General features: G+C 36.9%; 1 protein-coding gene across 1 annotated transcript; it reads left to right on the plus strand.

Annotated features, from left to right (window-relative positions):
• Window positions 1-6,053: 6,053 nt before the first annotated feature.
• LOC131067683 (coronatine-insensitive protein homolog 1b) lies at window positions 6,054-54,638 on the plus strand. The gene is made up of 3 exons (XM_058002801.2): window positions 6,054-6,942; window positions 27,314-27,806; window positions 53,042-54,638. The coding sequence occupies exons 1-3, from the start codon at window positions 6,455-6,457 to the stop codon at window positions 53,837-53,839; spliced, it is 1,779 nt and encodes a 592-aa protein (XP_057858784.1). The 5' UTR covers window positions 6,054-6,454; the 3' UTR covers window positions 53,840-54,638.
• The last annotated feature ends 17,451 nt before the right edge of the window (window positions 54,639-72,089 follow it).

The following is a 72,089-nucleotide window of genomic DNA, read 5'->3' on the forward strand; positions in this document are numbered from 1 at the left end:
CAACCGGTTTAGCTTGACAGTTTTTATCTTGACAGAGATATTGCATTGATAGTTCTAAGTTTACTTTGAGAGATTGATTTTGAGATTGGTGAAAGTTTATCATTTTTTCTATCTATTGATTCGCCTCCCCCCCCCCTCTCAGTAGTTGACCGGATCCTTGTTCTTTCATCATACCATCACATAACATTACCTACAAATGAATAATATATAATACTCCACAAGCATCTAAGTTATAGAGAATAACAAGTATGAATGAATATTTTAGAAGAAGGCACAAGAGGTCGGTGTCAAAATGTGCATGGCATAATTTACAACACCTATTTGCATGCAAATAACACTTACATATAAGATTATATTGAACACCTTTTACACCCTCCAAACTTGGGGGCTCCATATTTGCCTAAAATAGGTATGAAAAATACTCTTACATATCTTACAACTATCATAGAGTCTATCATAATTGACAATAGTTACAACTTTAAGAGAATCCATCATAAATAACTAATAATACCTTATTATCGTATAACTTGTCATAACCCAACTTGGGCACTCACATTCTCCATGCTAGATGATTTGTAACACTTGTTTGACTTGTCCTGGAATATGGTTCTTACACATCATATTGTGTCATATGAATCTAACATACACTAATGAAATACATATTTTAAGATGCTAACACATGGCAAAAAATTTCTACCACAAAGTGGGACACACATATATTCCCATGTGGGGACAAATGCATCCTTGTCACCTTTTGTGTGTCACCTACCAACATGATGACAACTATTTGTGCCATGCCATGGTAGATGAGCAATAAAATATAACTTAGACATAAAATAATTATATAATAAATAAATTCATTTTGGGTAATAACAAGGTTGAGACACCTTAATTCCCAACATCAACCTCTAAACATTTAAAACTAGATGAAGTTGCTAACTTAGTCCCTTCCAAAACTTCCAAAGCTTCCACTTCATTATTCAATATTTAACCAAGACATAACAAAACATATCTAACAAATCTACCATCTACCAACTTGACAATAGTCCTAGCACCAATGGTGCATGCATTGTCCCTAGTTGTACCACAAAAAATTAATTTGAGAGTTCGAATCACTAAAGAAATCAAATATGCATTGTTACAATTTTTTCTATAATTATCGATTAGTAAGGATTTAATTACATTGAAAGGCACAACCTACAATGACAATATAAGGAGACTGTAATAACACAGGTAGATAACAAAAACCCAATATTTATATAGTTGACATTTCAAAGAATTAAAATATCAAAATAAATGGCCCACATCCCCAAAAAATTAATATATGTGAATAATTTGTTATTAATTAATGTGAGTATTAATATGAAAAATAAGGAGTAGTTTAAAATTTACTTTAGAGGGTTGTTGCTAAGTTATGTCCCCTAATGCCATGTTGCTTTCTAAAACTAAAATTAACATTATTTCTTGATTATTGTGGTGCCTTCTAGAATACCTCATTTGCATGTGTTTTCAAACTTCCCAAGAAGTTTGTTTCAAAGTCGTTCCATGAGGTACATCCATTAAGTTACATCCAAATGTGATTCTTTGCATTCTCAAGTTTGATTGCACATATGCCTTTAGTTAGAAACTTTTACTTTGATGGGATATTTTGTGGGAAACTAGCCCCCTAAAAACATGCTCAAAGAGTAGATGACTAAGGCCTAAGTTCCATATGGGATTTTTCTTGATTCCATGTAAAACCTTACTAAGGGATTTTTACCTTTTCACTTTATCAAAGCAAGCTATGTTGAGGATATTCTTAATTGGCCCTTGGTATGTTTACTCTTCTTTGCCATTGTTTACATCCCAAAATAGAGATTTCATTATCTCAAACAAGAAATCTCTTTGTGTCCTTGCCTATGTGTAGTTTCTTAGGTTTCCCTTTCCAGGCTAGAATTTATTGATCAAATAGCCTCTTCCTTAGATAATATTATTTGTGTAAAACTAGACAAGTTCTTTTTATCTCGACCCTAGAAGAGGGTCTCTATTGAAGTTGACATTCCTAAGGATCCAAAGGAGATGATTGATATACATATTGGCCAAATGAGGTATGATTAATGTGTCCTTTATTTGAACTTGTTGAATACATGTGCTACCCTTAAAAATATTTGAGCATAAGATTTAGGACTACCCTTCAACTTCCCCTTGTCCCAAGCTAATCAATAAATCAATTGTTCAAACTCCATCTATTGCAAAAAAGAGGATGGATGATCCAATACGGTTGGCCACAAATCCAAGACTAATAGCAATGGTGGAGCTCCACCTAAGCCCTCCACACACATTAGTGATCAACCATTTAAAAGTCAATAAAAATATAAAACTATAGGGAAACCTATCATCTCCTCCCATGGGTAAACATATGATGAGGTGAATAAATTAAAATTTACTTAAGCATCACTAGAGACATCAATTTTGTCATCGCAAGAAGCTATCACTACCTACCTCACTGCCCCACCCTTAGTAGTTCACTAGAGATCTCATAGCTCACTTGGGAAGTTGGAAGAAGGATACTATGTGGTAGATAAATGTTGACCTACCTAGAATTTCATTTAGATAGGTAGTTTTAATTCAAAGGTGTTTTTATATAATAATTATTTAGCTATAGATGAATTAAATAATGTGGATATGATGCACAACACTTGCAAATGAATTTTATGTCTTGGAATGTTTGAGGTCTAATGAATCTCGTAATAAAGTATTCCATGCACCACTTACTAATATTTCCAGATTTGGTCATTCTTTATTAATAATAGGTTAAATTTTTGGCTTTTTGTTCTCTATTACATGCTATATTATTTGGCCTATCAATTATTTCTTGTGTAGTAACCATGAAATGGGTTAGGGTAGTTTTGTTACCTTTTCCTCTTCTATGTGGCATCAATACCTAGTGGACAAAAGATGTGACCCCACTAATCATGTATTATGAACTCTTTTCAATATTAATAATCATTCATTTCGAGGTATATATTGTATTATGAACTCTTTTCAATATTAAAAATCATCCATTTGGAGGTATATATTGTTTATGTCTTGAATGATTTTATTGAGTGATTTGAACTTTGGGAATTGATTGTGAATTTAGTGTTTGCTACCATCTAGGTCTTGTATGGGGATTTTAATGTAATTGAGAAGACCTATGATAAATGTGGGGCCTTTCCTATGCATTGGACAACTAGTTTTAAAAGAGAGATTTGGTGCTATATGTGTGATAAGTTAGGGCTTTTTGATCCCAATCTTGGCCATTGCCATGATCATACAACATGGTACACATGGGGAAAACTCAGAGTGGACCTTAATATGTTCATTAAATGACTTGACCAAATCATGCTATTGACTTAGTCTTTTCTATCTTTTGTAGGCTATTTTTCCTTGTCAATTCAGCCCTTGTAAAACATTATCCTCTTAGACTAATATTTAGTAAAATTTTGTATTCAATGACAACTTGCCAAGCCTAAGGTCATAAAGACTCAATTTTTTTGAACACATTGTTGGTGCCCCTAGAACTAGCCATATTTTAAAAAATTTCCTTAGCTAGAACTAGCTATTTCTCTTGTTCATGGCCAACAACTTGTAGATGAAGATCAAGAGGAAGAAGGTGCTCTCACTTGTTGGGAACTAATTGATGATGAAAATCCTTGTTGATGTATGAGGTAAATGAGATGACCACATTGATCTCCCTCCTAATGGTGTTGTTAGCAATTTTTGTTGTTTCTAAATATTTAGACTTGGCCTCACTTATACTTTTCTTGTCTTTTGTTTTGGACTTGGGTCATGCTTAGACTTTGAGGGTGTGCCTTATACTACCAACCCCCTTTTGTTTAAGAATGCCTTATTCATAAAAAAATATTACTTTAGTTTTACTTTAATATACATATTTAATATATTATCAAAACTACAAGCTCAAATATTCTAACAATCCAATAAGGACATAGCCTACAAGCTTAGAGTCGTAATTAGAGTTTGAACCTTGGTGTTAACAACAAGACTGAGTTCTAACCAACCCACCATACCCTTAATATGTGACAATGATTTAAAATTTACATTAGACTTATTTATCAAATAATTTTAAGTTTATTTATGACATAGATTATTTAGAAATGTAATCAATTATATTACTATTTTATTAATCAAATGATAAAACACTTATATTGAGGTCTTTTAGATAAATACATTTAATATATCTATCAATTAATTATAGTAATATTTAAAGTATAATAGCATAAAATTGATTAATTATAATTTTTATTTATAACTCATATGAATTTTGTAAATACGTCTATCTAAAAGACATGAAGATATAGAATCATCTAAGTTCCTACATATGATAGATAAATATACGTAAGATATTTAAACCAATAAATATTTTATTATGAAAATCTAACAAAAAAAACGTCTCCTTAAGTTTAGCCTATGCTAATCTAATAGAATACATATATAAACATCATTTATTTAGACTAATTAATATAATTAAGTTATGAAAATCCAATAAATAAAAAAGTTTCCTTAAGTTTAGTCTATGTTAATCTAATGAAATACATACATAAACATCATTTATTTAGACTAATTAATAGAATTAAATTAGACCAAAAATATTAAGCTTAGTAATTGAAATGCACAAGGATGTAAATAGAAAATAGATGTACTTATTTTCATATTTAATGAAAGCAAAAAAACTAATGAAGATCAAGAACAAGAACAAGAAATGATAAATTACTTGTCGATCACCTTGGGATCTTTTTTTTTCCTATTCTATATAAGATTGAATCAAACTTTTAAGGACAACTATGAATTTGTTATGTATCTATCACTCATTTTTTTGTGATCTATAGGTTGCTTTTCTTAATTTTGTTTAATGTATATTTGCTTTATCTATATATTTTTGATGTGTGGCCAAGATCAATCCTTATCCATCCATAGAATAATTGAAAATTACAATATTTAGTCATGAATGTGCCCCACTAGATACTTATGCAAAACTAGATATTTTTTTGCACACCACTTGAAGTGTGTAAAGTGAATAACAATCAATAATTTAGCTCTTAAGTCATCATATGATTAGAATGACTGATGCATCAAAGCCAAGAAAATATCAACATATTGCACTAATTCATATTCAAGAGATCATTGGAGGAAGGGCAGAGTAGACCATGGGAAGAAGGACAAGGTAGGAACTTGGTCTCATTAGATTTTAAAATTTTGAATTCAGGTAGAATAATTTTACAACTAATCCCAAGAGCAAAAAAAGGCTAATAGGAGAAAATATAACTAAAAGTGTAATTTTCAAGCAGATATGATAAGTGTACGAAAGTGTGTGGACATGTAAAAGAAAACTGCCTATTAGCCATTTGTCAATATATATCTATATTTCAACACTCCCATTTGTCACTATCTCTATATGTCAACACTCCTCTTAATATAAAGATAAAACTAAATTAAAAAAAAAAATGTAAATATACAAATTTCATGAATAAGAAAATAAAAAAATACAAATTTATAACTTACTTAAAAATATTTTATTATAAAAAATAAAAAATAAAAATAAAAAATAAAAATTCATAGCTCACTTAAAATCCAAAAAAAACCAGAATCTAACTCATCAACTCACTCCAAACTCCAATAATTTCGTCATAAATATTTTAAATACAAAAGTGGAATACAGAAGCATTAAAAATAGATTCCATCACTCACTCCAAATTCCAATGGTTTGCCAGTACATATTTTATTCAAATGGAAATAGTTTAATATAAAACAGGTATCTACAGTTACGGTTTAATCGTTAATTAAAGCGTTAACTCTAACTACATTAACCGCAGTTAACGATAGATATTTAAGCGAAACACATTGCGACGACAATTCCGGAATATGTCTGGAGACGCAAAATGGAAAATGGATCATAACGGAAAAAAAGAAGAATGGGTCCCACTTCTTATCCAGCCTGGTCCAAGGACGGTGTAGATTTATTCCAAATACCTTGGGTTAAAACTTTGTGCCTGCAGTGGCGGGTTTCGAACCGCAGACGTCGCCAGATAGCGGTTTTCGATTTGGCGAGAGTAGAAAGAATGAAACAGCCTGGTTTTGTAAGAGACCGGTGGGCGACTTCAGAAATACATTGAATATAGTTTTACTGTTTATGGAAGTACGGCGATCTACGAGGATAGAAATAGCAATGAAATGAATACAGTGGAAGCCAAGCAGCCAAGATAGGTAGTATGAAAGGGAGGGAGTATAATTGGATGCTGAGAAGCAACTAAAAGGAGTATAGATTCTACCGGGTTCCGAATCAGAGACCGGTGGAGGCAGAGGAGTATAGATTCTACTGAGTTTCGAATTAGAGACCTGTGGAGGCAGTGGCTTTTTTATAAGTTCAATCACAGAGGAAAGTTCAGGAAGAAAATCAAGAAGCGAGGGTTCACGTATGGGGAGCTACAGGCTGGTGAAACTTATGGCGGAGGATATAATTTCAGAGGAGGCGCTAGAGTGCGTGATGAGCTATGTGGATGACCCGAGGGATCGAAGCGTTGTGTCACAGGTCTGCAAGAAATGGTTCGCGATCGACGCACTCACCAGAAAGCATGTGACTGTGGCCTTCTGCTACACGATCCGGCCCTGCGATTTGACACGGAGATTCAAGCGGCTGGAGTCCCTGAAGCTCAAAGGCAAGCCAAGAGCCGCTATGTTTAATCTTATCCTTGAGGATTGGGGGGGTTACGCCAGGCCGTGGATTGACGAGATCTCTACTTCGTGTCAATGCTTAAAGCGGCTTCATCTGAGGCGCATGGTTGTTAAAGATGAAGATCTGGCGGTGCTCATGAGAAGCCACGGTCATATGCTGCAGGCCGTTAAGCTCGAAAAGTGCTCTGGCTTTTCCACCCTTGGACTGCTTGCGATTGCCCGGGCTTGCAGGTAGAAAGTCTTAAACCTGCTCGTCAATCTTGAACTGATTTTTTCAGCGTGCTTTTGTTGCCTGGTGTGACTTTCCACTAATTGTTACGTTGTGTTTAATTTGAGAAATCGGAAAGTTAGTGCCATGTGGAAGGCCAAGATATTTTGTCCATTTTTATAGGGGTCGATTTGTATGCAGAGATTTGGGCAATTTTTCCTCCTGTACTTACTATTTAAGGTTAACATCTTTTTCACTTTAAGGCACTTTGCTTAAGACTTTTTGTATAATGTTCGACATCTATTTTTTGAAAAATGTTTATAGCAGAAGAGGGGGCCTCCAGGGAACTCATGAATCAACAATCTCATCTATTCTTTTTTCTTTAGAGTGTTTTGTTGAATTAAAATTTAGTTAATATTAAGTAAAATTCAATGAAGTTCTTGAAAAATAATAAAGGTAGTGCATATGGAATGCCAACTCTTCAAATCTGGATATTTTGCCCATTTTTCACTTGAAGGCACATTGCTTAAGACTTGTTGTATAATGTTTGACAATTATTTTAAAAGATGTTTATAGCAGAAGAGAGGGACTCCAGGGAAACTAATGAATCAAAAATCTCATCTATTCTTTTTTCTGCAGAGTGTTTTCTTGAATTAAAAGTTAGTTAAGATTAAGTAAAATTCAATGAAGTTCTTGAGAATAATAAAGGTAGTGCATCGGGATATTATGCCCATTTTTTTAGCCGTATATACTTTAACATTGATACGATTTTACTCAAAGCCAATTTGCTTATTATTTTTGGCATCAATTCTTTAATTTTTTTAAAGTTAAATGGGGGTCTCTGGATAAAAAAGATTACACGGTTGTATGCACACAAACTTGTGACAATCTGGAATTTTCTTTTTCTTCTTTAAAACGTTTTCTTGAATTAAAAGTTAGCTATATTAATTGAAGTTTAATGAAATTTTTGAAAATAGTAAAGGTAGTGCATGTGAAAAGCCAACTCTTCAACTCTTGATGTTACCCATTTTTCTGCCGTGTAGACAGATAAAAAGTGATTACACAGTTTTACGCACACAAATATGCGACAGTCTTGAATTAAAAGTTAGTTATACTAAGTGAGATTTAATGAAATTCTTGAAAATAGGAAAGGTAATGCATGTGGAAGGCCATCTCTTTAAAGCTTGATAGTTCTATGGGGCACGCAACTTCTTTAAAATGTTCACTGCGGAATAATAAAAAATCATTATACAGATATAATGATTTTTGTTTGTTCTCTGAAGTGTTTTCTTGAATTAAAAATTAGTTATATCAAGTGAAATTTGATGAAATTCTTGAAAATAAGGAGGGTAGGCTAGTTATCTTAAGTAAAATTCAACGAAAATTTGGGAGCAAGAAGAATGGATCACTGATAGGCTGGAATGGCTTTAAGTACAAATCGCGTGAGGATGAGCCCTCCAGCAGATGCTAGAGTTTTCAACTCGACTTTTTTGTCATTTATTTTACTAATTGATCCATTCCATAATTCAGCTTTAGCTTTGCCTTTGAATAGAGGAGTGCCCAAGGAGGAGTGTCCAAGTACTTGTTCGGAAGAAAGGCTTTTTCACAGCCCAAGAGCCTTTCTATATAGCCCTTTGTGGGGGTGTGGTGCGGGTGCAGCGGCGGTGGGGGAGGAAGAGCGAGGGGAATTCCCCTTGGCTTCTGACCATCCCGGGGGCAAATCCCTGTCCTGGAAACAATCTGTTTTTTGGGGAGGAGCGTTCCTGCGAAACAATGCAATTTATCCCTTAAATTTTCCCCTTAGCAATAGTTCTCCCTGCTTTAATGATGAAGAGAAAGGGAGAAACTTAGAAAGAGGTTCTCCTTGATGGATAACCGTAGATGCCTGTAAAAATCCTTTAGGTATTCTGTGTTTTAATATAGAAAATGTTGGGGGTAGAGAAGCATGGATTCTTCCACGTCCTCAAGTTAGCAGAAGGTCAAATTTATCCATAACTCTGTCCAAGAAGATCCTATTCACCTGATAATAGGCCTTTGAAATATATGAAAGGCTTTTTCTCACTAGTAGATAAAAAAATGAGTTATTTCATGGATGATAGTGATGCCATCTATACGATGTACCTTCCTTCTTTGAAATCTCCGATAGCTTTTATTCGATTGGTAATGGCTTTGGATATAGCGTTATAAATGGTATTTGCATTTGCGAGATCAGATACACAAGATTGATTTTTATTCGATTGGCAATGGCTTTGAATGAATGAATGCTTTGGATATGGTATTGCAGAGTGAAATAGGTCTAAATTTCTCCAAGATGAGAGCATCTTGGGACTTACGGATTAGAGCAATGAATGTAGTGTTGAAAGCTTTGGTAATCTTTTGAGAAAATATAGACTATTTAACTACAGTGACTAGCTTCCCGTTATCTAGATCCCTAAAAACACTCAAACAACCTTTCAGGGAAACTATTTGGGCTAGGAGAATTGTCTGCTTTAAGTTCGATTAAGACTGATATAACTTCTTCTCTAACTCCATGATATATCACTTGGTTTTGAGATTATGAGACCAACCAGGTATAAGCCAGACATTTCTATCGGTGGTTAGAAAACATAGTACTTGTGAAAAGCTTCATGCCTGCAACCTTTTATAGCATTTAAGAAACCTTGCTTATCGTGATTCAACTTTAAATGTGCAGGCCGTACCTATTTAGTTTTTTACACGTGGAAATACAAATTACACATACTTTGTTGTAGTTGAAATAAAATTATTGTGGCCAAAAACCATAAAATTCGGCAGACACCCTTCCTCCCAACATCAGAATTCTGCAGCATCCCATTCAACCGTGCCCTTCTCCTCAACAGCAATGGAGAACTGAGCAGCTTCACCACCTGCAGAAGGATTTAGTGATGGAAAACGAACGCCATGGAAGAGCTCCTCCTGTTTCTGAAACCTATGTACTTAGTCACCATAGAAAATGGGGATTGTATGATCTCTGGAACCTCAAGGTGACCCTTGTTGTGGGTCATCATGTGGCCCATCAGCACCTTGTCAATATCAACAAAGTTCTCCCATAGAACCATCATTCCTCTCCTCATCTTCTTCACTTCCTCATTTTCCACAACAGCGCCTGCCAAAGGCTTTTCGATCAGGATTTGAGAGCTCCCACCCACAACTTGGACTTAAGCCTTAACTTCCAGCACTGTTTCTGAGGGCAGAATTGATATACCATCAAAATGTCCTGACAGCAGCATACAAAGCAGCCAAAACCTATGAGACACCTCCAGGATAATCACTATCAATTTAAAGACAAATTCTTCCCTCATGAAATCTTTGGAGCACAACTGGTCTTTCAACCCTATACAATCCTTGCCAAGAACAGACATCACAAACCCTAATGCAGCTGTGTCGTTGCAATTGGAAATGGTGCCCTTCCTCAAAAGGGTTCCGGGTCCTGTAGGAACTCCACCTCGCAGACATTGCGCCAACTAGTCAACACCCAAGCCAATGCAACACACATAGAGCATACTGAAAGACCATCCAACAAACAACGATCGCCAATGTAGGACAATTGACCAAAGCCACCTCACATCTAGATTAATCTCCCACGTTCAGCTTATTAATGCAATACTTCAGCTCGCACAAGAGAGATTAAAACACCCTCACACGGTCATTAACAACATAAATTAAAAAATCATGCCCTACCATTATAAGACATGACCCTAAGGTTGAAGGAAAGGAAAAATTAAAAACTTATGGGGGCTTTAATGCTACAAAAGAATCCAATCTACCCCTAGAGGATGGAAAATGACTACAAAGCGTGAACAAGGGATCGTGATTGACTCCATAAATGGCCAAAAGATCAGCAGCTGCATTAGCTGTGCTGCTGCTCTCCTCCAATGCTGGAAGATGACATTTTTGAACTTTCTGCATAAAGCTATTGCATCTTTTGGATGCCGCCTCAGTTGCCAATTGGGACAAGATCCGGAGTTTAATAACCACCAAGAAATCTTCTTTGGCAACCAAGTTTTGCACCCCAATTGATGAGGGTAAAGCCAATCCCAACAAAAGTCTTTCCCATTTTGCTTAATTATTGGTTTGAACACCCAAAAAATTAGATTAGACTTAAACGAAGCCCCCATCTTTTCGAATAATGAAACCAACACTTCCATTATTTGGATGACCACAAGAAGCTCCATCAAAGTTCAATTTCACAAAACTTTTCCTCTACACGAGTGGAACAAGAGACACTTTTATTACTTGCAGAGTTTGCAGCTCGTAACTCATTAATGTGGGAAAACATAACTCTATTAACAATCGTCTTCTCATTTGATTAATCTCGAAAGCATATTTTTGATTAGGCAAATACACAAGATACCATCCACAACTCTCATATAGTTATCTTAGAAAGGCTTGTCATCATCTGAGAGGAAAACGAAAAAATATATTTTTGTCAAATTTGGAACTTTCTTTTCTCAATTTTGTGGTTTGCCATATATATATTGTAGCGTAAAAATTAGGATTCATCAAAACATAAGATATATCAATCAAAAACACAAAACATGATAACATAATCATAAGAATACTCAATGCAAATGAACCTAATTCCAAAGCACATTCAATAGAGGTATGGAAACAAAGCATTCAAAAGTAAAATTATGCAAACCATATGCTTCTTCCATGCGGCTCCATTGTTGTTCTTTCCTCTTCAATAGTTTTGTGGATCTCACCTACAAGTGCTCACACAATTTGAAAGCAAAAAGGCTCAAGAGTACTAGAAACGAAGGTTCGGTAAAAATTCGAGATTCATGAAGGATTTGATTGAAGAAAACATCCAATTTATAGAAGAATTGGATAAATGAGCCAATTAGTATGAAAGAGATTTGAATAGAAATTCAAATCAATAATAGCATATCTATGACAAATTGCTATGCAAGGCTTATGACAGATTTTATGACAAATTGCTATGACATTTTATGACAAATTCTATGACACATTTCTATGTCAAGAATTTTATGACAATTTTGGACAAATTCTATGACACATTTCTATGTCAAGACAAAACTCTATGACAAATTGCTATGTCAAGAGTATGACGCATGAAGCACACAAATAGGGAGAACTAGAGACAAGATAATTAGGTGGAATTTGAATTAGAAAATTAGAAAATAGGTGGAAATTAGGAATTAATGAAAATAGGAAATTAGAAATTAGTGAATTAATCAATAATTTTTCATTTATTAATTAATTCACTCACAAAGAGGAATAATTAGCCAATTAAATGAATATTTAATTGTAATGAGAAAACTTAGGATTAATAAATAATTTAGTAATCCTAAAGGAAGAAATGGCAAATTAGGTTAAATGAATAAATCATAAAACCCTAGAAGACGAATTAGAAGTGCGAGGATGAAAATTAGGTCTATAATTGACTTGATCATGATTTGATTTGATAAATGACCAATGCAACAAAATGATTTGATTGATAGATGCGCCAATTGACGAGGAACAATGACAAATTGATCCAAATTGACATAATTGAGACAGATAACGATCGATGACAAATCGGTTGAAAAATGACAAAATTGACAAAATAGATTGCAAGATGACAAGATTAGACATGACCACGATCGATGACAAATCGATCGCAAGATGACAAGATTGAAGGATTGATGATAAATCGACAAGATTGATAAACCGATCGCCAACTGATAAGATTGAAAATAGGACAAAACCCTAATTAGGATTGACGATGTCCAAAATGATAAGATTGATGATAAAATTGATAAGATTGACAGAAGGACAACGATCGCAAGATTGACAGGATTGATAAGAGGACAAAACCCTAATTAGGATTGATGATGTCCAAATTGATGCGAAATTAGCACGCACATTGATGCAATAAGATAAAATCGATCAAAATCATGACTAGATTATGTTGTCGACAAGACCAAATTTGAGGACGAGGTGACTGAAGAACTGTAGAAGAATGACTCGATGTTCGCAAATGATAAAAACCAAGTGCGTAACATAGGAGAAATGTTAATGTGACGCAAAAACCTAAAATGAGGCAATGCGCAAATGTTAAAGTATGACTTCGCAAGCGTTGACCATTTTTGGGTGTCTACATATATATATATATATATATATAGATGTACATATATATGTACATACATACATACATATGTACATACATACATACGTACATATGTACATACATACATACGTACATATGTATGTATATATGTACATACGTACACACATGTATGTACATATGTACGTATATATGTGTGCATATGTACATATATACGTACACATATACATATATATCTATAATTGATATATATATGAATGGTGTGTTTTGAACATCTCTAAAAGGATTTAGTTTTCATGAAGTCTTTTTTGAAAAAGAGGCTAATGCATGAACTAAAAAATGGGTACATTGTAAGCTTTGAAAAAGTCCATTAATCAATATCTCATTGAGCTGCTCCTAGCCGCTTTACTTGAATAGTGGTTTTCCCATCAATTAATATCTTTAGGTTGACTACTTTTTCTTGTTGGTGTAAACACCCAAGAACAACAATCTGCAAACACAACCACCTTCACAATACATGAGAGAAGCAACAAGGCTATTTCACCAATAAGCAAATAATTGTATTTGAGATGCATTAAAATGTACAAACACCCTCTAAATAGTAGAGGTGTGATGAGGTAGAGATAAACGATATCCAACTAACAACTACAAATATTAAATGCACTATGCAAGAATTAAATACCATGCAACTAATATTTGATAAAGTATCATGTCGGCTACCTTAGTAAAAATTAAGCTTATGTAAATGATATAAAACCACATTTACTCCAACATTTCTAAGGTGTTGTCACTGCACTCTTGGTCCTTTTCTAGTGGGCGGGTGGTGGTCACTATTTTGCTTTGAGTAAGTGGTATGAAGTGGTGGGTTTGTTGGGGCCCTACCCCTATAATTGGGGGTTTGTTGTTGTTATGCAGCAAACTATAGCCCTACCCCTATCTTAGTAGGGATGTGGGGGTTTGCCAATGTATGTTAGGCAGCCGGGTGTTTGGGCTTTCTTGGGAGAGCTTGAATAAGAAGGATAGAAGCATTTATTGCCTTGTCTATAGCCCTACCTCTCTATTGGTGAGGGGTTAATCCTTCATTTGGGAGGTTCCTCCTTGGGTGGGTTGACTTGCCTTTGCTTCGTTGGGTGGAGCCAACTTGGTATGCCTCTTGAAACAAGCGTTTACTTTGCTTGACATCTGTTATAATAGAAGGGAAGTGCTCTTTCTTTGTTAAGTTTTGTACTTTGTGGTAGGGGTGTGTTCATTTAGCTTGGGGTTGAGGTTCCCTCTCTTTACCCAATATTTAAAGGTTGCCTGCTTTGTGCAAGGGAGTAGGGGTGTTGCTCACTTCATTGGTTTCTTTGTGTAAGGGTTGGTGTGTTTGCTTGGTTGGAGGTAGGTTTTTTGCTTGCTTTGCTCATCTTTGCAAAAGCGAGCTCGTTTTGCTTGTTGCTCCTCCTCTCTCAATAGTTGGGGATGGAAGAGCTTTGCTTTGAGTGGCTTCACTTCGCGTCCTCTATAATAGGGCCTTTTTGTACCTATGCTTGTATCTCTGCTTTGCTGCATTGTGCTACATTGTTTACCTACCTATATAATTTGGGGTGGGTGTTAACAAGAAAGTATGGAGTTTGGGCATTAAGGTCTGAGCAAAATGAAAAAAATTATTTAACCAAAAGGTTGCAGCCCTCCCTTGCAAAATGAATTATGGAAGCCTTAAATGGCTACTCACTTTATCAACAAGTGAAAGATATCTAAACCTGCCAGTGATCCATCATATGCCTTCTGTGAATGTCTAGCTTTTTATTCTCCTTACTTCTGCAATTTATTGTAGTGAAATTTAAGTTTTTTGTGTTTTCCTTATCTTTTTTTGACTTATTTGTAATTGTTGTTTGGCATTTATTGTGGATAGACAAATTGGCATTTGTAGGTTGTATGTTTTCTTGGTCCTTCTTTACATGGGCAAGGATATTGCCTAAGCCCAAGTCTACGTAAGGTTTTCTGTGTATGTATATTGATCATTTAATTTAACTAGAAGACCTTCAAACTGAATGGAGATCCATTTTTGAGTGCAAATTTGTTTTACCAGCTCCCTTAATCTAGTTCAACATGGTTGCTCCTATTTGATTCATTTAGAAGCGCTTGTATGTTGGAAAAGGAGTGTGGACACCTTGTGTGATAATATAATTGAACTCTCTCTACAAACCCATGTTAGAGTGCAAATTTGTTTTACCAACATCATTAACTGGTTCAACATAGTTGGTTCTATGTTCAATTCATTTATAAGCTTTTGTATGTTGGAAAAGGAGTGTTGTAATGATGTTGGGTTGTACACCTTGTTTTTTAACATCAAATGTTGTTATATGTTGTGCTTCTCATGGAATGGGACATCTTGCTTGGGTTTTGATTAGTTTTTCCTATTTAATGTTATGTTTAACACTGCAATTGCAAATATTATGGGGGTCACATAAAGACAAGCAAAGGGACAAGGCATTGGAAGGTGAAAGGTCACCTTGGGTGTTTGAGTCATGTAGGAGAAACAAAACCACTTGGTAAGCCTTGGAATGTGAAGAGCCCTTTGGGTATGTGAAGAGTGACACTTGGGTGCCACATTGGGGGGATCGATAGTTTGCGGTTTTAAAAACCATTGTTGGTTTCTTGTTTCCCTCTTGTCTATGTATAGAGTGTTTGTTGTTTATAACTAGGGATTTGTAGGGTTTGGATTGACCCCAAGTCTAGGCCCAGCCCTATTTCTCCCACGCTATCTTCAAACACTCATGCCTTAATAAATTTGGCGCCAAAACCTAAAGGAGGCCAACTTGAAATAAAGGTTAGAAGTGCATATAAATAAAGAACATTTCTCAAGCCATAATCACCAATTCAATCTCAAGCAAACAGCGAATTTAGCTCTGCTGCTAAGGTGCGAAATTTCAAGGAAGGGTGCGAAACTTTCCAGACTTGTGCGAAATTGTCCAAGAGGACATAGCGTATTTTGATGCAGTTTTGAAGCATGCAAAGGGACAGATCTGATATGTGAAGATCAGATTTAAGCTAAGTATTTGTACTCTTATGATTTAGAGGAGAATATACAATCTGACCTGTGGGTCTTTCATGCTGGGTTTTTCCTTCTTGGAGGTTTTCCCAGGGTAATGCCTGTTTGTCTACTGTTTTTATTTCTGATTTTACTAAATATTGGCTTATTAAATATGGCAAATCTGATTACAATCTAGGACATAATCAAATATATAAATCTGATTAACATACCTAGGGTATAAAATTACATGGTATCAGAGCTAAGGTGTCACTAACTTCTGATTTAGCAAATCAGTTGTTGCATATAGCTGTTATTTGTTTTCAGATTAAAAATGTTAGGTTTGAAGGCTGAAGATAGACTTGAGGGAGCCATTGATTTTGCTGCTTGGAAAGTTCGTATTCTATTGATCCTTGAAGAGAATGATCTACTGAAATTTGTAGAAGAAGAAAGGCTGTCTCCTCCAGAAGATGCTGAAGAGCTGAAACTGTTCAAGAAAGATTCCCTCAAGGCTAGAAGGATCATAATTGAGTCTGTCAAGAATCATCTTGTCACTGTCATATCAAAGTTTGTATTTGCCAGAGAAATGATCAAACACTTGGAAGGGATGTATGAAGTCAACAATCTTAGTAGGGCTCTTGCTCTAAGACAGTAGCTTCTTCACATGAAAATGAAAGAAGAAGACTCAATCATAGCCTACTTCATGAAGATCAATGAACTAAAGGACAAGCTAAGCACTCTTGATTGCCAAATCTCAGATAAAGATCTTGTGATGATTGCATTAAATGGTCTACCTGATGAATGGGAACCATTCATTCGTAGCATTGGTGGAAGAGCCAATCGTCCCAACTTTGAGCGTCTTCAATCTGATTGCATCGAAGAGGGATCTCGAATTGAGGTAAGAGGAAAACTCAAGAACTCTCTCAAAGATAATCATGTTCTCTTAACTAAATCTAGGAAAGGTGGTCATTGGAAGAAAGAGAAGAGAAGCAAAGATTTTAGATCCTCCTCATATGATCCAAGGAAAAAGTCAAGAGATTCCTCTCACATTCGTTGCTTCAGATGTGATAAGTATGGTCACTATGCCAAAGATTGTCAGAATGACCCAAAGGAAAGGGAAGCCAATTTAAATGAAGTTGCCGACCAAAGTGAAGATTACCTTCTTATCTCTGCTCTATCCAGCAATGTTCCTACAGACAACAATACGTGGATACTTGACAGTGGTGCCTCCAAACACATCTCAGGATTTCGTGAGCATCTCTCAGATCTGATTGGAAAGGACACCAATCTTCATGTAGTAATCGGTGATGATGCTCGATACTCGGTAAAAGGTTCTGGCACTACCTCTTTAAAACTAGATTCTGGTATCTCCTTACAACTCTGTGATATTCTCTTTGTACTTAGTATTAAAAGAAATCTTATTTCCATTTCTGCCTTAGAAGATAAGGGTTTACAAATAGCATTTTCTGAAGGGAAAGTACTCACTTGGCCTAAGAAATCTAATTTCAAATCTGCTTGTATTATTGGAAATAGATGTGATAGTTTATATAAGCTTGCAGCTAATCCAATTAAAGCTCTCATTCATGAGACCCCTGAATCATGCGAGCTATGGCATAGAAGATTGGGTCATCTTCACTTTCAAGCCCTTCCCACTCTTGGTAAAATGGTCAAAGGTATGCCTAAACTCAGTTTATCTCATGATGATGCTTGTAAAGGTTGTGTAATGGGTAAGAATGTAAAGAATCCTTTTCATAAAAGTGATAGTAGGGCTAAAGAAAGGTTAGAGCTTATTCATTCAGATTTATGTGGTCCTATGTCTGTAGCATCTCCTAGCGGTTTCCTATATTATGTTATCTTCATAGATGATTTCTCTAGGAAAACATGGATCTATTTTCTTAAATCTAAAGAGTCTGAAGAAGTCCTAAATAGATTTAAAGAATTCAAAGCCTTAGTTGAAAATACTACAAGAAATCGAATTAAATGTTTGAGGTCTGACAATGGGGGTGAATACACCTCAAGTAGTTTCTATGACTTTTGTGTTAACGCAGGAATTAAGAGGGAGTTCTGCGTTCCCTACAATCCTCAGCAAAATGGAGTTGCTGAAAGAAAGAACTTGACCATTGTTGAAGTTGCAAGAGCCATGATCCATGATCAAGACTTGCAACCTTTTCTATGGGCAGAAGCATCCAAAGCCACAGTTTATATTCAGAATAGATGTCCTCATCGCGTCCTAAAGGATGTGACACCTGAAGAAGCCTTTTCAGGAATCAAACCTGACATCAGTCACCTAAGGATATTCGGAAGCCCTGTGTATGTTCATGTGCCTAAAGAAAAACGAACCAAGTTGGATCCATCTGGAAAGAAAGGCATCCTAGTAGGATACAACAAATCTTCCAAAGCCTTCAGGATTTACATTCCAGGTCAAAGGTATGTTGAGGTAAGTAGAGATGTAACTTTTGAAGAAGATATTGCTTTCAAAAGATCTAAAGGTTCATTAACCAACAATAATGATATGGTGATTGAAAATCAAGATTCAATAGTTGATGCTAACCCTGAGTTACAGGAGGAGTCTATTGACCTTCCAGATCAGGAAGTTCAGAATGACCCATCAGAACCCATGCACTCTATCGATATACCTCAGGATATTGTGGTCTGCAAGAAGAGACCACTTTGGGTTAGAAACACGATTCAAGATGCTGAAGGGTTTGCTTCTCCCAGAGGAACCTTTAGAAATAGCAAGAGTTTCCAAAATCACGCCAACTACATTTCTGTGATGTGCAATATAATTGAGTTTGAACCTCACAATATTGAAGAAGCTATGTCCCATCATGCTTGGAAATTAGCCATGGATGAAGAGTATGGGTCTATCATCAAGAATGATGTCTGGGACATTGTATCCAGACTCGAAGGTAAGTCTGTTGTTTCCTCTAAATGGTTGTTTAAAATTAAACATAATGCTGATGGTAGTATTGAAAAATATAAAGCTAGGTTTGTAGCACGTGGTTTTGCTCAAAAGGAAGGAATAGATTATGAAGAAACCTTTGCCCCTGTTGTTAGATATACTTCTATTAGATCTATAATAGCTATTGCTGCAGCCAAAGGTTGGGAGCTGCATCAAATGGACGTTAAGACAACCTTCCTTAACGGTGTCATTGAGAAGGAAGTCTATATTCAGCAACCAGAAGGTTATGTAATCCATAAAAGAGATTCTCATGTTTGCAGGTTGAAGAAAGCCTTATATGGGCTCAAACAGGCTCCTTGTGCTTGGTATGAAAGAATTGATAAGTACTTACTAAGTTTAGGATTTTCCAAGAATGATGCTGATGCTAACATTTACTTGAAAGCTTACAATGATATGTTTATTTTAGTTTTGTATGTGGATGACTTATTTCTCATTGGTGAAAGTAAATTAATCATAAGATGTAAAAAGGAATTAGCCTCAGAATTTGAAATGAAGGACTTAGGTCTAATGCATTACTTCCTAAGGTTAGAAGTATGGCAAAGAGCTGATGAAATTTTTCTAAGTCAAGGAAAATATACTATTGATATTTTGAAAAGATTTAGAATGTTAGATTGTAAACCTATGCATACCCCTATGGAATCTAACTTAAAGAAGTTAAGTGTTTCTGCAGCTGATTCTGATTTTGCAGATCCCTCTGAGTACAGGCAGTTGATTGGCTCCCTGATGTACCTAGTCAATACAAGGCCAGATATCTGCTATGCTGTGAATGTTCTCAGCCAGTTCATGAGCTTACCTAAACTTGTTCACCTGGTTGCTGCCAAGCACATTCTAAGAGACCTGCGTGGCACGATTGGTTATGGGCTGAAGTATTCACTTAATACCTCAATCCTCTTGGAAGGCTACTCAGATTCAGATTGGGCAGGAAGTGTCAAGGACAGGAAAAGTACTTTAGGTATCTGCTTCAACTTGGGCTCTGCAATGATCTCTTGGGCATGTAGAAAGCAATCTTCGGTAGCATTAAGCACTGCAGAAGCTGAGTACATTGCCGCATCTGTTGCATCCAGAGAAGCAGTGTGGCTTCGTAAGCTACTTGTTGGATTATTTGGTCAAGCTAGTGATCCCACCACCATTCATTGTGATAATCAAAGTTGTATAAAGATGTCAGTAAATCCTGTATTCCATGATCGATCCAAACATGTGGAAACTCACTATCATTTTATTCGGGACATGGTGCAAAGAGGTGCCATTCATCTAAAGTACATTAGCACAGATGAACAGATTGCAGACATCCTTACCAAACCTTTATCCAAAGTGAAGTTCGAATACTTCAGAGACAGGCTTGGTGTTTGTTGTGACCATTTCACACATCGCCCCATTGCAAATGGGGACCCCTGCTTTTTTGCTTTTTAGGGTTTGTTTTCTAGGTCTTCTAGGGTTTTGTCTGTTAGCCTTTGCGTTTTGAGTATCGCCAAGGGGATCACCTGGATAGCAGGTTCTGCTTGAGTTAGGTCAAGTTGGTAAGTGATGAAGTCTAGAATGTCCCGATCCTGAAATTTGACTAAGTCTAGAAACTGAAAAACCTCCAAAAACTAGATTTTGCAATATAACTCCTGGAGGTCTGAAACCACTCTCAAACATCCTGAAAGTATATATGGAATATAACTTAAAGTATAAGAACTTATACTTAAATGTTATATTCCATAAAATTATCCTGACGGAAAGTTCAAAAAGTCAAATTTCGCTCCTGACCCTTGCTGAGGATCTAGAGCGAATTTCGCTCCTGACCCTCTCAAGAGGTCCAAAGCGAATCTTGCCCCTAACCCTTGTTGAGGGTCCAAGGCGAAAATCAACCTAGGACTCATTTCTAGCCTTATTGGACCAAATTTTGACTTACAAGGCATTTTGTTTGGACTTTGGAGTTGATTGAAAACCTTGAAGAAAATGATGAATTTTGGCCAAGATTAGGAATTTCGCTCCTGACCCTTACTGAGGGTCTAGAGCGAAATTCATTATGGACTTCATTTGCCACCTCGCTTGAATTTGAAATCTTGTTCCTAGCCTTGAAAATGATCTTACCTCGCCTTGTGAAGTGGTTTGAAACTAAAAGATTGAGCAATTTAGCCTAGATTGTAAATTTCGCTCCTGACCCTTGCTGAGGGTCCAGGGCGAAAATGTTGTTCAAGTTTATTTCTCGCTAATTTTGGCTAACTTGTTTTGTGCAGGGTTTCCGGGAGAGAAGATTGGACGTTACTGGATGCATTTGAAAGTTTGAAAGTTTGAAAAATAGTGCAAATTTTGATGACAATAGGGAAAATCGCTCTTGACCCTCTCCAAGGGTCCAAGGCGAAATTTCCAAGAGTTCTCACTTCCCTTGTATTTCGAGATGGTATTTTTGTTTCCAAGACTCAAAAGGGAGTGAAGAATGATATTCTATGCCGTGAGGGTAATTTGAAGTTGAAGTGATCAAGAATTTGTGCAAAAAGACTCAAAATCGCTCCTGACCCTCACTGAAGGCCCAGGGCAAAATTTGCAAAACCAACAACTTCCCTTCAAGATTGCGCTAAGGCAAGGTTGTGCTAAGGTGGAGAGGTCCTCCAAAACGTGATGAACAAGGATTTACCTCCAAAACATGATGATCCTAGCCTAAATTGCAAAAGTTGCTCCTGACCCTCACTGAAGGCCCAGAGCGAAAATCTTTGAAGCCCCTATTTTGCATTGCAAAAGCAAATCAAGCATGCATGGAACGAGTAAAGGAGATCATTGCTTACCCCACAAGGAGAATTGACAATTAAAAGATGAAGGATTAAGAGCAAAATTGAAAAATCACTCCTGACCCTCTCTGAGGGTCTAGGGCGAAAAAGTCCTAATAGTACTTTCCTCCTAGAGATCAAATGAAATCAAACTCAAAACTCCAGTTAAAAATGCCATTTAAATGTCTAGATGAAGTTTTGGGCGAAAAAAGGGAGGTATGCAAGGTCTAGATTGAAAAATCGCTCCTGACCCTCACCAAGGGTCCAGGGCGAAATTGGTGATATCCTTCATTTTTACATTGTTTGAGCGTTGATATTCTTAAAATTCACCAAATTTGCTCAATTCGAAGCCTTTGGAAGATTAAATCAAATTCACATTAAATTAAAGGCATTTCAATTTAATAAATTAATTTTGTACCTTGAAATAATCAAAATAAACATCTTAGAGGTATTAAAATTAATTTAAATAATTAAAAGATTAAAGATTGAGCGCACAAGGCATTATTTTGTCTTTATTTATCAAGTCGGCCTTCTTCTTGGTGGTTTTTTATTTTATTTTAAGGCTTAATTGCTAGGTCGGCCTCAACAAGAATCAAGGTAAGCGCTCTATATAATGGGAGAAGTTCTTTAGCAAATTCAAATCATTCTTGCATTATCTCTCATGCGAACTTGAAGAGCATATTTTGAGGAGCGAAATCCAAAAGATTGAAGGTGAAATTAAGCAAGTTTGAAGGTGAATTTCCAGATTTTGGAGAAGCTAGTGGAAGGTGAAGCTCTTTTGAAGGCTAAAGGAGGCGTACTTCATCCAAGGGAGGACTATAAATCTTGCCCAACAAAATCCGGTCTTCTTCCTTCATTTTTCAAGGTTTTGTAGTTAAGTACTCAAGGGAAGAATTACTTTTTTGAAGATCTCATTCAAGACTTATTGTGATCCCATTGCAATTTTGTAAAATCTAAGTCTTGAAAATCCAATTTCCATTCATGATTAATTTGAAAATGTATAATTCTTGATTTATCATGACTTTTTTCAAATTAATATCTTAAGTTTTACCTTTGAAAGGTCTTAAATTTCATGCTTTGAGGTTTGATGCTCAAAAGACTAACTTCAATATTTTGTGTAGGCATCAAATGGAGATCCCGGAGTTGGAAGATCAAGCAAGGATAAGGGCGACCTCCTCCAGTCTAGCATCGACAAGGACGGCCTTCTTCGGTCAAGCATCATCAGGAATAACTTCTTCCAATCCAGCATTCCAAGGTGAGGTACATCATCATCTTGCACATCAAAGACAAAATAAGTCAGAGCAAGGGTTCGTTGAAGAAGCAGATAGTTTCAGAAGAGTCAATTAAAGCTAGCTTCTCAACATCATCGATTTGGATATCAACCAAGTGTCAGACGAGGTGGCATCCTAGTCATCACTCCTCTCCTCTAGTCGGGTTGGTCCACCTCAGCGTGTCTAGATTCAATGTACCTAACTCATGGAAGGTGGCACAAACTTCGATGTACCTACCCTAGCTATCCATTGGTCGAATTTTTCAGAGAAGACATGTGTCCAATTAATACAATTTTATCATTGGTCAAGCATTAAATGTTATGTAATGGTTGTAACAAACCCTAATTAGGGTTTTCATTGTTGAATCTTGGCCATTGATCTCAAATTCATCTGAGCCATCGAATTGTATTAAGGGCACTATATAAGCCCCGACTCTTCATTTGTAAAGGCTAATATATAAGAATAGAAAGGAGTTAGCAAATAGAGAGTAGTTAGAAGGTGATTAGCTAGTTGATAGAATAGCAATTAGAGTAGAGTAGAGGGAGAAGGCAAAGATTGTTGCCAAGATGTTGTTGTAAAAGACTTGTAAAACTTCATTGAAGAAATGGTGAAATTTATGGGTCGATTCGACAATTAGCATGGTCTCTATACTTCTCATATTTGATTTCATGTTATTAGATGAGTGGAAGAAATGTGCTTGATTGATGGTGAAATTCGTATATCCATACTACTAGCAGTTTGTTGATTGCAGACTTGTCTTGTGTAGTCAACTGGAATCATTCAGCTTAAGCTTAACTTCAATTGTCGCTTCTTCATTGATATGCATCAGCCTGATGGTGTCTATGCCTGTAGTGATGATTTGAACATCATAAAGCTTTCCTTCAAAGATCGCACTAACCTTGTGGAGATGGTTCTGGGATGTCAAAACAAGACTTAGTTAGAATTTCATCAAAGATCATTCATTGCTCTTACATTCTTAGTGTTAGGATTAGATCCTTTCCTCGCCCTCGTCTTTTTTCTTTTTTTTTAAAATCTAAGGCAGTAAAAACCTGTGTTCCAGCAATATTCAAAGCAAATCAGACGTTCGGTCATCAAGTGTAAGTCCCCTTGTGATTCCAGCAAATCACATCATACCACTGGTGCTTATCCACACGTAGAGATCCTACAACAAAGAACGTTGAAGTCACCCTGATTGATCCTTTTTGCGATATTTTCAGCATTCAGAGGCTTTATTCAAGAGAGGATAAGGTACCCTTTAGGTATTTAATTTTGTGTTTGGCTGTGTACAAAATACACGTCAACAGTGTTGTGGAAAACGGGACCCTGATTGAGAGGGAGCTGCAATCTCAGTGACTCTATTTGCAGCGCTGTGAATCATCCTTTGCTTGTGTGCAAGAATGAATTATGTCCAATCTATGCTTGTGTGCTAGATGGATGATTGTAATTATGTAAAGACCCACTCGTGTATTACACTTTCTATGCTTGTGTGCTAGAACCATCCTATGCTTGTGTGCTAGGTGGAAGATGTAATTCTATGCTTGTGTGCTAGATCCATTCTATGCTTGTGTGCTAGATGGAACTCTAAAGGCTCAGATTATGTATTCTCCTCTTCCCTAATTAAGAGGGAGTGTTGTTTATAACTAGGGATTTATAGGGTTCGGATTGCCTTAAGGCAACATCCGAACCCTTTAGGTCTGGGCCCTAAAGGGTAACGTGACCCCAAGTCTAGGCCCAGCCCTATTTCTCCCACGCTATCTTCAAACACTCGCGCCTTAATAAATTTGGCGCCAAAACCCAAAGGAGGCCGACTTAAAATAAAGGTTACAAGTGCATATAAATAAAGAACATTTCTCAAGCCATAATCACCAATTCAATCTCAAGCAAACAGCGAATTTAGCTCTGCTGCTAAGGTGCGAAATTTCAAGGAAGGGTGCGAAATTGTCCAAGAGGACATAGTGTATTTTGATGCAGTTTTGAAGCATGCAAAGGGACAGATCTGATATGTGAAGATCAGATTTAAGCTAAGTATTTGTACTTATGATTTAGAGGAGAATATACAATCTGACTTGTGGGTCTTTCATGCTGGGTTTTTCCTCCTTGGAGGTTTTCCCAGGGTATGCCTGTTTGTCTACTGTTTTTATTTCTGATTTTACTGAATATTGCCTTATTAAATACGGCAAATCTGATTACAATCTAGGGCATAATCAAATATATAAATCTGATTAACATACCTAGGGTATAAAATTACAGTGTTTGGGTTAGTGGTTTGGTGAGACACAAGTAGGTTGGAATTTGCATATTGTTCTCATTATCTCATAGGAGTCATAGAAGGCATGACAATGGATGTATGGTTATATGGTGTTGTGATAGGTTTCCAGATGTAGTTGGATTGATCATAGGAAGAAGATCAACGAATAGAGTGCATTGAGAAGTGGTTCTCTGAATGTGTACATTGTTGGATTTGACGAGGCGAAGAAATTGTTTGAGCACAAGTGAAATTCTCTATATGTTGTAATCTTGTTCTTTAGATAATATGGGAGTAGGGTCTTGTTTCTCGCTATGTTTTTTTGTTCAAAATGATTTCCTAGAATAAATTTGTTTTCAATTGTGTACGCTTTGACTAGTCATTCTGTTCTGTTAGTTTTGAATTCTTTGATTTGTTCAACACAGTTTTCTTGAGATTATTATTAGCTTTACATTTCATATCTGAGTTTAGTTTCTTGTTGTTTGGGATGAGGGCATGATCTTTGTTTGAGTGGAAGCTTTTCATAGGCAAATACTTTTTTCTTTTGTGTGCAGGGAAATGGTGAGCTTGTTGTGAGGAAATCTGTTGGTTGGAGATGGATGTATTAGATAGAGGACAAATGTGGGGGTCTTTAGGTATTGAGGATTGAACGGTTCAGTATGTTGTCATGATATGCTCTGGATCACATGTAGTTGCAGATTTGTGCAAAAACATGATTAATAGTGAGTTTGCTGGTTTTAGATAAACATATTTGGTGGAAGGGCCATGAGGTTATTGAAGATGAGCAACTATTTGTTTTTTGCTTTTGTTTGACTTTTCTGCAATGTATACAGTCAGTGGGAAAATATTGGAAAAGGTGTGTTATAAACCTTGCATAATGACATTGTAATATTGTTGGTGTTATGGAGGTGGGTTGTACATCTTTTGTAATAACAGTAAATGTTGCTGTAAGTTTTGGTTCTCATGGAATGAGACGCCATACTTAGGTTTAGGTTAATTTCTCCTATGTATTGTTGTATGTGGCATTGGAATTGCAAATACTATGGGCTTCACATAAAGACAAGCAAAGGAACAAGCATCAGAAGTTGGAAGGTCACCTTGGGTGTTTAGGTCATGCAGGACAAGGAAAACCACATGGGAAGCCTTGGAATGTGAAGAGACCTTGGGGAATATTGAAAGACCCATGGAGTATGAGAAGAATGATTCGTTGGGGTATGTGAAGAGTCACAATTGGGCACCACATTGGGAGGATTCATGGTTTGTGGTTTTGAAAACCATGGTTGGTTTCTTGTCTCTCTCTCTCTCCCGTCTATGTATAGAGTGCTTGGGTTAGCAGTTTGTTGTGACACAAGCAGGTTGAAAGTTGCATATTCTTGTGATAGGATCTAAAGAAAGCATGACAATGAATGTATCATTACATGGGGTTTTAACTTTTAACAGGTTTCTAGATAATGTTGGATTGGTCATCAGAAGGAGAACTCATAGAGTGCGTTGAGAAGTAGTTCTTTGAAGGTGCATGTTGTCACATTTGAAATATTCTGTATATTGTAAGCTTGTTCATTAGATAATTACAGTGGTATTGTGTTTCTTGTTTGTATTTATCCCAAATGGGTTCCCAGGGTAAATCCAATGTTTCAATGTGTATGCTTTGTTGTCTTTCTGTTGTGCTAGTTTTGGAATCTGTAACCCTATTCAACACAGTTCTTCTCTTAATGTTATCAATAATTTCATAACATTGTAAGTGGTCTGAGCTTGGCATAAACATGTAGTTTAATATTATATCGTAAAATGACCTCTTTCAATGCACATACTAAGAAAAATAAGACAAATAAAAACAGCAGAATTTTTATGTTTAGATGTTTCTCTGTTCTCCACCCTTCCTGAAATCATCTTTCTTTCCCAGAGTTGTTTCAAATCTGATTTTTGTTCTTATTTTTACATTTTGTGGTAGAGGCTTTCATCAAGTTGAGCAATTTGCTGGTCTTCTGTGTCTCATGGCATTTTTTTATGGTTTTCAAACCTACTTTAATATGTTTGTTTAATTGGTGATTTTGTGCTTGTGCAGATCTCTTAAGGTGCTCCTTCTAGAGGAAAGTTTGATAAAAGATGAAGGTGGGGAATGGCTGCATGAGCTTGCTTTACGGAACTCTTCATTGGAAGTGCTGAATTTCTATCTCACAGGATTAGAAAGTACTGATTTGAGCGATCTTGAGTTACTAGCCACAAATTGTCGATCGCTAACCTCCTTAAGGGTAAATGAATGTGATATTTTGGATTTAAGAGGTGTTCTGGAGAAAGCTACAGAATTGGAAGAATTTGGTGGTGGTTCATTTTGTAGTAGCGATGAGAATGCAGCAGAGGAAAATAAATATGAAAATGTTAGATTTCCTACCAAGTTAATATCACTTCTGGGGCTAACTTACATGAGCGAGACTGAGCTGCCTTGTATACTTCCACGTGCTTGTAACCTGAAGAAATTGGATTTACAGTTTACATTCTTGAGCACAGAAAATCATTGCGAGTTAATTCGCATGTGTACCAATCTTGAAATTCTAGAGGTATGTTCCTGAATCATATCACTGTTTCTATGATCTGTGACTTGCTGTTATGTGTTTTAATTACGATTTCAATGTTTTCATCCAAGTATTATATGCCCAAGAATATTTTTCTTAAAGTCAGAATATCTCAGAACTGAACAAAAAGATATGTAGAAATTAGCATTCAGCATTTCCATGCCAAAGAAAAGCCTTCCCAGAAATTATCGAAAACTGGCTCCTCTTCTGAATGCTCTATTTTCGGCTGGCCAAGGATAGTGTGGTTTGTAGCCTAAAGGGTATAAAGTGAAATCATTGGTGATAAAAAATTAAAACCCAGAGAGTGAAATCACTCAAGGTTGAAAGTTGCATCTACTCCCTTCCGAGGAAAAACCTAGCAAAGTGGCATGATAAAACAAAACCCGACACTTAAGTATGATTTTCATATTTTCATTGAAAACATCATTATTTCTCTTTGAGGGATCTGAAATTGTCGTTATGAAAAGTTGTCATTTCCTGCTTTGTGCCAGTCCCTGCAATCTCTTAGATTTGCAAGCCCAAGCTGAAATTGTATGTCAAAAGATGGGATATACATTATTTTTTACTCTTTTAATATGCCTTTCCAAAGGGAATAAGCAACATGTCAGACAAAACCTTAATAATTGATTGTAGTTCTCCAGTATTCTCAATTTGTAAACACAAGCTGAAAGTGTATGTCAGAAAGTGGGATATAACATTGTTATCTTTATTCTAGTATGCCTTACCAAAGGGCATTTTGTTCTATAATCAAACACAATATAGCATAAAATATTGACTCTCTAATTGCCCAACCAATCTGGGAAAACCAATTCAGGATCATTAGAACTTCAGACTGTTGACCATTATTGGTATAAGGGTAGCTTTTAAAGAACAAGTCCACAATTAAGGGTTTGCATTAATAGAAGCCTTGAAACAATTTGAGTGGAAGTAAGGAATTTTATCTTAATTATATTCATTTTGACATATGGCTAGATTAGAATATAAAACTTTTGTGACAATAGAACACGTGACTCACACAATATAAATGAATGGAAAAGAAGTTTTGTATTATTAATTATGATATATTCCATACCACTAGAGACTTTCTTAAGGAGTTAGCCTGTTTGACAAATGCATAAACAGTAGCTCCTTAACAAGCTAATAACTGGCTTATATCACAGGCTTACAAGAGACAACTATTACTATTACATGAGAGTTGAGATGTATAATGATCAACATGAAATGGCACCTTACAGTCTTACACTCGAAATATAGCATAATACGAGTCTTTCACATTTACAAACTTTAGTTTGCCTGATATATATTTTCATCTGTCTATTTGGCCCTGATTTCCTTTCTGATATCTTATTGGTTTCTAAGAAGGCAGGAGATAAATTCTCAAAGCTTATTACTTTTTCACTGTACAGAGAGCTTGTTTGCTTGAAATTTATCCTGCTTGAAAAATGTTAAAAAAGTAGCTAGCAACTCCCTTCACCTGTTGAAGATATTGTTTAAGGTTTAAAATATTATTTATCACTATAATGAGCTTGCAATTAATTGTACAGGGGTCATTATGAGCAATTGGATATAGAACTTTCATAGGAAGAAACCTTGAGAGCTGGTTTAATTTGATGTAATAAATATCTAAACTTCAGCAAATTTTGTTTTTCAGTGTTAAAGATCTTATTCAATTTTTGTAATACTTGTTTCCTGCACTAAATTATAGAATGTTTCTCAGTGGAAATCTACTTAGTCAGGAATGTTCTCGAGGTTAACGACTAATTTTACTAATTGACTTGTAGTTTTGAACTGACATTGACAACTAATCAAACACACACTGACATGTTAGCAAAAGGTGCCCCTTATGTTGCATATAGGGAGAGGTGTTAAAAGATCAAAATCGCACCTCCCATTCCTTCTAGGAACCATCAGCTGGGGCCTATGATGGGGATTAACTCCAGTTTGACCAGAATTAAGTCTCAATCTGTTATACCAGGGACACTTGAAATGCATAACACGGTGCCTATAAAAAGAGAACCACCTTTTAAAACATCTATTTGAAACTTAATCGAAATACCTTCTTCTGTGGTTCTTAAGCTGACTGCTATATCTGATAAATTAGATACAGGAAGTAACAATAAAAATGACAATGCATACCAGATACAGGAGTAAAATATATCTTTATTTGCACATGAAATTATTACAGAGAAGAAGACCAGAAATTATTACAGTTGATCCTGCTACATCTTACTACCTTCCTTAACAATACACAATATGAAGGACCTGACAGTTGCCAAGAGGAACACAATTGTCAACCAACCAACGCTTATAATTACCTGAGAGTGACAAGAAACTTAATACAAACAATTAATACATTGTCGGATAACCAATTATCAAACATAACAATAGACATTGTACGCTAACTACATCATCCTCCCAAAAGAAAAAGTCATCTTCTAGACAACAAGTAAAAATCAAGTAATATTTGAGAAGACTAATGACAAGAGTGTAGACAATGACTTGTATTTTGTTAACTCACACTTGAACTGCACTTGAAAAATTAAAGATGATGGAGGTTTGGAGGCAATGCTCCTAGCAGGGTGAAGGGGTAGCGCTGCCCCTTGTTGGGGTAGGGCTTATAATTACCTGAGAGACAAAAAACTTAATACAAACAATTAATACATTGTCCGATAACCAATTAACAAACATAACAATAGACATTGTACGTTAACTACATCATCCTCCCAAAAGAAAGTGTCATCTTCTAGACAACAAGTAAAAATCAAGTAATATTTGAGAAGACTAATGACAAGAGTGTAGACAATGACTTGTATTTTGTTAACTCACACTTGAACTGCACTTGAAAAATTAAAGATGATGGAGGTTTGGAGGCAATGCTCCTAGCAGGGTGAAGGGGTAGCGCTGCCCCTTGTGGGGGTAGGGCTTATAATTACCTGAGAGTGACAAAAAATTAAATTCAAACAATTAATACATTGTTGGATAACCAATTATCAAACATAACAATAGAAATTGTACGCTAACTACATCATCCTCCCAAAAGAAAAAGTCATCTTCTAGACAACAAGTAAAAATCAAGTAATATTTGAGAAGACTAATGACAAGAGTGTAGACAATGACTTGTATTTTGTTAACTCACACTTGAACTGCACTTGAAAAATTAAAGATGATGGAGGTTTGGAGGCAATGCTCCTAGCAGGGTGAAGGGGTAGTGCTGCCCCTTGTGGGGGTAGGGCTTATAATTACTTGAGAGTGACAAAAAATTAAATTCAAACAATTAATACATTGTCGGATAACCAATTATCAAACATAACAATAGACATTGTACGCTAACTACATCATCCTCCCAAAAGAAAAAGTCATCTTCTAGACAACAAGTAAAAATCAAGTAATATTTGAGAAAACTAATGACAAGAGTGTAGACGATGACTTGTATTTTGTTAACTCACACTTGAACTGCACTTGAAAAATTAAAGATGATGGAGGTCTGGAGGCAATGCTCCTAGCAGGGTGAAGGGGTAGCGCTGCCCCTTGTGGGGGTAGGGCTCCCAGCAGGTACGAGGGGCAGTGTCCTAGGTGTGCTCCTTGTCGCGATATAGGGTGGGGTTGATGGGCTCGCAGAGCCCGTGCCACCAAGACCAAATTAAGACATTCAGAACCACAGAGAACTCCATGGTGCAAATGATTTTTGTGATTTTTTAAGATGCGAAAAACAATGCTGATGAGAACAAAAAATAGCAATATTGGAATGTTTAGCCAACATATGCGACATATGAAAATCAGTTATAGAAAATTCACTTCGTCATGCTTAATGAAATCCACCAAGAATGTGCCATGGCTAAGAATGTTGTATGCAGTCAAACCATATGATGTTGCAGTGATGGCAAAGCCATACAGGTGGAGTTTATAGTTGCTACACTTTTCGTGTGGGTACAATGTGATGTCGTTGCACAACAAAGAAAAGATGTCGTACGAAACAAAGATGCCAAGCAGCTATACGAAGGAAGATTATTGCACGTCGTACCAAGATGGGGTCGTGATGTTGTGCGGTACTAAGAGAAAGTCATATGGTGTATAGAAGGAACCATATGAGAGGAGCAATGATAGTGCCAAGGTTGTGTTGTATGACAATGTGCAGCCGTAGGGGTGGATCAAGAAGATGTCGTATGGTGAGAAATTGTCGTATGGTCTAAGTTGAAGCAAGCCATCGCCGTACAGGCTAGAAAGGAGGTCATAGCCATATGAAGTGCAGGAAATGTTGCACAAAGAGAGCTGATCATCGTACGAGATACGAAGAAAATCATATAGGTACGAGGTGTGTGTGTCGTATGAGTGGAACAAGAAGACGTCATATGGTGAGAAATTGTTGTATAGTCCAAGTTGAAGCAAGCCATCGCCATACGGGGTATAGCAAGGAGGCCATATGAGACGACACCAAAGGTGTATGAAGTGCAGGAAACATTGCATAGAGAGAACTGATCGTCATATGAGATACTGGGAAAGTCATATAGGTACAGGGTGTGTGTGTTGTACAAGCAGAGTAATTTGAATGTGTTGTCATATGGATGGAATTTGTAAGGGTCACCGTATTGTGCAATTATGTATCTGTCGTATGGTTTTAGTTTGGAGTAGCTATGCATGGAGAACACTAAGATGTTGTACGGCCAAAAACTTTACATGCCTTACCTTAACACTAAATAGCTATCGTACGGTTTGGAGGGAACCCTGTTGTATGGTGTGCCAAAAAGGGCGACATCGTTACACTCCCAAGTTTTTTTGCTATCATACCAGTTTTGAATGATGTGCTATTCCAATTTTGAGTGTCGTACCCTCTCACCAAATAGATGTTGTTGTACTCTACTTGTGCCATGTGTAATTTTGCATTGTTTTGGACATTTAGATGCCTCTGTTGTCTTTTGCAACCCACAATTTCGCACACATAAACTGTCCGACTTCATAAAATAATTTTTCATCGATTGGCCCTCGATCTTGCACTCAACACACCATAGTTCATTAGTTTTTTTATTGGTTCCTTTCTTTGCCTTCAATTCTTTCATCATTCTCATCATATCTTGTCGTAGGGCCTAAACCAGTTTGGATTCTTCATCGCAGCTACCTTTGGTGCTCTTGTCATTGTTCGTCTTCCTCTTCCCTTGGGAGGATGTTTTGTTTTCACTCTCGATATCCATTGCCTGATTGTAAGCATCTACGTATGAGGATGGAGGCACTACTTTCATCTTCTTGCGTATTGAGGGGATCGGTCCCTCGATGAACCACCTCTTCTTCAACTCGTTGGTTGGCTGGTTCTCCGTCTTACTTAGCAACTTCTTGAGCCTACGATTGTAAGCTTGTACATTCTCATGCTTCCCTTGTTTTGTATTATAGATTCAACAACAATTTCATTATCATCCCTTAGGAGTTTAAATTCTGCCCGAAACGCTTTCTTCAACTTTTCCCAAGATTTTGTGTTTTCATCTTCCAATTCTAAGAACCAGTCAATGGCTATTCCTTGTAATGTTGCGGTAAACGCTCTCAACTAGTAATCTTTGTCTAATTGATCGCATGCTAACCATATGTTTTCACACTTCTTGCAGTGCCTTGTAGCATTCTTTGACCCATTCCTCGTGAATTTCGATAGTTTCTGTTGATCTAGATTTGGACTTGTTGGAGGAGTCATCTTTCTTACCTGCTTACTCCCTTGTGTGTCAGACCTAGGTGGATTGTTTCGACCGCTACGTTCTTGTGCTTTCCTTTGACTCTTGGCCACGTGCGCATTCGCTGCATGTCTACCTCCAGTGCCCCCAACTCTCTAGGTACTCTTAGGCTCCGATTCATTCTTGTGCTCCTTGCGTCCAAGGGTTTGCATTTCGGATTCTCAAATTCTTGGTTCTCTTGAGATGGATAGATGCTCAATGCGGTGGAGTATGTCTGTGAGTTCAGGATTTCCCTCTTTGTATTCCCCGTCCGACGTTTACTATATGGACAAGGTGTCTGCCTAGTCAGCAATGTCAGGATATATTTTGTCTAGAAGTGGTAAGTGTTTGGCAATCTCCTCCCACTCACTCCTTGTACGATGTGTGCCTTCCTTGCTAGATGGTTTCCTTTCCTCTTGACTGCCACTCTTGTTGACACTTTTACTTTTACTTTGTTCTCAAGAAGGGCTTCAACTTGGGAATTGTCTGACTGGATTTTCGTCAAATGTTTCTTGTAATCTTCTTTATTCTCTTTGTTCTACAATCCTTAAAGATCGTGTGATCGCTTGGTCTTGACCACCTAGTGGCCTCTTCTCACCTTTATTGGGATCTAAGGGCATGAATCTCTCAAATCTGACCCGGTTTCTATGGCAAATGTTTATTTCTATATTTGATAAATTAAATAAAGGAAGTAACAATAAAAATGACAATGCATACCAAATGCATGAGTAAAATATATCTATATTCGCACATGAAATTAAATATAGAGAAGAAGACCAGAGATCGTCTGCCAAGGATTACAATTGATCCCGCTACATCATACTACCTTCCTTGACGATACGCATTATATTTTAAGGACCCAATAGTTGCCAAGAGGAACACAATTGTCAACCAACCTATGCTTATAAGTTATAACTACCCAAGAGTGACAAACACCTTAATACAAACAATTAATACATTGCCAGATAACCAATATTGTGGAACATAACAATAGACATTGTATGCTAACTATAGGCATTCCACAATGGGAGTTGGTGGTGTGAAGGTTTTAATGATGCAAGTAATTGCTGCCAAGAAAAACTTAAAGTCTATCAAAAGTGCATAATATGTTGCCCATAACAAGAGCGACACCTGAAAAGTATATTTTGAAACTTGAATCAAAACACCTACTTCTATGATATCTATGCTGAGTAGCATTCTACAATGTAATGTACGGAGTCAGCCCCATCCCCCTGCCTCAAAAGACAGTACTTTGGTTTATTAAAAGTTGCTTATTTATGGCAGCAAATGATTTTTTTTTGGTCCAGTAATATTACTAGAAAAAGAAAACTACTATGGTATTAAGATGAACTATATCATTAGAAAAAGTAAAGTGGTTTATACTTTCAAAGTTAAATAAACCTCTTAAATAAATTTTCTAGGGCTAATCAAAGCAATTTCTAACAATTAATCTAGATGAAAGGAGCTGGTATTTGTAGTTTAAATTACCTGGTTGAAAATGAATAAAATTAAATACAGAGTAAATAAAAATTAAATGTGGGACTTGTTGAATTTTGAAGATGGGAAAGTGATGCTGAAAATGTCAGGAATCCCTACACCAAGGTGCTGGACTTTTAGGACTGATCAGACAAGTATCTTAGAATCTGCAAACTAATTGAGTCACTCTGGTACACCTCTGCAAGTGCAGACCTGATCTTCATGAGTGTAGACCTGAACTTGATACATGGATCTAAACTGATCTGGCAGAACGTTGACTTTTGGAATTCGCTTACCTCAATCTCTAATGTCTAAATACTTGCAAGGACTGGTGGTGTTCAGAAACACCTTTGGAAAATCTTCTGAATTGCAAGGGCCATGTTCTCCTCAGCCTGACCCCTAGGATTAATGATTCAATGGCTTCAGAACAATGATTGAGGATAACAATCAGGTGTACTGTGGAACTAGAATAAAATGATGCTGATGCAATACTTTATGATGCTGCTAAATACTTTTTTATTCTTTTTGCAAATCAAACTCTAGATGTCCTCAATAAGAATGCCCTAGGTTGTCCTAAATTTCTAGCATGATTCCAAATGAATGCCCTTAAAATACAATATAGAACTCAAATCAGCCCCAAACGTTTGCTAGGTTGGCTCACAATGGCTAGTGAAAAGGTTGGCAGGGTGTAATTTGATTTTTGAATTTTAAAAGTTTAAGGTTAAAATCTGTGACTATGGAAGTGACCTGCATTCATGAATCTAGTCTTTAGTGATGAGTGGTGGATCTAGGATCAAGATCAAATCTCCAGTGGACAAGTGAAGATGAGATTGGGATATGGGGATGTAATAAGCTGAATTCACACAAGAATATGTTACTTGTAAGCTACTTGTTGCATTTAGGACGTGCTAATCAAAGTGGGCCTAAAAAATAAGGGATACAATATCATCACTATATGGTAAAACTAGTAATTTAAAGAAAGACTTTTGCGTAGGGTCACATGAATATTTTTGTTGGCTCTTTAAGACGTTATATTATTTGAAAGAGAAAAGTGGAATATGCTTTTAGCCTATTACCATATGTTGTGTGAATTTGATTTTAAAAGTAGGTTGGTGAATTATATGTGGATTTGAATAGTTAGGTTTGCTAGGTTGGATTTGAATTATATCTTTGGGCATTTAACAAATATCTGAGTGGAATTTTGGCAAAGCTGTTAAGTTTTATTTAAAATTCTGTGATCAAGAAGATAGGAGAGATGGAGATATAACCTGAAAGTTGTATTTGATCTGCTGTAGTGTGAATTGAAGGATGCACCACACTTATTGATTACGGTGTGTTCATCCTCCTCAATGTATGCATGTTATATAAGTGGATGAGGGGTTACGTAGTGAAGAGATATGTCTTCCCACGTGGGAAGACACATCTCTTCCCTACGTACCACTCACCACAACACGTTAACAAGCATTAGGATCATTTACTTGCCCGATCGGGAGGAACGTGATTTGTTAAGAATCGCTTAATCACAACCCGATAACATGTAATGGTGTAACCAGTGGTAAATGCAATAATTTAATTTTGATTTATTCATTATTTGTTATCGTATATACTAATAGTTAATCTATTAATATATATGTTAACATGCAATCAAATTAATGCATCGAAATCATGAAATAGCACGACCGATGTTACAAGAATTAACACTCCCTCTTAACTAGGGAGGACACATTTCATGTTAGAGAAAACATCACAATTCATCCATTGATTGTGAAGAGAAGAGATATCACACCATAGTGATATTCAGAGATATGGTTCAGCAATGAATATCAAGTCTCATGATACTCACCATAACTCATAGTTATCAAGTAAGGTATGTGCACTAGCATCAAGTCACATGATAACTACCATACTGATAATGATTTCATGGCATGTCCACGAATATTATGTTCATAATATTCACCATGAAGATCTCTATCATAATTATGGTTTATTTAATGATATCAACCAACTGATATCTACCATAAGGTCTCAGAGATATATTTACTATCATGACATGTCCACAGATATCAAGTCACATGATATCCATCAAGATAGATAAATTGATAATTGTAAAATCGTCACCTTACAATATCAATTTGAAACAAGTGTTCATTATTGAAAAGTCCTCACCCTTCAATAATGTTCACAGGGGGCCCATGAAGTCATGGAGTCACATACATGACAAATAAAAGAGTTTACACATTAAACATCTTAAATATATTAGTATATCAGAATAAATGAGACTCTATCTCAAAATTAAATAACATTTTCAACCATACCAAGTTTATCTCTAAAGTGTTCAATCTTGATCTTGGAGAGAGGCTTGGTAAGAATGTCTGCAATCTGATCACGTGTACTAATATAATTTAGTCGGATCACATTCCTCTCCACCATATCTCGAACATAGTTATAAGGAATCTCAATGTGTTTAGACCTGTCATGAAATACTGGATTCATTGAAAGCTTGATGCAACTCTGATTGTCACAATAGATGACAGTAGGATATAAGGGCTGACCAAACAGTCCTACAAGCAATTTCTGGAGCCATACTGCTTCTCTTGCTCCCATGGAGGCTGCAATGTATTCAGCTTCTGTAGAACTCTGAGCAACTGAAGACTGTTTACTACATATCCATGAGATCATTCCTGATTCTAAACTGAAGCAACATCTTGATGTGCTTTTTCTGTCAACTACGCTTCCAGCCCAATTAGAATCAGTGAATCCATGTAGGTTAAGGTCTACATGTTTATATTTCGGACCAAAACCAATAGTTCCCCGAAGATCTTAGAATATGCTTTGCAGCAACAAGATGTATTTTCCTAGGTTCACACATGAACTGACTTAGTGCATTGACAACATAACATATATCAGGTCTTGTGTTAACCAAATACATCAGAGATCCAATAATTTGTTTGTAGAGTGTAGGATTTGCAAACTCTGATTCTGCAGCTGTTTCCTTTAGCTTGTGCAAATTTGTCTCCATAGGTGTGGTCATGGATCTACAATCCATCATCCCAAATCTCTTGAGTATATCGATGGTGTATTTTCCTTTATTAAGGATTATACCATCTGCCTGCTGCCAAACTTCCAATCCAAGGAAGTAGTGAAGAATTCCTAAACCTTTCATATCAAACTCAGAGGCTAATTCTTTCTTACATCGAGAAATACAATTATCCTCTCCTGTGATTAGTAGATCATCAACATAAAGATTAAGAATTAATAATTCACCATTGATTACCTTGTAGTAGAGATTTGGATTTGCTTCATTCTTGGAAAACCCTAATTCCAAGAGATAGTGATCAATTCTTTCATACCATGCTCTGGAGGCTTGTTTCAGTCCATATAGATCTTTCTTTAATCTGCAGACATGTGATTTAACCTTATGAATCACAAAACCTTCAGGTTGCTCCAAATAAACTTCTTCTTCAATCTTACCATTCAAAAAAGTAGTCTTAACATCCATTTGATGGACTTTCCATCCTTTAGATGCTGCAATAGCCAAAACTGCTCGGACAAAAGTGTATCTGGCAACAGGAGCAAATGTCTCTTCATAGTCAATACCTTCTTTCTGTGAGAAACCTCTGGCAGCAAACCTTGCTTTGTGCTTCTCAATGCTGCCATCTGCTGCATGTTTGATTTTGAAGAGCCATTTAGAAGATACCACCGATTTGCCTTTAGGCCTAGGCACAATATCCCAGACATCATTTTTCAGAATTGACTGATACTCTTCTAACATAGCATCTTTCCAAACTTGATGCTTGAGAGCATCTCCAACACAGGAAGGTTCTGCATCAAATCTCACTCATCAAGGCAGTATATCTAGAAAATAGGTTAGGTCTCTTACTTTCTCTTAAGGTCCCCTTTGGAGCAGCATAATTTTCAGCTTCTTGAAGCATCTTTTTAGCCCAAAGTGGTCTCTTCCTAGTTTCGGGATAATGTTCTTCGAAAGGTAAGTCTTGAACTTCATGCTCAACGTTTTCAGGGGTGGAATCCTCATCCATGCTTGTACGAGGATCTTGGTGTTCTAATTCATTAGAGCTTTTGGACCTCCTGAATGCTATGTCTTCTTCAAAGATGACATCTCTGCTTAGTTCAATTTGCTTTTGACCAGGTATGTATACTTTGTAAGCCTTAGAGGTTTCACTGTACCCAACAAATACCCCTTTCGTTTCAGAAGGTTCCAACTTTGATCTCTTTTCTTTGGGGACATGAATATAGACTGGACACCCAAAGATCCGGAGATGACTTATGTCAGGTTTGTTACCAGTTGTTGATGTGTTTTTCATGCACATGCGAACACAGAATAAAATACCAAGGTATCTTATCCTCTCTTGAACAAAGTTTCCCCAAATGCTGAAGATTTCGCCGAAGGATCAATCGAGGCAACTCCAAGGTTCTTGTATGTAGGTTCTCTACTTGTGGATAAGCTCTTGCGGTATGATGTGATTTGCTGGAATCACAAGGGGACTTACATTTGATGACCTGAGCGTCTGATTTACTTTGGATATCACTGGAACATGAAATTTCACTGGCCCTTGATTTTTAAAAAAGGGAGAAGGATAAGGGTTGGAGAAGGATCTAATTCTAACACTAAGAATGTAGGAGCAATGGATGAGCTTTGATGAAACTTTAACTAAGTCTTGCTTTGACATGCTAGGATCATCTCCACAAGGTTAGTGCGATCTTCTAAGGAAAGCTTTATGATGTTCAGATCATTGCTACAAGCATAGACACCGTCAGGTTGATGCATATCAATGAAGAAGCGATAATTGAAGTTAAGCTTAAGCTGAATGATTCCAGTTGACTACACAAGGCAAGTTTGCAATCAACAAACCGCTAGTAGTATGGATATACAAATTTCACCATTGATCATACACATTTCTTCCACTCATCTAATAACATGAAATCAAATTTGAGAAGTATAGAGACCATGCAAATTGTTGAATCGACACATAGAATTCACCATTTCTTCAATGAGGTTTACAAGTCTTTTGCAACAATCTTTGCCTTCTCTTTCTACTCTATTGTAAAATGCTAATAATTATTGACTATTCTCTCTAACTATTTCCTATTCTCTGGCTATTAACCCTTACAAATGAGGAGCCAAGGCTTTATGTAGAGAGCCCTTTACAAATTGACGACTCTGATTGACTTAGAATCAATGGCTAGGATTAAAGGATAGAAACCCTAATTAGGGTTTTTATAACAAACTTCCTTAGCCAATGAGAAAATTACATTCCAGGAGTGAGGACCAATAGGAAGCAGGGGTAGGTACACTGAAGTTTGTGCCATCCTTGATAAATTAGGTACATTGAATCTGGACATGCTGAGGTGGACCAATCCGACTGGAGAAAAAGTGACTGGGATGCCACCTTGTCTGACGTTTGTATCTTGGTTGATCCTCCTCTGTCCTTGATGCGAAGAATGATGTACCTCCTTGACATCTGTGCTTGATGAGGCTTCCTCATTGTCAAGTGTTCTTTCTCTGGTAGCATACCTTGCCTTGAAGTGTCATTCTTCTCTGTCATCATGTGGTTCCTTTGTGTTGCGGAATGGAGTCTTTGAGGATAGCTTGGAACTCCTTGAACACTTGAAATCTCTCAATGCTTTTCTCTAACACTTGAAGTCCTCCTCCATACATTTGAAGTGTCCTTGATGATGATGGGACTGGAATAGGTCGCCCTTATCTTGGCCTGATCCTCCTTCATTTGCAAAACAAACCAAAAGGTGATTAAGTACAAATAAATTCATTCTAACATAGCATTTCCTTTCATATCTTTGACAAGAAGGCATTAGAATGAAATTCGCTCAAGATCCTCTCCAGGGACAACAAGCCCTACAAGAATTTCGCTCTGGACCCTTTGGAAGGGTCAGGAGCGAAATTTGCTATTTTGCTCAATTTAGACCTCATTTCATCATTTCATAATCTTAGGCCTAGCCTTTCGCCTTCAAAATTGCCAAGGATTAGGTTTTGCTCAAAGACCTAGGCAAAATATTAGACCTCCTAGGAATTTCGCTCTGGACCCTTTGGAAGGGTCAGGAGTGAAATTTGTATTCTTGGCTCAAATCACATTCCTTTAGCCTTGCACTTCACTTGACCTTTGAATCACTTTCTCCTGAAGACATCATTGATTTGACCCCCAAAAAACCAAAAAAGAGGATTTCACTTTGGACCTTGGCCAAGGACAGGACCTATAAGGAATTTCGCTTTGGACCCTTTGGAAAGGTCAGGAGTGAAATTTGTATTTTAGGACAAAATCTTCACATTTTGTGACCACAACTTGCTCAAATGCATGTCTAAGGATGTTTCTAATCTCAATCAACACTAGGTTTGATGCAAAATTGGAGCAAAATAGAGGATTTAAGAATTTCGCTCTGGACCCGTTGGAAGGGTCAGGAGCGAAATTTGCATTCTAGGACAAAATCTATCATTTCCTTACTCCAAATTGCCTCCCAAGACAAGCACATGCTAGCCTTCTCTCCACCAAGGTCTAGGAATCTATCTCTTAATCTCAATCATGGCCAAACTAGGTGATTTTGGAAATTTCGCTTTGGACCCTTTGGAAGGGTCAGGAGCGAAATTCATGTCTTGAGCTCATTTCTTCATTTTTTCAACTCCAATCCACCTCAGAAGGCAAGGACACATCACTCCACTCCCATCCACGCCATAAAAACCAAGGATTTGACCTTCTCCAAGGGGAAAATAGGTGTTTTCAAGAATTTCGCTTTGGACCCCTTGGAAGGGTCAAGAGCGAAATTCAAGTTTTAGGACAAAATCCTTCACTCCTTCACATCCCATCACTTCAAAAGGCAAAGACATGTTAATCCACTTCCAAATATGCTCAAGGAACTAAAATGTTGGTCTAAACAAGGAAGAAAATGAGGTTTATGGAGAATTTCGCTCTGGACCCTTTGGAAGGGTCAGGAGTGAAATTCCCAATCTTGGACAAAATCCTCACTTTTCAATGATTTCATTCTCTTCCTAAGGCAAGAACTTCCGAAGGGGAAAATAGGTGTTTTCAAGAATTTCGCTCTAGACCCTTTGGAAGGGTCAAGAGCGAAATTCAAGTTTTAGGACAAAATCCTTCACTCCTTCACATCCCATCACTTCAAAAGGCAAAGACATGTTAATCCACTTCCAAATATGCCCAAGGAACTAAAATCTTGGTCTAAACAAGGAAGAAAATGAGGTTTATGGAGAATTTCGCTCTGGACCCTTTGGAAGGGTCAGGAGCGAAATTCCCAATCTTGGACAAAATCCTCACTTTTCAATGATTTCATTCTCTTCCTAAGGCAAGAACATGTCCATTTACCCTTACTATGTCCAAGGAACAAAGCTATTAGTCTAAACAAGGAAGAAAATGAGGTTTATGGAGAATTTCGCTTTGGACCCTTTGGAAGGGTCAGGAGCGAAATTTCCATTCTAGGTTGATTTTCACCATTTCATCGCCTCAAACCTTCTTTCAAAGGCTAGAACACCTCAAGGTCACTCCAACCATGCTTTAGAAGTCCAAAACTTGGCCACGACAAGGAAGAAAATGAAGGTTATGTGAAATTTCGCTCTGGACCCTTTGGAAGGGTCAGGAGCGAAATTCTTACTTGGGCTCATTTCTCACCTTTTTCCTCCCTTCCTTGGCTTGAATATAACTTCTTAGGCCTCCTTCCATCATGATCGAGTGAATTTGCTCCTCAAGTTGGCATCTAGTTCAAGATTTTGTGAAGAAATAGGGTCTTATATGAATTTCGCTCTGGACCCTTTGGAAGGGTCAGGAGCGAAATTTGCATTTTGGGTTGATTTTTGACTCCATTTCCCACATTTCTTCATTTAAACAAGTGAATTGCCTTCAATAATACCTGGGACATGGATTAGCTCATGGCTTTAGGCAATGTAGAGTGTCTTATAGAGGAATTCACTTTGGACCCTTTGGAAGGGTCAGGAGCCAAATTCCTATTCTAGGCTCAATTCACCTTGGATTTGATTTGACTTTGCCTTAGACTTGATCCTAGATCCATTTCCTTCCCTATCCTTGCAAATTTGCTCGACCATTCAATGACTCAGGTGAAATCTTAGGTCCTTTGTGAAATTTCGCTTTGGACCCTTTGGAAGGGTCAGGAGCGAAATTCACATTTGCTCTGGACCCTTTGGAAGGGTTAGGAGAGAAATTTGATATTTTAGCCTCTCTGTCAAGATTCATATATGGAATATAACATTTAAGTATAAGTGACATTTCCTTATATCTTTCTTCTTTCTTCTTTCTTATACTTTTAAGTTATATTCCATATATATTGTCAGGATGTTTGAGAGTGGTTTTGGACCTCCAGGAGTTATAATGCAAAATCTAGTTTTTGGAGGATTCTTCAATTTTCCAGACTTAGTCAAATTTCAGGATTAGGATGACATTCCAGACTTAGCCAAATTTCAGGACATTTGAGGATCAGGATGACATTATGTATTCAACCAAGGTTTGATTTAGCAACTTGAAGTGCGACCATATAGTACACCAAAAACACCCTAGGAATGATCTAAATTACCCCTAATCACTCAAGTGACCTGACCTCTTGAGTAGATCCACCTGACTCAAGCAGAGCCTACTATCCTAATGAGCCCCCTGGCGACCCTTCAAATGCAAAAGGTCAATAGACAAGAACCTAAAAAACCTAAAAAGCAAACCCTAGAAAGCAGAAAGTAGGGGTCCCAATGAGGACATCTATTTTGAATGTACACAGTTGTCCTAGATGCTTCAACCCAAAATGAGGTTTCTATATTTTGGTCAAACAACATAGCCCTAGTAGCTTCTACTATAGTCCTATTATTTCTTTCAGCTACCCCATTTTGTTGTGGGTTATAAGGTACAGTTAACTCCCTCTTAATCCTAGCATTTATACAATAATCTTTAAACATATCATAAGTGTATTGCCCCCCATTGTCTGTTCTTAAGGTTATGATTTTCTTACCTATCATGTTTTCTGCAAGAGCTTTGAATTCCTTAAATTTAGAAAGGATTTCTTCAGACTCTTTGTACCTCATAAAATATATCCAGGTCTTCTTAGAATAATCATCTACAAATATTACATAATATAAAAATCCCCCTAAGGAGGGTACGGACATGGGTCCACATAAATCATAATGAACTAATTCTAATACATTTTTGGATTTACTATTGCTAGAATTGAAAGACCCTTTACTATTATTTCCCAAGGCACACCCCTTGTAGGCTCCTTCGGAATTTTGACTTAGCTTGGGTAAGCCAATCACCATCTTCTTTATCTTAGGTAGGGCATGGAAATGAAGGTGCCTTAATCTTCTGTGCCAAAGTTCATTAGAATCTGGAGTCTCATGAATCAAGGCTCACTTGATATTGTAGGTTCCTATTCCCATAACTGGATAATTTGAGTCATCACCAATTGTCACTTCTTCATTTGAATTTTCCACAAGTGTATCTAGGTGCTCATGAAATCCAATGATGTGTCGAGATGCTCCACTGTCAATCACCCATGTGTTGGAACTGGAGGTGACTTGACTAGAGAGGGCTGAGTAGAAGACTAGTTTCTCGGAATCACTCCCTTTCTTAATTTCTACCATTGAAGCTTGTTACTTGATCCTGTCTGGACACTTCATTGCATAGTGCCCATATTGGTCACATCTGAAACATTGTACTTCAGCAATATCTCTCTTCTTCTTTGAAGACCTCTTTCCATTTGAGCCGTTGTCCCTCTTTCTCTTAAAGTTCTTCTTCTTTCCTTTCTTGTGGGAATTAGAGTTTAGAACTTGAATGTCTTCATTACCATTGTTTTGTTTTATTCCTCTTTTGACAAGCCGAGATTCCTCTTGAATGCAATCGGTTGTCAATCTATCAAACTTAGGAAATTTAGAACGAGCACTGATTCCTTGAAAGAACGATTCCTATGAGGTAGGAAGTCTTTTTAGGGCCATCATAGCAAGTTCTTTATTGTCCACTAGATGTCCAATAGTGGATAGTTGATCCCTAAGCTCAATGATCCTCAAGAAGTAGGATGTAACTGTCTCTCCTTTATTCATCTTTATATGGTGTAGTTGATTCTTTAAGGTGAGAGCCCTGCTAGTGTTGTTGATTTCATAAATGTCAGCTAGGGCTTTGAACATCTGAAAAGCGGTCTCATATTTAGAAATAACTGGTACAATGTGGTCTCTCACTGAATCCACAATTATCTTAAGAGCCTTCTCATTGTCCTTGCTCCACTGAATTTTCTCGTATCATCAGAGGGAGGGTTCAGGAATTTCACTTTTGACATGGGAGTCAATTTTATTTTCTTTCAAAACAAGCATGATCCTGAATTTCCAAGATACAAAATTTGATGCTCCATCTAATCGATCTTCAAACCTAACTCCGGTTGCCATTAGGATTATAGGAATGTGATCTACTAAGGGCTGGGTGAAAGTCTGAAAGTTCGTTAGTCTGTAAAAATTCTGTGATCAAGAAGATAGGAGAGATGAAGATATAACCTGAAAGTTGTATTTGATCTGCTGTAGTGTGAATTGAAGGATGCACCACACTTATTGATTACGGTGTGTTCATCCTCCTCAATGTATGCATGTTATATAAGTGGATGAGGGGTTACGTAGTGAAGAGATATGTCTTCCCACGTGGGAAGACACATCTCTTCCCTACGTACCACTCACCACAGCACGTTAGCAAGCATTAGGATCAATTACTTGCCTGATCGGGAGGAGCGTGATTTGTTAAGAATCGCTTAATCACAACCCGATAACATGTAATTGTGTAACCGGTGGTAAATGCAATGATTTAATTTTGATTTATTCATTATTTGTTATCGTATATACTAATAGTTAATCTATTAATATATATGCTAACATGTAATCAATTAATGCATCGGAATCATGAAATAGCACGACCGATGTTACAAGAATTAACAAAAGCCATCCATGTTGCAGCTTGTAACTGTTTTCTTATTTTCAAATTTGCTGCAAGCTTTTATAGTTGTCATGTTTCAAATCGGGTGAACCTTGGCACTCTTGCTAAGTTGTGGACCCTGAAATTGGGAACTGTGGTGAAAGTTGTTCACTGTAACAGGAATTGAATGAAGAAAAAATATGATACCCAAATGGGTTGAGAGTCCATAATTGACATAATTGATGCTTTGTGTGAGGGGGAAAACTGTACAATTGTCGCTGCTTCCATAGGGACTTGGGCTTGTAGTGCTCATTGTTTAAATTTTTAAGGCTTTGATGCTTATGTTTCTTAAAAATTGATAAGTTAACTGAAGTAATCACAAATGGAGGGCTCGATGAAGGACTATCCAACCATGCAGCCTCAACACAAACACACACACTCTCTTGATGAACAACAATATTCAAGGTCAACAGAGTCTCATGACAGTCAATTTTATTCAATATATATATGTTCAGCAGTTAAAATTTACACTTAGTTTCTGCTGCAATGGGCTTAACGCATTCTAGACCTCTGTCTTAGCCTACAATACAATATTAACACATTCTCATTAGTGCAGCCACCAACATTGACTTCCTTGGGCCGATCCCTCTTATCTAATCTCTGCTTTGCTCTATTAAACAATACTTGGTCCTCGGATCTCTTCTTGCTCTATTGCCTTTCACAAATGAATTAGACCTCCTTTTATGGTGCATCTTCGGTGTAGAAGGTTCTTTGTTGGACAGGATAAAAATTATGATTCCAAATTCAATGTGGTACTACACAATCTCTCGTGGGACCAATGAAGCTCCTCGAAAGATTAACTCCTGGCACAAGGCCTAAAAGCTTGCATGTAATATGTAGTCCTCTTTAGGTTGATGTGGCACACTACTTAGTCAAAGGATTGAGAAATAGCAAACGAACATGTGGGATGCTTGCAGTGCTTTGCTAGTGTTCTGGACACCACAAAAGTCACTTGGTGAATATGTGATACCACACAACTAGTTCTATTCTGCTGGTTCGAGTGCTTAAACAAATAATTCCAACTATGGCATATTAATATATTAAAATGATTGGAAAATGACACAATTGATTTGCATAATAAAACAAACTGCTAGGGTTGGGGGCCTGTTGTGACGTTTTCACACATCGCCCCATTGCAAATGGGGACCCTTGCATTTTTGCTTTCTAGGGTTTGTTTTTAGGTCTTTTAGGGTTTTGTTAGTTGTCCTTTGCATTTTGAGTGTCACCAAGGTGATCACCTAGATAGCAGGGCCTGCTAGTCTGGAATGCCCCGATCTTGAAATTTGACTAAGTCTGGAATGTCCTAATCCTGAATTTGACTAAGTCTGGAATGTCTTGATCCTGAAATTTGACTAAGTCTAGAAACTGAAAATCCTCCAAAAACTAAATTTTGCAATATAGCTCCTGGAGGTTTGAAACCACTCTCAAACATCCTGAAAGTATATATGGAATATAACTTAAAGTATATCCTTCTTCTTTCTTATACTTAAATGTTATATTCCATAAAATTATCCTGACAGAGAGTTCAAAAAGTCAAATTTCGCTCCTGACCCTCAGAGAAGGCCCACAGCGAAAAATCGCTCTTGACCCTCAGAGAGGGCCCATAGTGAGATTTTGATTTCCTTCGTTTTGCAATGAAAAGAGACCAAGTTTTGATCATAAATGGGAAATGAATGACTTTCTCCACCTACCTGAAGAAGTTTTGGCTAGAAATGATGAAGGACTTTGTTGAAAATAGAAAAATCGCTCCTGACCCTCAGAGGGGGCCCACAGCGAGAAATCTTATAAGGGTCATTGCTAGCCTTATTTGGTCGATTTGCGAGGTCAAGAGCATGATGAGGGATAGAATGAACATAATGAGGTATCTAGACTTGATCAAAGATGATAAATTGAAGGAGTTTTGCCCAAGAAAGGAAAAATCGCTCCGGACCCTCAGAGAGGGCCCATAGCGATTTTCTTTGTGTGCACATTTTTGGACCTTTCTTGGACATGAATTTTTATTCATAGCAAAGAACAAGATGACATCTTCCTTGGCAAAGTGATTTTTAGATAAAAAGTGAAACATTTTGGTCCAGGGGGCAAAAATCGCTTCTGACCCTCAGAGAGGGTCCACAGCGAGATTTTCAAATATGCATTATTCTTGCAAGATCAAGGTGATTTTATGATTGGAAGGGATGAAGGAAAGCATGTTCTATCTGTTGAATATAATTTGGAGGATCAACACAAGAAGAAATCAACCCAAAATCAAAAAATCGCTACGGACCCTCACTGAAGGCCCACAGCGAGAAATCGCTCCGGACCCTCAGAGAGGGCCCATAGCGAGAAACCTAAAATGGGAATTTTTCATCCAAGAAGTTTGAGGAAGGCTAAGGTTAGGCATGGGTTTGGAGCGATGTTTGAAAAGCCTTGAAGTGAAAAGAAATTGTTGAGAATCAAAATTTTGAAGGCAATTACGAAAATCGCTACGGACCCTCAGAGAGGGCCCATAGCGATTTTCCAGTTTTCTCTCCTTTGTTTGAAGAATTGAGACAAAAACTTGCTTGGACAGGAGGAGGACGTGATGTGTTATGTCTTGGAGGTGATTTGAAGATTAAAAGATGAAGGAATTTGCCTAGAACCAAAAAATCGCTACGGACCCTCATTGAATGCCCACAGCAAGATTTTCAAAAAATGCATGTTTTCTTCAAAATGGTGCTAAGGCAAGGTTTGGACAAGGAGAAAAGACCTCCAAGAGCAGGATGAATACTATTTTGCCTTTAAAACTTGATGATTTTGGTCAAAAAATGAAAAATCGCTACAGATCCTCAGTGAAGGCCCATAGCGAAAAATTGCTACGGACCCTCAGAGAGGGCCCATAGCGATATTGTTGAAAAACCTCATTTTACCTTGCAACACCTAAGCGAATTTGGTTGGAGTGGATTAAGGAAGGACATTGCCAAATGATGAACAAAGTTTTAATGAAAAATGATGAAGAATCAAGCCTAAATTGCAAAAATCGCTACAGACCCTTAGAGAAGGCCCATAGCGAGAAACTTCAAAATCATGCCTTTTCTCCAAAATTGGATTGAGCCAAGTTTGCAATTTAGTGAAAGGACCTAGTTGAAATGTCTTGAAGAAATTTTGGAGGTGGAAAAGTGCTAAATTTGAGCAAAAAATCAAAAGTTGCTCTTGTCCCTCAGAGAGGGTCCAAAGCGAAATCCTCATGAAATCTCATTTAGCCTTGTTTTAAAAATTAATATTCTCCAAATTGCATTAGGCTGCTAAAATTGCTAATTTTGAGGCATGTGGAAAATTAAGATTAACTTGACATTAAAATTTTGGCATTTAATAAATTGATTTTAGGCCTTAAAAAATCGAACTTTTATTGTGAAGGCATTTAAAATTAATTTTTATTAAATTAAAATTAAATATAGAGCGCACAAGGCCTTATTTTCACTTATTTTGCCAAGTCGGCCCCCCTTTTTTGGAAATTTATTTATTTTTAACCTCTTTTTTGCCAAGTCAGCCTAGAGGGAGCAAAGGGGTGAGCGCTCTATATATTGGAGGTGTTTTTCCACAATTCAAATCATTCATTCATCCTTTTTCAAGTGCAATGTTGAAGTGCGAATTGGAGGAGCGAAATCTGGCTAGAGTGGAGCAAATTTCTACTAAGTGTTGAAGATCAAAGAGGGTGGAGTCTATTCTTTTTGAAGCTAGAGGAGGCGCAATTCATCCAAGGGAGAATTTTGATTTAAATTTTGCCTAGCAAAATCCATTTTTTGCATCATTTCTTAGAGTTTAATACTCAAGAGGAGGTATGGCGAAACTATCCTAGCATCCTTGTTCAAGGTTTGATTTTTGGGCACTTTTTTTAGAAAAGTCTAAGGTTTGGCATAGTTAATTAGGAAATGATAACTCAAGGTTTATCATGAAGTTTCCTAATTAAAATCTTAAATCTTCCTTTTGAATCCTAATTTCTACACTTCAAGATATATTACTAATTGTGAAATGTTGTGTAGGTATCAAGATGGTGACTCCAAAGCCCAGAGGATCTACAAGTCGGCAGGTTCTCATCAAGGACGATCAAGCAAGGATAAGAGCGACCTCCTCCAGTCTAGCATCGACAAGACGGCCTTCTTCGGTCAAGCATCATCAGGAATAACTTCTTCCAATCCAGCATTCCAAGGCGAGGTACATCAATCATCCTGCACATCAAAGACAAAAGAAGTTAGAGCAAGGGTTCGTTGAAGAAGCAGATAGTTTCAAAAGAGTTAATTAAAGCTAGCTTCTCAGCAACATCAAACCGGCATCAACCAAGTGTCAGACGAGGTGGCATCCCAGTCATCACTTCTCCAGACGATGTGGTCCATCTCAGCGTGTCCAGATTCAATGTACCTAACTCATGGAAGGTGGCACAAACTTCGATGTACCTACCCCAGCTATCTATTGGTCGAATTTTCCAGAGAAGACATGTGTCCTTAAAATGTAATTTTATCATTGGTCGAGCATTAAATGTTATGTAATGGTTGTAACAAACCCTAATTAGGGTTTTCATTATTGAATCTTGGCCATTGATCTCAGATTCATCTGAACCATCGAATTGTATTGTGGGCACTATATAAGCCCCGACTCTTCATTTGTAAAGGCTAATAGAATAGAGTTAGAAAGGAGTCAGTAAATAGAGAGTAGTTAGAAGGTGATTAGCCAGTTAATAGAATAGCAATTAGAGTAGGGTAGAGAGAGAAGGCAAATATTGTTGCCAAGATGTTGTTGTAAAAGACTTGTAAAACTTCATTGAAGAAATGGTGAAATTTATGGGTCGATTCGACAATTTGCATGGTCTCTATACTTCTCATATTTGATTTCATGTTATTAGATGAGTGGAAGAAATGTGCTTGATTGATGGTGAAATTCGTATATCCATACTACTAGCAATTTGTTGATTGCAGACTTGCCTTGTGTAGTCAACTGGAATCATTCAGCTTAAGCTTAACTTCAATTGTCGCTTCTTCATTGATATGCATCAGCCTAATGGTGTCTATGCCTGTAGTGATGATTTGAACATCATAAAGCTTTCCTTCGAAGATCGCACTAACCTTGTGGAGATGGTCCCGGGATGTCAAAACAAGACCTAGTTAGAATTTCATTAAAGGTCAATCATTGCTCCTACATTCTTAGTATCAGAGTTAGATCCTTTCCTCGCCCTCATCTTTTTTCCTTTTTTTCAAATCAAAGTTAGTAAGACTTGTGATTCCAGCAAATCAGACGTTCAGTCATCAAGTGTAAGTCCCCTTGTGATTCCAGCAAATCACATCATACCACAGAGAGCTTATCCACACGTAGAGATCCTACAACGAAGAACCTTGAAGTCACCTTGATTGATCCTTTTCGCGATATCTTCAGCATTCAGAGGCTTTACTCAAGAGAGGATAAGGTACCCTTAGGTATTTTATTTTGTGCTTGATAGTGTACAAAATACACGTCAACAGGGCCCTACAATTCTATGGCCCTACTATTCTAATGGGGTGGGAGTGAATTATAGTATAGCTAGCCGTTGAGCCCCTACCATTCTAAGGTAGTCAGTATATAGTTGTAGGTGCCCAACTATCTCTTCCCACCTATCCCAGTCTTATAGATCAAAGCTTATTCACCTTGGTAGGTTGGGCTTAGCAACTGCGGCGGTCATACTCAAACACGGCAGCAAGATTGCTCGTAGGGTTGATGCTCCTTTATCATTAACTCATGAATCAAATATGTTTACTTCTTATTTTATAACCAAGATATTTTATTCCAAACATACAGAGATTGTAGAATCTGAAGCAGGTATTCAAATAAGTATTGAACTTCGATATCCTTTGACAAAGAGAGTATGGAAGGAACGATTATTCAAGTGTACTCGACAGCCTAACAAATTGGTAAATGTTATTTATTTCAAACGATACACTTGAATGGCAGCTGCACTGGATGAATGCTTGAAACTGCTCATACCAAAATGGGTTATTGCTTGAAATTTCCAATAATGGAAGATCTTATATATACCATACCAAGGATTTCGTTATTCCCAGATCGTAGGGTTTTACTTTTCTGTAGTTATTTATTTCATAGATGATTTATAAGGCGGGGAAGGCATCAACTATAATTAATTTTGCTGACAAGCATGCATGTCAAACATTCATTGTTCCCAATTCTATACAAGTCTATATAGAAACCCAATAAATTAGGATAGAAATTGTAAATACATCTATCTAAAAGACGCTGAGACGCATATGTAACCACCACAGATCCAATATAGATGCCTCCAGAGTGAATTTTTTTGGCATCTTGTAGATAGATGTATATAATGTATGTACTAAATAAAATATTTTTAAAATAAAATAAAACAACTCTTAACTAAATAAAATAACCTGAAATTGATATTTTAGACTCTTTTTTTTCTTAGTTAGATGTATTTATGATACCTACACAAGTTGATAACCAAACCTGTTGTGGACCCACAATGCTTAAATTTTTGGAGCCTTATAAAGATCTTCAGGTTGCATCTCAGGCTTATTATTTTCATACTAAAGACCATAACAATATCCGGCATGGATTTCATTCAGATATAAAATCGAGTGCTATAAGTTTTCAACAATCCACAACTATAATTTACAGTTTAGCCCATTTTAACGTTAGTTGCAAGAAATTTTTCCAGGGTTGCAGCCTCTAGTGAAGACTGGAAAGTTTAATTTCTTTTAATGTTCATGCCATTTACTAAATCCATATTCTAGTCTAGTAACGTGGAAAATACGTAACATATATGTTGGAATGAAATGGAGGGATGGAGATTAAATGTAACCCTTGGTAAATTTAAGGGGCTTAGGGGAGTGACATCTTACCAATGATATATTGATAAATGTGTTCCTATTTAGATAACTTAATTCTCTAAACTTTTTCTTAGAGATTTATATCGTATTTCTAGCAACGTTTATATTCATTCATTGTTTTCCAAATGAAAAATGTTTTTGTATTTTTTATAAAGTCATATTTATTCCACAGATTTCTGTAAAGTAGCAATTTTAACTTGTTCAGAATGTTTGCTTTTAAGCAGGTAAGAAATGTCATTGGAGACAGAGGTTTAGAAGTTGTTGCAAATCACTGCAAAAAGTTAAAACGACTCAGAGTGGAGCCTGGAGAAGAAGAAGGCATAGATGATGTGCAAGGTTTAGTCTCTCACAGAGGGCTTTCTACAGTAGCTCAGGGATGCACCGATCTGGAATTCATTGCTATCTATGTTTCAGATATAAGCAATTCAGCACTTGAGACTGTTGGTGAATTTTGCAAGAATTTGAGGGATTTTCGGTTGGTTTTGTTGGATAAAAAAGAACAGATCACTGATCTGCCACTTGATAATGGAGTCATGGCTCTGCTGCGTGGATGTCACAAGTTGAACAGATTTGCATTATACGTGAGGCCTGGAGGATTGACAGATACAGGGCTTGGTTATATTGGGAAGTATAGCACAAATGTAAGGTGGATGTTATTGGGATTTGCTGGAGAAAGTGACCAGGGCATCCTTCAACTTTCACATGGATGCTCAAAACTGGAGAGGCTTGAAATGAGAGGTTGTTGTTTTAGTGAATCTGCAATAGCATCTGCAGTGCTGAATTTGAGATCATTGAAGTATATATGGGTACAGGGATATAAAGCAACACCAAGGGGAGAGAGACTTCTGGGTATGTCACGACCATTTTGGAACATTGAGTTTACCCCACCTCATATGTCGTCGGAGGGACAATTGGATGGAGATATTATTGAAGAAAACCCAGCACAAATACTAGCTTACTATTCTCTTGCTGGAATGAGAACAGATAATCCAGAGTCTGTGAAGCTTTTGTCATTTTGGTGATAAAAGTTAGCAGCAGTTTAAGTTGGAGTATGCATTTCAACCAACATGATTGTGTCATGGAACAGATTACAGTATGCAGGGAAAGGATACAGGCAGCTGGACCATTGTGGTTTTTCCACTTAATGGTGCCGTCCAATACTTAGGAGAAAGAAGTTTGCCAATTTCCTTTCTGTGCACTTTTGCACAAGCTTTGGTAGAAGGATCTTTTGGCGGACAAGAAGCCCTGCCATTGTGCTTTCTCATTTCCTCTCTACTGCATTTGCTTCCTGGCACTAAGAATCCGTATGTAGAGGTATGGATTTGGAGACTGCTATTATGCATGTTCTATATGCATTGTGCTTGAACAGTTTAGGCTAATTCCATTCCATGCGCTCAGATTCAAGGTATAGGTTCTCTAAGGCCTAAAGAATCTCTTAAGCAGTTTGATGCTTTAATTAATAATTAGTTCTTTAAGAGCCTTTGGAGCTGCTAATCCCAACACTGAAGTGGGCATTCATGAAGCTTGAGCTTTTTGTCAATATTGAAAACCTGCACCTGAGATGAGATTTTATGAGCAAGCCCATTTTAACTTTTTTTACTACAATTTTTTCTGAAGTATGCACATTATTCAATGACATTTTTCACCACCAGCCTTTTACTGAATAAGTATGTGTCGATTGGAAGTGGATGTAGTCTATATCAGGTTATTATTTTTTGAGGCAGCAGTTGTTAATGACAAATACTCACGTAACTTGTTATTTTGACAGTTGCACCCAAGAATTGTGTTTCATGATTAACAAATAATCTGGATTTATGCTCATGGCAGGTTACCTAGAAAATTAAGAACAACCTATATATGGTTCTTACTAGAAAGAACTCTGGAACTTAGTCAGCTTCCTGATTTTGAGACACATTTCTTCCTTACAATCGAAATTTTCTTCTTTTTATATTTCTTATTTTGCTAGAATGTAACATCAAATAGTGTGCCGTTTCTCTCTTATATGTGGTTCGGTGTCCTCAATGCTGTGCTGTAACTGAAGGTGTTGCATTAAATTCTATTATCTTAGAGATATCAAATAGATTCTATGCCCAAGATAGGGAGTTTCAGTATTATATCTTGCAATGAATTTCTTTTAATATCTTTTATGTAGCTTCCTGCCAACAACAAATAGCATGCTGTTTCTGTCTTGTTTTATGATGGAATGTCCTTGATGGCTGTAACTGGAAGTGTTTCACTACATTTTTTTATATTCTATATTAGAAATGTTCTAAAATAGATTTAATACACAAAATAGTGACTTGTTGTCTTCTATCTTGCCCCCTCATTTCCGGGATGGGATGCTCCCCCGCAGTCCCACCAGTTATCCCACTGCTGCTTAAGTTTGGGGGACGTTTCTGGGACACCCCCCTCAAGGAGGGGATGTTTCCAGGACGCCCCTTGGTTTAGGGACAGCTTGGGTACTCCGAGATTTTAGGAGACTTTGAGGAGTTTCCCAACTGTCCTAGGGACTTCCTGGTGTTCCCGTAGCAGAATTCTTTTTTCAAAATCAAAAAGTGTTTTCGTTTTGCATGCCACAAATCTTAACCCTAATAGTGGGCTCCACCCAAACCCCAAGAACCCCCCAAAAAACTTATAAATATGTATCTAACTTCTAAGCCTCATTTCAAATCACTCGTAAGTTTCAGAATCAGTAAAGGACTTGGTGTTGTAAAAAATAAGTGTTAAAATTGTGAAAATGAAATTTGCTCTGAAGGCCTTAATTTTTTTCTTCACTCCGCTAGGGGTTCTGCCTCTAGACCTCCGTGAGGGTCACTGCCCTTCAATCCCTACTGGGGAATTTGCCCCAAAACTTTCAACCACCATCGTTAATGTTGAATGCAATCATTGCCATGTTTATTACTATAAACTTTATTTTGTATGCCAGTTTCATTTTTAATTGTTATACTTATTCCTTGCACATCTTTTTAAAATTAATTTTTCAAGTACTATACACCCCACTACCCCTCCCCACTGTACCCAAACTTAGGCCCTTGGTCCCCCATCTTTGGAACCCGTCAACCTGTCCCCCCCACCCCCTATTAGGAAACTCCGTGGGACATAGTTTATTTATTTGTACTTACCTGTAGCAGGTTCTTCTATTCTGCCTGTCTCATGGTCAGTACGATCTTACTTTCAAGATTTCAACATAGTCTGTGCAGTGTGATAATTTTTTCGTTATATACAAAGGTATCCTTTGGTTGGATGGCCTTTGTTTTTGACATACTCTGTCATGCAGTGTGAATAATAATTATATTGTAATATATAAAGGGGTTGGATGGCCTCTGTTGATGGATAGGGTTGAAGAGCAGAGAGTAAAACTCTTCATTTCACACACACACATTGGGCTTTGGACTTATTAGTAATTATTGTCTGATACAGGTTTATGCATGGCAATGTGCTGTCTCAACTAGCAGACCACATCTTGTAGTGCATTCAAGTTGCATGCTATGTATTTTACAATGTGGTTTCGCATCCTTTGTGCCTTGGTGTAGGTTCTTATTTGCAAGTGATTTCTACATTATCAGTAAATGAACGAGTTTTAGAATTTTTATGTTTTATTTTGGTGAACACTAAAAATGTTACAAATCCAAGGTTCACTGGTAGGTGTCTGAAATGCAGGGAGTCAAAAATTTTCCATTCACACAAACATTGGGCTCTAAGCTGTTGAGGATTTGAACAAAAGTTTTATGAATGGCAGTCCCCAGTTTCAAACAGTAGATTGCATATTTTGTATTTCAGTTTATGTTGTGTATTTTCACAAAGTGGTTTGGCATCCTGTGCTCTGGTGTAGACTCAATCTTTTTGTCCTCTATAAAGTTGATTTCTATATTACCTGTGAATGAACAAGTTTTAGCAGTTCAAATTTTGGTAAGCACTTTAGCGGTGCAAATCCATGGAGTAGATTCATTGGAGAATATTTGTACATTAGGGGTTTGTGCCAATTTAGGCAATAATTTGTAGGTACCTTTAACCCAATTAGTTTCAGTAGAGAAGGTCTATTTATTAGATGCTAATTGTTTGTACCTATGAATTCATTACATTTTGGTGAACACTAAGGCGGTTGAAATGCAGAGTCAAACAATTGCTCACACATTTGGCTCCTTTGTGTTTTGGTGTAGGCTCTTTATTTTTTGGTTCCGAGTGATTTCTATATTACCAGTAAATGAACATGTTTTAGCAGTTCTATGTTTAAATTTTGGGGAACACTTCAGTGGTGGTGTAGATTTGTTCCAAAATGTTTTGTACATAGGGATTTTTGTCAATCTAGGCAATTGTTATAGTTTCACGTGTTTTTAAAAACTTGCAGGTGCTTTTACCAATTAGTTTGAATAGAGAAGGCCCATTTATCACATGCTAATGAGTTGTAATTATGAGTTCCTTACATTTTGGTGAGCGTTGAAGTGGAAATGCAGGTGTCAAACACTTACCCACACATCTCTGGCTCTAAGCTTGCTGCGATGCGAGCCAGTGATTTATAAAAGCATCGTGTTTCAATGAGTAGAACACATATTTCTTCGCATTTCAGTTTTTGTTGCCATTTTCACAATGTGCTTGTCCAACATTCTTTTCATTTTGGTGTAGTCCCTCATTTTTTTGGTCTTATAATACTAGTAAATGTAGAGAAAAACCCTCAAGAAAAGTAAAGACAATACACAAATATAGAGTAGATAAAAACAACAAAATGTTTGTATATATGTTTGTTGCACCACTTTGAGGGGACAATCCTCCTAATAGAGCATAAACTTTAATTACAATATTCAAATGTTTTTTACATATAAGAATCTATTACAATATATAAACAAAAAAGGGTAAAAATTTATTAATCACAAAAGAAGATTACAAAGCAAAAATGGCCAACAGTCCAGCAAAGAACAAAGAATTAGCCATTTCTATTTTCCCCAACTAATTGCTCGAACATATGAGATAAATCCAAATGCAAATATCCTCTTTCTGCAATATTCCAACCCCTAGAGGAGCTATCAATGTTTATCTTCAGAACTCCTCGAGGAGGAAGCCATTGGCCTACCCGATCAGTCTTTCTCTTAGACTGGCCACATCTGTTTCATGTAGTTCATTACAATATATAACATATTGCTGAAGAAATATACTATCATTCCATGAATGTTGAATGGACACTTAAATTTTAATTTACAATATGGATGTCTTACTAATAAGTTTATGCACTTAATCTAATATAAAGTAATAACTAATACATATATAATGAGGGTTCTTAACAATGCTTCTCCCTTCAAAAAATTATTGTCGAAGCTTAACATTAGGACATTTAGATTGAATGCTAACGGGCTCACATGTGTCATCTTCGCGTTGCATGGCTCACTTGTGTCATCTTCGCGTTGCAAGCTTTCCCATTTGACTAAAACCTCTTAAATTGCACAAGTGCACAGTTTCTTGGTGCACTTGTTCAAGATAACATCTTGTTCCAAACAAAAATGGGTCCCTCGTATAATGTGGGAAGTGCTCTAAAGACTTGTGTAATTGGCTCAAGGCAAGAGACGAAAAATTTGGTAGATCTTTAAGGGTAGCGAAGTACAAGTTTTTACCCCACCTAACCTATGTGCTACACTGTTTGATAAAGGTCATAAAATATTAAACCCAACTTGTTCCACAAGGGTGATTGCATATAAAGTTGGAGATGCAGAAAGATGATTGTTTATTAAAGACACATGTTGACCTATGTTGATCCACTTGTTTCTTCATTTTCAGTTTTTCATTTATAGTAAAATGCCCTTGAGGACCTTGAAGGATTTTCCTCATTGGGAAGGGGAATTGTCAATTGTGTGGACCCTTGAAGAAGCTTGGACATAGGGAAGCAACGAATGTAGGGGTTAGACTATAGAGAGCCTCATATGGAGTCATTTTGGATGCACTATGGTAAGTGGTTTCATACCACTACTTTAGTACTCAATCCAATGTACTTGTTGCTTAGATAATATGTTGAACTCATGTCTAATTGAGTGACCTACAACTTAAATAATGCCATCTAGAATTTTCTAATGAAGGCATGATTGTGATCATTGACAATGGAGTGGGGCATGCCATGAAGTTTGAAGATTATGTCCAAGAAGTATTGTGCTATGATTATTGTTGTGTAAGGTTGTGGTGAGACAAAAATGATCGCATCTAGTTAGATGCTTAACAATTGCCAAAATGGTTTGCTTTCCACTAAATTTAGAAAGCCCAATAATGAAAACCATATAATTATTTATTTATGCCATATTTAGAATAGTAATGGTTTGTAAATTTTTGGTAATTTGATTGTCTTCACTTTTTTGCATCGACTCGCATCACACTTTGCCACAAAGTATTTGACATCTTGCTTAATTCCATTGCAAAAGAAATTGTCATTGACACTCTCATGTCTTCAAAAAACTTGAGTGACATGTAGTGGGGAAGAATGAAATTATGATAATGTGTAAGACTTCAATTCGGATTTGTGACATACATAAATGTTGTCACGATATTTCAGTTTGTCTTTGCCATGCAAACCTTGACATTGAATGATTTTGTTCCATTTGGTGAATACTATCATGATGTTTGGAATTAGTTGCTAATTCCTTGAAAGGAAGCTATAGATTGAATGGTCTTGTTCCAATTGGTGAATAATAACTTGAACTTTCAAGTTTACTTGACTTGTTGATGTGTTCTTTATGCACCTCAAACACGGAATAAAATACCAAGGTATCTTATCCTCTCTTGAACAAAATCTCTCAAATGCTATGTTTCATGATCAAATGAGACAACTCCAAGGTTTTGAAATGTCAGGCCTTGACGTGTGGATAAGCTCAATGGTTGATGTGATAATGCTGGAATCACAAGGGGACTTACGTTGCATACAAATGCTTGAATGTTTGAAAGTTACTGGAACTTGGGACTAACTCATCTAACAAAGAAAGAACAAAAGGAAAGGGTTTAGAGAGTCTAATATAATCCTAGGAATGTAGGATGTAGTGAATGACTTGGTGAAACTCTACAAGACTTTGCTTTAACATCAGTGAACAACTCCACAAAGCTAGTGCAATTTTCTAAGGTAAATATATGATGTTCAAATTACCACCAACAACATAGACACCATGAAGGCAATCTATATCAATGTGTGAATAGCAATTGAAGTTAAGCTTGAATAAGGATTCCAGTTGACCACACAAGGCAAGTTTACAATCAACAAACTGCTAGTAGTATGGATATGCAAATCTCACCAATAATCATCCACAAAATCTTCCATTCAATTAACCAACATTAAAACAAACGAGAAGTAGAGACCATGCAACATGTTGAATTAACATGCAAAATTCACCATAACTTCAATGAAAAAACATTTTCTTTTGCAACAAGATCTTGGCAACAATCATTACCTTCTCTCCTAATCTACTTCTACTTTAACTTCTAATTCCTAATTGCCTTAGCAACCATTCTTCTACTTTTCTAACATTAGCTTTTACAAATGAGAGGGTTGAGCCCTTGTATTGGAGTCCTATTTACAATGAACGACTCAAATTGATTCACAATTGATGGCCAAGATCAAAAGATAGAAATCCTAATTAGGGTTTGTTGCAACCACCATTACATTGGCCAATGAGAGATGAGGATAGGTAAGATCAATAATATTTGATGTAGCGCCACGCGTAACTTTTATTATCCTTTAATGAACGCTGACCTGGAACCCTTTTGATTGGACAAATGGTGATTGGAATGCTAGCTTAGCTTTCATTGTAGACTTGATCAACTCTTGAACATTCCTCATGATGTTTGGAATTCCTTGTGATAATGTCTTGGATTTGTCTTTCCCTCATTTGTTTACCATCATGGTGAAGTTTTCTTCATGTTTGAGCTAGTCCTTATCTTTGCTTTTCAAAATCCCTATTTTGAAATCCTCTTCCCATCCTTGAAATGTTGATCTTCCTCATTTGCATTAGTGATGTTGTCCTTGCAATATGCTGGTAGAGTCTTTTTTCCAAATCGTACCTTTATCTTCTTGAATTTGAACTTTGATTCCTCCTCATAACATGTTTAAGTTTCTTCATTCTTGCATTTCACTTGGTTGTCCTCTTGGAGCCGACCCTTCATCATTTGTTGCTTTGAAGTGTTGAGCCCTTGGTACCCCTGCAAGTTGCATCCTCTTTCATCTCAAGCCTTGATCATTGTGCTTCCCTTCCTTGTAGTAGACCCACAAAATAAACAAATATTGAATCAAACACCTATGGGATAAACCTTGTTTCAACCTTAGTGGGAAATCATTCCTTGTAGGGACTAATTCAATCCTTGAAATTTATCATTGTCTTCATGATCAATTTCTCATGATGGAAATTCAAAGGTTACATGGACAACTTGCTCTTAGAAAATTTCACTTCATTTTGATGCCTTACCCTTGAAGTGGAGATTCGATCTCCATAGGGACTCCTTGTTGAACACACAATTATACTGAGAGGTGGGGTGAATCAATGCATTTCATTAAAATCTTCTAATTCCACATTTTATCACTCACAAGTAACTAATCATATAATGCAAAAGAATGAGAAGATCAGTAACACAACACAACATCATGATTTACGTGGAAAACCCAAGATGGGAATAGCCTCACAAATGTGTTAATTAATTACAATTGATTTGAAGGCACCAACCTTTATGAGACACCAATCTCCTTACAATAACTTATTCGGGGTTTGGGACATCAATCCCTCATAAAATTCATGTAGGGTTCCAACCCTTAATCAACATGCAAAACTACAATCTTGATGTAATACACTTAATGTCAAGAAAAATGAACCTTTATAATTCTGCTTTTGTCTCTTCAAAAGTTTGGTTCACACCTTTTCAACTCTGCTGCACTCCCTTTTCTGGTGTTTATATTGATGAAACAATATCTATACACACTCTCTTTTTCTTTCCTACAACATCTGGATTATTTAACTCATAACCGCATCAACACCATTTGTGTCAATTTACATTCTATTCGTATGCATTGTATTCACCTCCATAAAGTCGATCAATACCACATCACAGATCATTCGGGTAGTTGTTTGCATTGTTATGATGCAACATGACCTGTACATCTTTCTATGCTTGCAATAGGTATTGTTCATTGAGTCGGTTTGCATTATGTTCGTGTCATCATAGCATAGAGAATCCATCCCATTTTGTAACTCATCATAGTCTATGTAATTGCGTTCAATATATCGTTGTCTAAGTCAACTTGTGCAAGTTCCTAGAATGCTTTGTTATCGCGCCAAAACAAGTTCCTTTAGATCCTTTAAATTTGGATTGTTGATCATCACTATTTGACTCAAAAGATTTGTCATTTTTACCACTGTGGCGGTTCTACATGCCACTTCACATTTTGGCTTGCACAATCTCCCTGAGTCTTCAACAGTATGTCATGTCGGAGAAACTTGGAAATTCTCTTGTCAATGCATGACACCTAATCAGATTAAAACACCTCATTCAAGTGGGAACAACTGGCACACTCTGTGTCGTGGGACCACATCATGCTGCTCCAGAATTAAGCTTATCTGACATCTTTTGGTAAGTGTGCAATGGCGTTGCAATTTGAGCTGTTCAAGTGTCTTCTTGATGTTGGAGCCTCAACTATCTCGCACCACCAACGATCATATGCATTCAACCTTCGTCAACCACATCAACGTATGGGGTTCACAAGTCTCTCGTGTGCTCTCACTGTCTCAGGTGCTTGTTGAGACACAAAATATGTATCGACAATCACTGAGTACCTCCACATTGTCACTACCTCAGATACTCAGTGAAACACATAATGTGTCTCAACAGTATACCGAGTACCTCCTTGCCACGTGCCACTTCATCTGCCACGTCGTTAAACCTTTCTCTTAGGTGCTCAGTGAGATATGCAATTCATTTCAACGAGCTCCAAGCTTCGCTTCACACATTGGCCTCTCTTCATGGTTGATGTGGCTTGGGCCAATCTGTGAGACCAGAAACAACTCACTCCGATGGCATAGTGTCTCAAACATTGCTTGCCCAAAACACACTCCAAGTCGAGCAACAAAACATGTGAGCCATAGCTCACTTTACCAACTATGCGTCAGGCTATATAAATAGCCGATAGCCTTGCTACATAGACCATGTGGGATATAATCAAGACATAATTTTGTCCATTCAGCGCACACCTTGTTTGAATACACATGGTGTTGTCGACACTTCCCAATACTGAACCTTTTGACATCAATGACAAGATTATTAGACCAAAATCAACACTCCCCATTCCTCATGACTTATGTTCTTCCTTTGTAATTCTACCCTCAAGTGGAAATCCGACACTCATCGGGACTCATTGTCCTTAAATTTTTTGTGTTAATTTGATCACTATTTGATGGAGTGGAAACTCAAACTCCATCAGGACACCGCAATGTTCCTTACTTTGTCCTCATTCCCAATGGGTAAGTTAATTGCTATTCTCGAGTGGAAAATCGAACCTCATAGGGGCTTTTTGCTCCCAAATTTTGTAAAGACCTCCATTGTTAGGGTTCAGGCAAATTCAGAGCAAATACAAATTAACAATCATATGCAGATACAAACACAAAAGATGAAGAAAAATACATAACACAGATAACATAGAGATTTAACGTGGCTCACCCAAGATGGGCTACATCCACATAACACAACAGTCCAATCTTTCTTATTATATAGTAAATTAGTACACCACCATTTCAATGCCTTTACATTCCAATCGCTTATAACATTCAATTTTAGGGCAACATACAAAGTCGACCTTTTTAGGTTTTTTTTTTTTCTTAAAAAAAAGCCCTAAGCCTCGACCCCAAACCCTGGTGAGGATACATTACGAGTGTACAATATTTGCATGATCAGTCGCCACATATTAACAATCTCCCACTTGGAGACTGATCAGGCTCCATACCAAACAATCTCCCACTTGAAGACTAATCCTGGACGACACCACTGCACTTGCAACTCCCATTGGATAAAAGCCCTAGATTTGGTTGTTCCTTAATTTCATGATTTTTAGTCAAGAAGGCCAATAGAAACTGACGAGGAAATCAACTTCTCCTGTGTGACTGCCTTCATGAACATATTTGCCGGATTGTCACTTGTGTGAATCTTCTCAAGCTGTAACTGGCCATCCTCCAAAACAAACCGTATGAAGTGGTGCCTAAGCTTAATGTGCTTTGTCCTCGAATAAAGAGTAGAATTCTTGGCAAGATGAATGACACTCTGGCTATCAGTATACAATGGACTATCCTCCAACATCTGACCCAATTCCTCCAGAAGACATTGTAACCAAATCATCTGCTTTCTAGTTTCAGTAGCAACCACATACTCAACTTCATTGGTTGAAAGTGCAACAACCTTTTGCAGTCTAGAAATCCAACTAACTGCAGTTCCTCCTACAGTAAAGACATACCCTGCAGTACTCCTCCTTGAATCAATATCACCTGTCAGATCAGAGTCAACCTATCCTCGAAGAGCAAAGTTTGATCATCTGAAACATAATGCCTTTGTAGTAGTACCTCAAATACCCGAGAATCCATTTGACAACATTCCAATGTTCCATTCTCGGATTGCTCACATACCTACTCACAACTCCCATTGTATGTGCAATATTTGGCTGTGTGCATACCATCGCATACATTAGACTGCCAACAGTTGATGAATACAAAATGTTAGACATTTTGTTTACCTCTTCCCGTGTCTTTGGACACATCTTCTTAGTCAGTTTGAAATGACTAGCCAAAGGTGTACTAACTGTTTTTGAATTTTTTATGTTAAATATTTTCAACACCTTCTTTATATACTTACTTTGGGACAAAGTTAATGTTTCATTTTTCCTGTCTCGTGAAATCCTCATACCAAGAACTTCCTTAGCTACACCCAAATCCTTCATAGCAAATGACCTTGCTAATTTTTGTTTAAGTTCATTTATATGCTGCATGTTAGTCCCAACAACAACTATACCATCGACATAAAGTAATAGGATAATATTACTGCCATTATCCAGTCTCTTAAAGTAAACACAATGATCAGAATGACATCTATGGTAACCTTGTTCAGCCATGAAACTATCAAAATTCAAATAGCATTGTCGGGGTGCTTGCTTTAGGCCATACAAACTCTTCTTCAACTTGCACACTAACTCCTCCTTACCTTTGACCTCATATCCTTGTGGTTGCCGCATGCAAATTTTTTCCTCCAAATCCCTATGGAGAAAAGTTGTTTTAACATCTAGCTATTCAAGATGCAAGTCTTCTGCAACCACAAGACTTAGAACATTTTTAATTGAAGTCATTTTTACAACTGGAGAAAATATTTCATCAAAATCTATACCCTTTTCCTGTGCAAAACCGTTTACCACAAGTCTGGCTTTATATTTTTTGTCCTTCATCCTCCTTCAGCTTATAAACCCATTTATTTGGCAAGACTCTTTTTTTTGCACGTAATGGGACTAAGTCCCTAGTTTGATTCTACATTAGGGAATCCATTTCCTCTTTCATGCCTAGCTTCCACTACTATTTGACATCCACCTGCATTGCTTCTTCATATCCTTTTGGTTCACTAGAACCAGTTAAATAGAATACAAAGAAGGAGAAAATCTTCCAGGAGGTCTACTTAACCTCGTAGAATCTCTAACACTTGTAGTAGTGTGTGGGATATTTCGTTGTTGCTGAGCATCAGGTACCAATGAAATTTTATTCTCAGGAATTTCATCCAACACCACATAATCCTTTTTGAGTTCATGTTTTTTTTCCTGCATTTGTTCTTTATACATGACCTTCTCATTGAATATAAGATCTCTACTTCTAAGTTTTTTTTTCAAAATCCCATAACTGATAACCAAAGTCATCAACTCCATATCCAATGGAGGTACATTTTTGAGATTTAGCATCAAGTTTGGTTCTATTTTCTTTATCAACATGGATAAAAAGCTTCACAACCAAATATTTCTAAAAAAGAATAATTTACCTTTTTACCAATCCATGCCTCCTTTGGAATGCCACCATCCAAAGGATTTGAAGGTCCTCTGATTATTAAATAAACAACATATACAACATCTGCCCATAAATGTAGGGGCAATCCAACATGCAATCTCACACTCCTTGCAAGCTCCATGATGGTCCTATTTATTCTCTCAGACACACCATTTTCTTGTAGGGTTCCTAGAACCGTCTTTTGTCTTCGAATTCTATTGTAAGAACAATAATCTTCAAATGTTTTTCTCCAATATTCACCTCCATTATTAGATTTGAGACACTTAAACTTTTTTATTGTCTCATTCTCAACAAAAACTTTCCATTTCTTAAAAGTTTCAAAAACATTTGATTTCTGTTTTAGGAAATACACCCATGTTTTTCTTGTTGCGTCATCTATAAAAATAACATAATAACAAGAGCCACCAATAGATGATACCTGAATCGGTCCCCATACATCTGAATGCACAAGCTCTAACTTCTCACTCTTTTTCTCTTTCCCAACCTTGATAAATACGACTCTTTTCTGTTTACCATAAACATAGTTTTTACATAAGTCTAAATCAATCTACTTCAGTCCTGGCAACAAATTTTTAGAGTAAAGGATTTTCATCCTTTTCTCACTCATGTGCCCAAGTCTATAATGCCACAATTTTGAATTTGTCCTTGCAACATCTATTGTAGTTGTTCCTGCAACAACGTTTTTTTGTAGCAGCTAAGGTAGGATAAGTATTACCGGTACACAAATAAAATGTTCCTACCTTTGCACCTTTAGCTACTACTAATGCACCTTTAGTGACCTTCCAAACATTGTTTGAAATGTAACTATGTAGCCTTCACTACCCAGTTGTCTTGCAAAAATTAAATTTGTTTTTAAATTAGGGACATGTCTTACCTCCTTCAACAATCGGTTATTTCCATTCTGCAACTTGATTTTTATCTTTCCTTCTCCAAAAATCTGACAGGGCTTGAATCATCACCCAAGTATACCTGTCCAAAATCACCTTAACATAATATAGAAAATATTATCTATGTGGTGTGGCATGAAATGAAGCCCTTGAATCTATTACCCAAGAATCATTAACATTATCTAAACATAGAATAAAGGCATCTTGTAAAGTATTACTTGCAACATTGGCTTCCTTACTATCATCTTCATTTTCGTCTCTCTTTTTTTTTTTTTTTGAGACCAACAATCTTGCTTCAAATGTCCTGGCTTTCTGCAGTACCAACAATCCTTTCTTCCTTTGGATTGAGAACTTCCCTTGTGACTTCTCACGCCCAGAGCCTTTTCCTCTTTCGTTTAATCTTCCCCTATTCTCTACATTCAAAATAGTACTCGATGATGTTGAAGTCTCACCTGTGCTTTTCCATCACATTTACTCACTTAGGATAACACCAACAACATCATCAAATTTCAAAGTGTTTGGACCAGAGACACAGTTACTTACAACCATAACCAAGTTATTCCATCTTTCTGGCAAAGAACATAAAATTAAGAGAGCCCTAACCTCTTCATGAAAGTTAACTTTTACAGAAGTCAGTTGGCTGGTAATTGTATTAAATTCATTTAAATGATCTACTACAGATCCTCCTTCACTCATTTTCATATTAAATAAATGCTTCATAAGAAATACCATATTTGAAGCTGAGGGTTTCTCCAGTGCTTGCATCAAGTCTGCGGTCGTTGTTGCTTTTGATATATTGAATGCTGCAGACGACACAAGGCACAACCAAATGGTTCCCAGTGCCTTTCTGTCCACAATATCCCAATCTTCATATGACATTGTGATTGGTTTCTTTGTCTTTCCTTTCAATGGCCACCATATATCCTTTTAATACAAGTAATCTGTTGGCAATTGACACTCAATTGGTTGGTTTTAATATGTTGTCATTAATAGCAACATGGCAACTTGTTTCGGCTTCATATTTTAGTTCAATTGTGTATCGACAGACACTTCACAGACACTTCACCGACACTGGTATCGACACCGACAAGTTGAAATGAATTCTTTGGTTACCGACAATGCAGGCCGACATGGTTTAGAATCAGGTTATTGATATTGGAGACCGACATCTTTTGGATCCGACATCGGCAATTGTTTTTTATATTCATGTATTTATGTCAACTAGCCGACATGTATATTGATATTGTAATTATCTTTGTAAGCCGACATAAGGCATGATAAATTGTAATGGGTATATAGGTCCATTGGTTAGATCATTTTGAAATATGGATGGATAAGAGAATATGATAATGTAAAAGAGATGCGAAATATATAAGAGAGATTATGTATGTGAGGATATTTTTGTAAAGGGTTATTCCGATATAGGGTTTAGGGTTTCAGACTGGAACAAACAGAGCTTAACCAAAACTGTATTCAGGCATAGAAGATGCTATCTTTGCAGTTCAATGATTTCTCCGGATTGTAGTCTGGATTTGTATGTAGTTAGTGAGGCTCCTTTTGTGAATGACCAGTGTGCTCTAGGCTGTAAGCCTTCCTGCAAGTGCAGACCCCTATATTTTTTAATATCTCTTCATATGGCCAGTGAATTGATATTGTGGGTCACAAATCCCACCGTGGTTTTTCCTCTTTGAGGTTTCCACATATAATTATATGTGTTATGGTATTCATTTATGTGATTGGCTTATTGGTTGCTTTACTTCTTTCAATTCTATATGTACCGGTATACCGGTTGGTGTATGCATGTTTTAATTAGGTTAAAATTAATCATTCCAATAGAACACTGATTCACCCCCCTCTCAATGTTCTTGGATTCCAACAATTGGTATCAGAGCCTTGTGCCTCGGAGGAAGTTTAACAGCTCGAGGGAGATCCTGAATCCAGAATCCATGGATATGAGTTTGAAAAATCGACTTGAGGTAGCACTTGAAGATTATGATGCTGAAATGATGAAAAACTTGAAGCTACAAAATGAATTAAATTCTGCTTCAGAATTCATTCTTGTCCTACATGAGAGGCTGCCATCTGTTCAAGCTAGGAGGAAGGAATTTTTGCAAAATCAGGATGATGAAGAGAAAAATGCACTTAAGGAACAATGTCAGAAGCTGAGATAGGAAAACATGGTCATGAGAAATGAAATGCAAGCTATAACTATGAGAATGTCTAAGGAGATTGAAGACCAGAAGAAAAAGGAAGAAAATCTTGTTGTATCTTTGAAGAACAAATTTGAAGAATGTCGTAGGTTGGTCCATGAGAATAATATGTTGAGAATTGATTTAGTACAATCCTAGAGTAATGAACAAGAGTTTGAGAGACGAATGATAATTCTGAGAGATGATCTGACTATTGCAAGTGAGTATAAAGAAAAATTCAAGGTTAGTTCAGCACAACTAGATGAGTTATTGAAGAGACAAAGGCAGAATGGAGATTCCAGTGGACTTGGATTTGAACAAGGATAGAGTTCCGGTAGTGCAAATGAAGATCAAAACCATAAAGCATCGGTAAGGTAGTTTAATGCTTATAAATTTAATGCTAGATGCTTTTTTTGTAATAAATTTGGTCACATGGCTAGGCAATGTAGAAATAGAGCAAATCATAACCCTGATTCTGCTCCCAGTCAATGTTCTAAACGTAATAAGAATGGACATAAGACAAAAGATTGTAGAATGAATGTAAAATGTTATGCATGTGGAAAATTTGGACATATGGCTAATCAGTGCAAGTCAAGCAATTATATCGGTTTTAGAAAAGCAATTCAAAAGAACAATGTTACATGTTATGCATGTAATGAGGTTGGACATATTGCCAAATTCTGTAGAAGCAAAAATACACCGGTTGGTAATGGAGGATCAAATGAGAAAGGAAAATAAAAGGTTAATGAAATCCGACAAGATCATACCTAGAGATGGGTCAGGAAGACTGAAGAACAATCTACAGGTGGGAGTGCTTCAGTTACTCAACTGACAGAGGAGGTTGCTCCTACACCGGTAGGAAGCTCATCTGGTAACTGAGGCAGATGCCTTAGGGGTAGGCAAAATTCATGAAGACGCTGCATATGCCCCCGGGAAGAGGTTCTGGAAGATGTTCCAGACATTGGAGATGCTTATCCAACATGGAGATGTTTTATCGAGCTCCCGTACCTTCCACCGAAAGTCATTTATATCAATGATGGATTAAGGTTTCTTGAAGGATAAAAGGTTGAATTCACTTCATTTCTGATCACTTTGCATTCAAAGCAATTCAGAGTGATTCAGAGGAAGTCTAAGGCGAATCAATGTGATCGATATCATCTTGAGCGATTTCACTAGCGATTGGAAGAGGTCTTTAGGGTCTTTCACCAACAACGATTCACATGTATTTATCTTCAATCATGGAAGCAAGATCATCATTTGTACCTATCTTTGTTGCAAATCCGACTGTTGTTGAGGTCAAGGACCGTCCTAGGACGATTTTCAAGCGATATCCGCATATTGCTACCCTAGACGATTCAGTTGGAGCTTTTTCCCATGTTTCGGAAGGAGTCGTGTATGTCGAAGATATAAGATCATACATTCACTGTCATATTGGGGATTTGGGAATGATAGATATCAAGAGCATGTACATGAATGAGTTAATGGGAGATTTTAGAAAGATTAAACCTGAATACTAGCATATTGTTGATCTAGGGTTTACTGACATTCTGGATATTCCATAATTTGAAGATGAAATTGTTAGGTATGTCTTGAGCATAGTGCATGGATAATTTATCTGGTTGGATAGACCATATAAGATTATGAAGGAGGCCATCAGGGAAATCAACGGTTTGCCGTAGATTGGTCAACGTTCGGAAAAGAAGATTTCAAATGATCAGGTTAACAAGCTCACCGACGCAACTTCGGACCGACGATCGATGAGGGTGAGCACCATCACGAATAGAGACATTAGATTCAGAAGCATGGTCATTGGTTATAAGGTAACTCAATCAAACCGACTGAATTCTGTTTCTAGCTCCTGTATTTACACAACTCATAAAATGATGAGGGAGAATGAGAAGTTAGATCTATGTGGTTGGATGTTAGATGAATTATTGATTAACCTAGAAAAGATTAAAGGAGTAAAGAAAGGAACATTCCGGTATGATAACCTAATTGTCTATTTAATGCTATTTTTCATCAACGAGATTCCTAGTTTTGGGAAAAGAAAATGGGCATTCGATATCCTGGTAGGGAGGCAATTAAAACAGTCTATTGCTACATTGGGTAGTCAGAGAGATGACAAAGTATGGGGTTACTTTAAAACATTTCAAAAGGCTATGAATTCTAGGATGAGGATTCCACAACACATTGTTGAGAAGTATTCAGCTGAGATATGCTTTATGGTCAAGGAAGATGAAACTTTGATGGAAGTTGTTAGGCCCCGAAAGATTTAGATTGAGGAAATGGGTTATGAAGTTGATGCATAGATTCTTGATGCTTATGCACAAATGCTAATTGATGCATCGGTAGATGAAACTGTAAAAACCTTTGGCACTGCTAAATAAAAGACATAAGAGGTTGAAACTGAGCTCAACCAGAAGAAGAGAGAGAAGTAGGAAGGAAAGGCAAGTAAGTTTGTTGAAAAAGTTTCACAGGAAATTAAAACATTGATTGATATTGTTATGGAGAAAGGCAGGAAGAGAAAATAACTAGAAATGCTCATTGAACCTATTACAAATGAATCTGCATATGAAGATGACACACCCTGACATTCAAAAGGCTAATAAGGAAGAAAACTGAATAAACTAAGGTACAGACTAAGAAGCAACCAATTAGGAAAGTTACTATCAGGGTACTGACACAGAGAAGAGCACCAAAAGAAACACCTTTAGCCCCATCTGATACTGGAAGAAGGAAGAAAAATGATGACACCGATCTTGCAATTGTATCTGGTAATGTAACTGTTATTCCACCAAAGACTTGTGCAGAGTTAGTTGATGAAATTACTAAAGATGGTATGTTAAAGAATGTACAGTTTTATTATGAACATTTAGATAATGATGAACAAAGAGAAGTACAGGAAGCGGTTTTGTTATATTTGGATATTTATAAGAAAGCCATGTTAGAAATTGAAAACCAAATACTGGCACAGTTGTATGATATGTTAGACGCTAGAAGACTATCAATAATGCAAGAGGACAAGCATATAATATTCAAGAGTTGTTATCTGTTTGTGTTTCTATTGCTCCAGAGGAGATGGATAAGACACTTGAAGTTGCAGATAGGAAAATATTCAACAAGCACATAATAATCAATCTTATGTTAGGAAGGGTGAATGAG

Source organism: Cryptomeria japonica, chromosome 8, assembly GCF_030272615.1.
Source record: "Cryptomeria japonica chromosome 8, Sugi_1.0, whole genome shotgun sequence".
Classification (NCBI taxonomy): domain Eukaryota; kingdom Viridiplantae; phylum Streptophyta; class Pinopsida; order Cupressales; family Cupressaceae; genus Cryptomeria; species Cryptomeria japonica.

Bases quoted from the DNA above. Each gene is read 5' to 3' on its own strand.
- LOC131067683 (XM_058002801.2), top strand. From the start codon at position 6,455: ATGGGGAGCTACAGGCTGGTGAAACTTATGGCGGAGGATATAATTTCA. The intron at 6,943-27,313 runs GTAGAAAGTCTT...GTGCTTGTGCAG, and splicing joins GCGATTGCCCGGGCTTGCAG to ATCTCTTAAGGTGCTCCTTC. The intron at 27,807-53,041 runs GTATGTTCCTGA...GCTTTTAAGCAG, and splicing joins CCAATCTTGAAATTCTAGAG to GTAAGAAATGTCATTGGAGA.